General features: G+C 44.7%; 1 protein-coding gene across 4 annotated transcripts; it reads left to right on the top strand.

Moving 5' to 3' along the window:
* Nucleotides 1–329: 329 nt before the first annotated feature.
* Nucleotides 330–52,266, top strand: TDRD7 (tudor domain containing 7). Of its 4 annotated transcripts, XM_059833387.1 has the most exons (18): nucleotides 2,201–3,044; nucleotides 3,177–3,335; nucleotides 3,934–4,064; nucleotides 12,750–12,891; nucleotides 14,350–14,563; nucleotides 21,785–21,870; nucleotides 23,048–23,265; nucleotides 36,836–37,416; nucleotides 41,409–41,595; nucleotides 43,200–43,311; nucleotides 44,130–44,332; nucleotides 44,477–44,611; nucleotides 46,296–46,379; nucleotides 46,542–46,676; nucleotides 47,023–47,133; nucleotides 48,594–49,084; nucleotides 49,417–49,577; nucleotides 51,810–52,266. In XM_059833387.1, the coding sequence occupies exons 2-18, from the start codon at nucleotides 3,209–3,211 to the stop codon at nucleotides 52,028–52,030; spliced, it is 3,339 nt and encodes a 1,112-aa protein (XP_059689370.1). In that variant the 5' UTR covers nucleotides 2,201–3,044; nucleotides 3,177–3,208; the 3' UTR covers nucleotides 52,031–52,266. The 4 variants fall into 4 exon arrangements, with proteins under 4 accessions (XP_059689372.1, XP_059689370.1, XP_059689371.1 ...); XM_059833389.1 differs by lacking the exons at nucleotides 2,201–3,044; nucleotides 3,177–3,335 and adding an exon at nucleotides 330–355 and having other exon boundaries at nucleotides 3,843–4,064; XM_059833388.1 differs by lacking the exon at nucleotides 2,201–3,044 and having other exon boundaries at nucleotides 3,098–3,335; nucleotides 46,299–46,379.
* The last annotated feature ends 2,551 nt before the right edge of the window (nucleotides 52,267–54,817 follow it).

Consider the following 54,817-nt stretch of genomic DNA (forward strand, 5'->3'; position numbering starts at 1 on the left):
GGCTGGCGCGCGTGCGCCGCTGGCTGGCTCGGGCGGGGCAAAGGCGGTGGCAGGCCGCCCGGCGCATGCGCGCGGGGCGCCCCAGGGCGGGGAGCGGCTGATGCGGTGCAGTTGGCGGCGCTTGGGTGCGCGCGGGCGGTGCCGGGTGGGGCTGTGCGGCCGCTCACTCGGCGCGAGGGGAGCGGGCGCCGCTGCCGCGCCGTCCCCTCACAGGGAGGCGGCAGTGCTCGGCCCGGCCCGGCCCGGCCCGCGGCAGCAGCAGCAGCAGCAGCAGCGGCGGCGGCGGCGGCGGCGGCAGCAGCGACAGGGGAAGAGGCTTTGGCTGGTGTCTGAAAGCCCCTGGGTTGAGGTGGTGGTAAGGAAACAGCGGAGTCCTGCCGGGCGTGAGCTCTCCCGGGCTCGGGGGAGAGGCGGTGTGGAGGGCCAGGCTCAGCCTGGTAGCGGGAGGCTGCTTCTTCTCAGTGGCTCCGTTGTGAAAGAGAAAGTGTCCCGACTTCAGCGGGTTAGTGATTACTTTGCGCCTTCAGAGGAGATTTCTGTTCACAGGGTTGTGTTTGTAGTCTTTTAAAAGTATGGCTATTAGGGAGTTCATCCTTCTCAGCAGGAAAGCTGTTCTCACTTCCTTTTTTTCTTAGCCTGAGTAATAATCTGCAGCACAGAGACCGTGTTGGAACTGGGGGCTGGTAATCTGTTTTAAGCATACTGAAAAAAGTTTCTGTTCAGATGCTGGAAAAGACTGGTTTGAACGATGTGCCCTGTCTTACTGACAGAGGCTCCTCTGGCTGTGTTTCCAATGAAGTGCCCTTCTGTCTGGAGGCAGTGAGCCGCTGAGCGAATGTCATAACTGTTGAATGACCTAACCTTACAGGAGCTGACCACAAAAAGAATTTTAAAAAAGTTTCAGAAGCCACTCTGAGCTATGTAGCTTTCTGCTAATGAATCAGTGTGTTGCTTGTTGTCACCATTTCTGCATTGCAAGTCTTCTGCATAATTGCTAGCTGTAGGAATGGGAACGTTGTTCAGGTGTAAGTTGAAGGCTGCATTCAGTTTAACCTTTGTACCCTAGTATCTGCCATCTCGTTTACCTAAGTGAATTGTCCTCATGACTGCTCCTCATAATATAATTTAGGAGGATACACTTTATGGTGTCCTGTTTGCTGTTTCTGATCTAACCGAGTTCTTTAGTATTGGTGTACTACAGAGCTATCTAATGGTGACTTGATGTCATCCCCCCACGTCCACGCTCCCTTTCTTCTTTTATTGAAATTTCCTCTTCTGAATCAACTTTTGAAACTGCCTTCCCAGGTTATTGTAAGTTTTCTTCATTGTCACTCTTTGCCCACCTGTAATGGATATTGTGTTAATTTTTCCTGAGCAGTAATTTAAATTTAGGTAGTTCAAGTAAGAGGACTTTCAAGAGCCATATTAAAGAAATAAGAATTTGGGTATATTATTTAAAAGAAAGACTAGAGAAAAAGGCCCCCAAAACGCTTCTCATTGATTTTTCCATGTCTCTTATACGTATGTGACTTGAAACACAATTGCGGACAAAACTGCATTTTTTGGTGTATTTCTCAATGTTTGGGTATTTGGGGTTTTTATATGATTGAAACTTTAAACCACTTACGCATTTGTCCAATACATGACATCGCCATGATGCTGAGTGGGTCCAAAGGAAATACGAATTTCTTGGGTCTTTTCCTTCTGGCAGGTGACCACCACCTCCTCTCACTCTTTGGGGGGCATCCTGTGAAGCTCTGTTCACCAGCCGCTAAGTCTCTCAAAAGATGAGGGAAGGATCCAAAAGCCCAGCCTGGCTGCCGCCCACTGCTGTCTGGAGGTGTGCAAGTGCATGTGTTCGACGTGTGCTCCTCCTTCTGGGCGCAGTAACGCTGTGGCCCGTAGTTGAGCAGGGGGTGCTGTGAAGGTGGCTGTGGTAGTGGTTGTTCCAGGATCAGTGAGTGAAATACACTGGCCCGGCAAGGGCAGGAATTGCTGGGGTAAGGAACCATGCATGTGTAAACACAGGTTTATGCAGTGCTGCCTGTATAGGTGTCGGTATGTGGGTGACCTGTGTGTAAACATATGTGTACACACGTCGGGTGTGACACGGTCAGGTTAGCAAAGTGCTGGGTGTGCATAAAGTAAAACAGTTCCAGGAACGGTGAGGGATAGGACTTAGTGCTGTGCCTCCTTGCCCGGCACCTGAGGTGGGCCGTCGTGAGCTTGGGTGCCAGAAGGTAGAGACAGTGTTTGTGCATAGACGGAAACGTGTGGCCCGGTGTCTGCAATGTGCTGAGGCCTGGGATTTCTCTTCCTTTTGGACTCAGTGTGTTGCCCAGGGTGATTTCCCCTAAAAAAGGGAAATGGTGAGGGGAGAGGGGCTGCTTCTGCAGAGAGCAGCACAGACTAACTTTACATGGCGTCCCGCATAGCGGTACTGCGGTTGCAGGCAGCTGCCCGGTGCCGCCGCCATTTGGAGAGAGCGCCGCGCAGTTATGCGGGTGGCAGTTGCTCGCCTTCATGAGCTTGGAGGTGAGGACTCTCCTGTTGTGTCTTGAGCTCGAGAGGCTTGAGGGGAGCGAGGTCGCCTTCTCCCGAGCCACTGACCCTGCTCGTGTTGCGCATTAGTTGCTGGGGGGTGAAGGTGAGGTGTTCCAAGCACACGAGCGTGGACTTGGACTCGACCCAGCGTGCAGCACACGCTTTGAGAGCAGGGTGGTCCTGGGTTGTGCGAGAGCTTCGTCCGGCTTCGTCCCATGATCGTGGCAGGGAGGTTTCTCTGGCGAGACTGCCCCTGCGGCGAGTGAGCCTCTGCGAGAAGAACGCCTGCCCAGGAGCGCAGAGCCTGCGCGGCAGCACTTGTGCCTGGAGCTCCCCGGTGTTTCATGAGAGTAGCTGTCTGGCCCTGGAGAAGCCCTGAGTATGTGCACGCACGCCTGTGAGGTGACGGGGGTGGCAGGTCTTTAGGTCGCTCTGGCACCCGCTTTGAAACTGCCTCCTGCGCTGCCCAGCCTTCCGGGGCTGGAGCACTTGCTGGCAAGGTAAGTCTTCTCCAGAGGTGTCCTGCCAGTGCTCTAGCAGCCTGTGGCACTGGGGAAGGTGCTGTCGGAGTTGAAGCAGCAGACTGCTCGTGCCTTTACCAGCACCGCAGTGTCGGGCATGTGTTTCTCCAGATGGGGCAGTCGCCTGGCGATGGGACAGGGCAATGTTGGTGCCGGCTCTGTGGCGCTTCTGCTGCGTGCAGCCCCCGGCTTGCAGGGAGCGGGTGTCGCTTCTGTTGGGTTTTCTCTCTGAAGAGGCGTCTGTGGAGTCAAGGCGTCGTGCGCCTGTGGGTAAGACGTGGCATGGCCTGGGTGCATGCGGTTTCCATGGCAGAGCTGACACTCGCCCCGTGGGCATTGGTGCGGGTTCACGTGTGGGAGGAGCGGCCGTGGGCGACCCGGTGTCACCGTGGGGCAGGAGCGGTGGGGGGTGGTGGGTCCCTGCACTGCTTATGGTGTAAGTCCTGGCCCTGCAGGCAGTGATGTGGGCCAATTGCCTGGAAGCCCCGCCCCCTTCTGGCCTCATGGTCTGTGGTGATTGGCTGGCAGGGCCAGCCCATGTACAGGGCCTGCTGTGCTCCTTCAGCTGCTTTTTTCGACAATGTCACGCCCTGTGTGTTTCATACCACCCTCTGCTTGGCTGGCAGGACCAGGCCCCTACAAGTGTACCCAGAAGTATCAAAGTTTCCAAGGATAAACCACTGAATCGTTGCTTGTTTGGGGAGGGAGGTAGTAAAAGCCAGTATTTTTAGCCTGTGTATGTAAAAATGCTTTTTTTTTTTTTCTTTTGGGATGGAGGGAGTATAGGTGAAGATGCAGGAGCCTGAACTTATTGCAAAAACACTGCGAGCTGTTCTTCATCCCTTTAAAAATGGTGTACCTTTGTCAGAGCTTCAGGGTGAATACAAATCCCTGACCGGCGAGTGGATTCCCTTCAGGCACCTAGGACATGGCACACTGCAAGGCTACTTGGAGAGCATCCCGGGAGTGGTCAGAATGGAAGGGAACAAAATGGGAGAGGTAAGAATCAATCACAGTTCAGAAATGGCTTTTGTGTTTGTAAAGTGTGCATTGTTCATAACTTTACCTCTGCCTGTGCCATGGATTTCTGAGAAAAGTACTGCAGCATGCATGTGGTGCACTAATGCTGGGCAAGGTGGAAGCTGTGGCATAGACCCAGTGGCCCTTATTGTCATGCCTTTGCATGCAGACCAGGAAGTTGTGTTTGCAAAAGGTGGAAGGTTGCAGGGCATTTTCCCACAAACAGGAGTTCTGGCTGGAAAGACAGTTTGTGTGACTGTAGACCTCTGGTCCCTGTCTCATTTCTAACTCAGGGCAGGGGGGGATATTGGTGGTTTGTCCTGGGACCTTAAAGAAGGTGTGTGTTTCTCTTCAGGGTGGGGTTTAGTGTAATCTTTTTCATACAGCAAAACTGTTACGGGTTCTGTTGCTTATAAGCCTGACAGTGCTTACTTTAGGCTTAGCACTCTTATTTATCATGAGTTGCAATGCCACAGGACTGCGAAGACTTGCCAAGGTGAGGAAGAGCCAATGCAAGGGAGGTGCCTTGATGCAGGAGTTGCAACACCTCAGCTTAGCAAGTATACAAGGGACAAGGAGTCAGCACAGAGGTCAAGGAGAAGGTGGAGCAGTGCTCAGCAGAGAATATTAGTGTGATGGGAGTTTTCCCTTATTCCTTGGCCTTGCTGCACTAGCCTGTGTCTCCTGGTGGTTGCCAGCTTGGAAGCAGCTTGCCAGGACTACAAGCCTCCTTGTCCAATAGTGTGGAGTTCCTGGTTTTGAGTCAGAAGGCATTCTCTTGATGGTTGGTGTAGCTGCGGGACTTGTAGATGATCTGTTTGAGTGGAGAGCTTGAAGCCTCTCTGTCATTGGAGCCATGTCTGGGTTCCTGAAGTCTGTGTAGAGTGTGGGAGAGGAGGAAGCTAGCAGGTATTTGGCACAACGTATGGCTGTCACAGCAGGTCTGGAGAGACAGCAGTTAAGGCTGAGCTCCCTTGTTGGTTCAGGTGGATCGGGCTGGCATCTGGGAACTCAGAACTAGGTCTTCGTGGTTAGCTATGAAGAGTGTGACGAGAGGTGTCCTGAGTTTTGTGCCGATGTCTGGAAATGTGGCTGGTTTTAAGCAAGAGGTTCCCTTGCTGCATTTTTACATCTGTCAGAATTCGCCCTTTTGCAGAAGGTATCCAAGTTTGCGGTTCTTATTTGCTTGGTCCAAGCCTGCATGAGCTGCAGCTACATCAGTAACATGAATGCAGGTACCTCTGGGAACATTTGTGATGCTGCAATTTAATGCTTCCTCATGGTGGCTCTGGCAGGTAGCCATCTGTTTCTAACTAGGGCCTTGCAGGGTGTAATCTGGTATCCTCCCATTCCCTTGAGAGCCTTGCTTATCCTCTAATATGATGTGTGCTGAGAGCTTTGTGGACTCTTGGATAGCACTAGAGGCAGTGCCTTCTCTGTGGCAGCTGTAAGGAGAGAATGAAATGTGTCTTTAGGAGGTGGAAAAGGACAAAACTACTAAATAGGAGTCTTGAAGTAGTTGAGCAGGACTCACTTTGGTTTAGGAGTGCTGACTATGCTCTGCATGACTGAAGCAACTGAGAGGAAGCACCCTGCGAACACCTGGGAGGCAGGAGAGACACAAAGACTGAGCCTACATTGCTGTTTTATGACTTCTCTGTTGCTCCTGTCCAGAGTGCCCTCTGGCTGGACATTGAGCAGAGAGTGTCAAGTGTGGTTATGCACTGGCGTGGGCTGGTAACTACCTGGGACTGCTCATGCATGCTTTCCTGATGCAGGGCTTGGGCAGTACTTCGTTATAACACTTTGCTCTTCCTTCACGTCTCTCCAGAGTATTTGAACTCCATTGTAAGCTGAGTCCATACAAGCCTCGTGCAAAGAGCCTGCAGTCAACCAGTCTCTCTTCCTGTCTCTGGGACTACTCTGGCCTCCAATAACGCTGCTAAGACCCTTGCCTCTTCCTTTAATCCCTTTGGGGACAGTGGGGCAGGAAAGCAGGACACACTCGCACACGCAGAGATCTGCTAGCAGCTGATGATCCTGGCTGCAGGCTAGGTAGTCCTAAAAGGACTTTCCTTACTGCTAGGGCAGCTGTCCAAGACATACCACAAGAAATACATTCAACAAGCAATCTTACAAAGAGGGCAGTATTGATCTCAGTGTGTTACGTGGTACATGTCCCTTAAAATAAAGGATTTGTGTGAGATGAATGTTGCTTGGGTAACTGATGCTGAACAGACTGGTTGTGTTAGGAAGGCAATGATATAAATTGTCCCCTGTTTCTCTTACTACTGAACACTAATTTAGCTTTCTCGAATATAGGAAAGATGAGCACTGACAATTATTGCTTCACATGATAGGTACGTTCTCTAGTTTCCACACAGGATGAGGATTAAATTCAGTATACAGAAAACACTGCAAGGGGACTCAAATTTAAATACTGTACACCTGCAACAGGTGATTGTGTCATTTCAAGGAACACTGCTTTGCTTTGCTTTATGTTCAGTTACAAGCAGCATATGGTTGCACCTTCCTCTAAGGAAACTTTGACTTCTGCTTGAATAACTAGGCCCCTCCAAAAAGAGGAATTTGAAGACTGCTTTGCTCTGCTGCAGGTGAATTCATCCACCCCATGTCTTTATACATCTGAATTAATTCTAACTCAAACCATCATTTACACTAAACTTAAGGTCACTATGAAGTGAAAACAAGGGAAGAAAATGCTGAAAATAACATGGTATTAGTGACAGGAAAAACCCCAAATGTAACAGAGATATGAAGACGTGCATTTATGAAACTATGATAAACTGTATATAAACAAAAAATCTTTCATGTTGAGACCTTGAGAACAGAGCAGGGCTGAAGGTGGTCCATCCTGCATGCATCCATGTAAACAGGGAAATGTCTGTTAGTCAGGAGTGTGAGGAAAGCTCTCATACCCTTCTCTGGAAATGGGCACAGCTGGGCACCTCTCTGAAGTGTCTGTACACGACTGCCCACAGCATGAGGCACAGCCAGGAGAAACTGCATGCCATTCAGGGCTGCGATCTCGTTGGGGTCATGGAAAGCTGTTGCGACAGCTCACACAACTGGCATGCTGCTGTGGGTGGACACAGGCTGTTGAGGAATGATGGGCTGGAAGGGTGAGGAGTGGGAGTTTCTGTGAGCCCCTCCAGTGTGAGAGCAGTGGGGACACTTCGAGATCTGCCTTGGGATGGATGATGAGGCAGCCAGAGCTTATGGGTAGAGGACAGACCATTGTATGGGCAACGTTTTTGTGGCTGTTACAAATGTCCTGATTGGGAAGAAGTAGCAGATGAAGCACATGATACCTTCTTCCAACAACTGCAAGAAGCCTCACATTTGCAGGCCCTGGTCCTCACGGAGGACTTGAGCCACTGCCATACCTGCTGGAGGGACAAGGCAGCCAAGCATAAGCAATCCAGGAGGCTTCTGGAATGTGTTGATGACAACGTCCATGAGTGATGAGCTGATGAGAGGAGGTGGTCTGCTGGACCCAATTCTTACAAACAAGGAAGAACTGGTTGGGAATGTAAAGGCTGCGGACAGCCCTGGCTGCAGTGACCATGAGCTGGTGGTGTTCAGGAGCCTGAAAGGAGGGGAATAAAGCAAGCAGCAGTGTCAACAAGCCAGGACTTCAGGAGAGCAGACTTTGGCCTGTTCAGGAATCTGCTTGGAAGACTCCCATGGGATACAATCCTGGAGAGAAGAGTGGTCCAGGAGAGGTTGTGGATTTTCAAGGGTTACCTCCTTCAATTTCAAGAATGGACTGTCCCAACAATCAGGGGAAAAAAAGCAAGGTTGCAGGAGCACTGCACGGATGAACTAGACCATAAAAAGGAAGCATGCATGAAGTGGAAGCAGGGAGAAGCAACCTGGGAGGAATATAGAAATGCTGCCCAAACAAGTATGCATGGGCTTAAGAAAGACTGTGTTTATTATTGGCAAGTTCAACAACACGAAAACCAAGACAGAGTGCCATCACCTTCAGAACAGCTTCCAAAGCTCTGCCAGTTCTGAGAGCATCCTTCCAAAGAAAGTCCTTAAAGTACCTGATTAACTGTACAGACAACAGGAGAAAATACAGGAACAACAGAAAAACTGGAAGAAGGAAGGTACAGGAAATGAAGAACTACAACCCTTTGCTGTGTTTCATTTCATTAAAGCCTTATCAAATCCATGCTCAAGCCATGGAGCGCAGGTTGTTGCAGAGACATCTCTGAAAGTGTGAAGAGTTAAGGATTTCAGATTCACCTTTCACAAAGATGAGTTAAGACTCAGTCTGGTACAGTCCATCGTATGACAAAGTTTCTGTCTTATTTAAGTGACTTTTTTAAAAGCAAGGTTGCAGGAGGCACACATGGATGAACAAGGAGCTCCTGACTTAACTCTGCCATTAAAAGCATGCGCACAAGAGGCAGAAGAAAATGGGTGAGGTGGAAGGACTATAGAGACACTGTCCAACTATACAGGGAAGGGCTTAGGAAAGCTAAAGCCCATATGGAGCTGATTCTGGCAAGGGACATGAAGGGCAACAAGAAAGGTTTCTACAGGTACATCACCAGCAAAAGGATGGCTAAGGAAAATGTGGGTCTGCTGAGGAGTGGGAATGGAGAGCTGGTCTTAAAGGACATGGGGTGGTGAGTTGACCCTGGCTGGATGCCGGGTGCCCACCAAAGCTGTTCTATCACTCCCCTTCCTCAGCTGGACAGGAGAGAGAAAATACAATGAAAGGCTCATGGGTTGGCATAAGAACAGGGAGATCTCTCGCTGTTACTGTCACGGGCAAAACAGACTTGACTTGGGGAAATTAGTTTAATTTATTACCAATCAAAATCAGAGTAGGGTAATGAGAAAATAAAAACAAATCTTAAAACACCTTCCCCCACACCTCCCTTCTTCCTGGGCTCAACTTCACTCCCAATTTTCTCTACCTCCTTCCCCTAAGTGATGCAGGGGGATGGGGAATGGGGGTTGCAGTCAGTTCATCACACGTTGTTTCTGCTGCCCATTCCTCTTCACGCTCTTTCCCTGCTCCAGCGTGGGGTTCTTCCCATGGGAGACAGTTATCCACAAACTTCTTCAACGTCGATCCTTCCTACAGGCTGCAGTTCTTCACAAACCGCTCCAGCATGGGTCCTTTCCATGGGGTGCAGTCCTTCAGGAATAGACTGCTTCAGCACAGGTCCCCTGCAGGGTCACAAGTCCTGTCAGTAAACCTGCCCAGAGCAGGCTCCTCTTCATGGGTCCACACATCCTGCCAGGAGCCTGCTCCAGCATGGGCTTCCCACAGCCTCCTTCAGGCATCCACCTGCTCTGGTGTGGTGTCCTCCATGGGCTGCAGGTGGATATCTGCTCCACTGTGGACCTCCACAGGCTGCAGAGGGACAGCCTGCCTCACCATGGTCTTCAGCACGGGCTGCAGGGGAATTTCTGCTCCGGTGCCTGGAGCATGTCCTCTTCCTCCTTCTTCACTGACCTTGGTGTCTGCAGAGTTGTTTCTCTCACATATTCTCACTCTTCTCTTCTCCAGCTGCCACTGCGCAGTTGTTTTTCCCCTTTCTTAAATACGTTATCCCAGAGGTGCTACCACTGTTGCTGATTGGCTCGGTCTTGGCCAGCAGTGGGTCTGTCTTGGAGCCGGCTCTATTGGGCATAGGGGAAGCTTCTAGCAGCGTCTCACAGAAGCCACTCCTGTGGCCCCCCCACTACCAAAACCTTGCCACGCAAACCCAGTACACATGGAGAAGGCTGAGGCACTGATTGCCTTCTTCGCCTTGGTCTTTACTGGTAAGACCAGCCATGAGCAATCCCAAGGCTCCTGAGACCAGTGGGAAAGTGCAGGGCAAGGAAGACTTACCCTCAGTGGGGGAGGATTAGACTACTGAACATGCACAAGTCATGCAGTGCACCCACGGGTGCTGAGGGAGCTGGTTGATGTTGCAAGACCACTCTCAATTATCTTGAAATTTGTGATAGGTTCCTGAGGACTGGAAGAAAGCAAGTATCACCCTTACCTTCAGGAAGGGTAGGAAGGAGGATCTGAGGAGCCACAGGCTGATCAGCCTGACCTCGATCTCTGGGAAGGTGATTGAGCAACTAATCCTGGAAAGCTGTTCCAGACATGTGAAAGACAAGAAGGCAAGTAGGAGCAAGTATGGATTTATGAAGTGAAAATCATATGTGGCCAAACTGATACCCTTCCAAAACGAGATGACTGTTTGGGTGGATAAGTGGAGAGCATTAGATGTTGTTCATCTGAATTTAGGTAAGGCTTTTGACAGTCTCTCCTATAACAGTGGCACAGAACCCATCGGGAGGCTAGCCACCAGTGGTGTGCCTCAGGGGTCGATGCTGGGGAAATACTGTCTGATATGTTCATGAGTAACCTAGATGATGGGACAGAGATCATCTTCAGCAAGTCTGTAGAGGATAGGAGGAACTGATAGAGCTGATGGGTATGCCACCATTCAGAGGGACCTCAGCAAGCTGGAGAAACAGAACAACAGGAAGCCTATGATGTTCAAGGCAGGGAAATGCCCAGTTCTGCAGCTGGGGAAGAATAACCCCATACAGCTGTACAGTCCTGGGGCTGACCAGCTGGAAAATAGCTTGGCAGAGAAATTCCTGGGGTTCTGGTGGATACGACGTTCACAGTTAGCGGCAATGTGCCATTGCAGCAAAGGAGACCAACAGCATACTGGGTTGCATTAGGAAGAGTGTTGTCAGCACACTTATGGAGGTGATTATTCCCTTCTACTCAGCCCTAGTGAGACCACATCTGGGAACCTGTGTCCAGTCCCATGCTCCCCAGAACAAGAGAGACATGGACACACTGAAGCAAGTTCAGTGGATGGCTGTGAAGATGATGAAGGGACTGGAATATCTTTGATGGAGGGCTCAGAGAGCTGGAACTGTTCATTCTGGAGAAGAGAAAGCTCAGGGGGATCTTATCCATGTGTATTAATACCTGTTAGAGGCAGTAAAAAGCCATGGAGCCAGACTCCATCACCGGTTCTCGGTGGTATCCGGTGAACAGACACGAGACAACAGGAGCAAAGTGAAATACAGGTAATTCCATTTCAACATTAAAAAAACCAAAATTTTTACAGCGAGGGTGGCTAAACACTGGAACAGGCTGTCCAGAGTGGTTGAGAAGTCTCCATCCTTGGAGATATTCCACCCCCGACTGGACAATATTCTGAGCAACTAGGTCTAGTTGATGCTGCTCTGAGCAGAGATGCTGTATGAGATGGTCCATAGACATGTCTTCCAGCCTAAATTCTTCCAGCCTACATTTCTAAGCAGGCGCTCCTTGGATGGGAGAGCTGTCCCTCAGAAGGACAGGACCTCCCTACAATGGCTGTATTGAGTTAGCCTGGTGCAGATGCTTGGTGTGCAGTGGAGGAGGAAGAGGAGGGGAATGACCAGCTGGAGTGTGCTGCTGGAGGCCAAGAGTGTTGCTTTGTTCCTAGGGTTGTCATCCCTTGCCCATATTTCCCAGGGCTGTTTGGGTCAGACTGAGGAGAGCTTTCAAGCAAGCTGTTGCTGCTTAGCAATTGCTTGCTTTTTTTTGTCTTGGCATTTTTCTTTTTCTGCTTTGGTTGCCCTGCCTCGCTTGTGAGAAAAGTTCTTTTCTGGAGCTGCTGTTCACTAAATTTCAGAGGTGCAGGCCAAGTCTCTGAATTTCTCCTGTGCTAAATTGTCAACCCTCATATTTGTTGGGGGCTATGGTTATGAGGGTAGCGGTGCTGTGCGTGGGGGCCCCTTTTTCAGCCTGTACCACCACCACAGAGCAAGGCTGAGACCCATGGAGAGAGCCTGTGAGACCACAGACTCCCCTTTTTTGCTTGGGGGATTTTGGTTGGCTGCCTGTGTTCTTATGGAGCCCTGGAGGAGTACTCATCCAGCTGCCTTTGCAGGCTGTTAGCAGTTGATTGGCCAAAAAGCTTGGGCTTGCATCTCCTCTGTGAGGCAAAGTGTATGCTAGGCATGTGGTTTGGGAGTTTGCGGAAGCAGGGTTCCTGCATGCGGTCAAGGGATGGCCAGTGGCAGCATTGCTGAGACATGGCAGGGGAAGGTCAAGGCAAGAGGCCGCTAAGGAGGCCAGAGAGGTGGCCGTGGGCATGCCCAAGGCCGGGCTGTTGTCGGGGCCCAGCCCGGCGCCTGCAGGGCAATCTCTGCAGCCAGGATGGGCATGCTGTTTCTTTGGTAAGTGAGGCAAAGACAGACCAACTCCTCAGGATCAGAGTGGTGCCCGAGACCCTGGCAAGCCTTGGCAGGAGGAGTGAGAGCAGGCTGGAAGTCTGTGGTTTCCAGTGTTGTAAAGTAAGATGGTCAGCCTGTGGGATGGGAGTGAGAAACCAGGCTGTTTCTTGATGGGGCTCAACCTAATGTGGGAAGGTGATGGAGAGGCTGTGTTGGACCTGGCTGTCTGCTTTGCTGATTTCTGAGGTGCACTGCGAAAGACGAGGGAGGTCTCCTAGGTCTGTGTCTGCTGCTGAAGACTTTCCTGAATTGCCTGCAGGCCTACATGACCCAGCAGTTACAGGCATGGAAATGGTTGCAAGCCCTTCTGAGGGCAGTGGATGAGCTTGGGCCTCACTGACTGTTTTCCCCCCGTCCCCTTCCTATTCCGACAAGGTCATTTGCCATGCTGTTGCTTGCAGCGAGACTGTGCCAATTGCTCAACTAGTGGCCCGTCAGAGGAGTTCCAAGAGGAAGATGGGACGGCAAGTGAACTGCCAGATGAGGCTGAAGAACACGTCTCCCGTCACGTTAGCAGGTAAGCCCCAGGCAGCTGTGGAGGGTCTGCCTTTGTGAAAGAGTTGTGCACTTGCTGGAGCAAAAGTCTTGGCCATGGGGGTGTGTCACTAATGGCCATGAGTTGCATGGTCCTGGTGAAGAGTTCCTGGGAGCAGGGAGTGTTGTTGGTAAGGGTGCTTGTGCTTGCAAGCCATGGTCAGTGAGGAAGTACTTCTCAGGTGCGTACGTGAGATGTGAATGATCTGAAAAAAAAGTTCTTGGAGGATGCTTGGCTTCACTTCCACCTGCCCGTGCTTCTGTGAGAAACGTGGTTGAGATGCAGGCGAGAAGTGTGGCAATGAGCCTGCTCTTTCTTCGAGGCCGAGCTCGGACCGTTGTGGAGTGGCAGGGATGAGCCACGCGCTCGCAGTGAGAAGGAGCCCCTGCAGCATCCTCTGTGGCTGTTTCAGCAGCTCCTGGTGCTGCTGCAAGTGCGCAGGTGCCACGACAGTGCTGATGCCCCGGGGCTCCTCTCGGTACCTCTGTGCCTTTTTCATAAGCTGCTGCAGCAGTGTTTTCTCAGAGCCTGTGGGTCAGGTTTCCCTCACTGTCGTGCTGTTGTTGTGTTGCTGTCAGTGGGGTATCCCAGGATCAGGTCCAGGCAAGGCCCATCTGCTTGCGGGTTGGCAGCTTGGAGCAACAGGGGGTCTCACAGTTTGTTCGTATTCCCCTGTTCTTGTCTGTAACGAAGGGTTTGCTGCTTCTTGCTCTCCTGCGCCCACGCCAACAGTCTACCCTCTAGTTTGGAAGCTGAACTGGTGACTCATACCCCAGTTAAACGACGATGATTGTAAAGGCACGTTGGTTCACTGTCTTGCACGGCGATACGCCTGGGAAGTGTTTGAGCCCACCAAAATTGGTGTGGTACAGCCAGCAAGTAAACAGCAAAGCGCCCAAGAGCTTGTTTACCCCGGTGTGGCCTGAAGGCCGGTGTGGCGTGTTCCTCTGCAGGTGTTATTTGGTAACCTCTGCTGTGTGGTGGGAGTTTGGGAGGAGGGTGCTTGCAAGCCAGGGTAGAGAAGATGAAACCGTCTGGGCAGCAGTGCAGGAGGTGGCCGAGGAGGCGGAGTTGGGCTGCGTGTGCTGCACCTCTGGGAGCTGCTGCTGCTGTTGGGTGGTAAAGGGCAGCCAGACCATGGGTTCCAGCTGAGACATGACCTGTTGTGGCACCTCACAGGTGCATGGCTTTTCCGAGAGTGTAGAGAGACGGGCCTCGTGTCTCTCTCCCTGCTGCAGCGCGGCAGTGGAGATTGCGAGTCCTTGGGCGTGAGCCACGATGCTGTAGCAGAGAGACCCGCAACAGTGGCTGAGAGCATCCATCTTAACTGTGTTTTGGAAAAGTATGGACTCCCTGGAGGGAGTTATCTGCTGTGCTTGAAGTCTCTTTGGGTTGGGTGGAGGAGAGCGCTACTCACGGCTACGTCTGCAAACTCTTTAGGAAAGCCCAAAGGAACTTTGCGACAGCCCAGGTCTTTGAGCATGCCAGAAGAAGGCAGCAAGAGGCCTGTTCCTCGCCCTCCGCGAGGCAGAGGAGTGGCGTGTGGAGTGGTGAAACCCACTATGGAGAGTGCCCGGTCTGCCTTGCCTCCAGCTGCTGGGAGTGGACCGTCTAAAGAAATGCCCATGCAGAGGCACGTCACTGTGGTAAACAGGTCAGTGTGTGCACACGTGTGTGTGTGTGTGAGCGAGGTGAAATGAAGCGTGGTGGACCCTTGGATGCTGCCATGCCAGCAGTGCGTTTTGGGTCGTGGGAATCCCGGCTCCCGCCCTTGCAGAAGGTGAAGTTTGAATGTAGGTCGGTACCCAGGAGGGAGACGGGTGACCCTTTGCCTTTTTGGATGCTGCCGCAGCTACCCCGTGCTCTTGGCCTGCTGCCATGTCTTCTGGGGAGAAACCTGGCCAAAGGTGTCACAGCAGAGTTGTGTGGGGATGTCGCTGTTCCCCAGGCCCAGGAGGGAGCTGTTGTGGCCAGCACGATAGAAAGCAGGAGGCGGTTAGTGTGTAGGTGACAGGTGTTGCTGCGTGTTCAGAGTCCTGGTTGTCTGCAGGCGGCTGCTCTTTACATCTTGCCTGACTTCTCCCGCGCCAGCTGCAGCGCCAGTTTTTGTGGCCCTTCTCGGTGTGCTCGGATGCATCAGCTGCCCGACCGTGTTTGGGTGAGCTGAGATGTGGGCTGGAGGTGCAGTTTTGCTGGGTTGGCAGTACACGCTGGCTTTCAGCCCCTTTTGAGCCTCTCTAAGCCAGGTGGCTTACCCAACTGCTGCCCCATCACTTCTCTTTCTGTGTTGTTTTTATCCACCCTGGGCCATCAGCTGATGGTGGCAAGAAAGCGTTTGCTGTTCCCTCATTGTGGCTGCGCTAAGTCCACTGGAGCTGTGATTGTGGTGGTAATCCTCTGCAGGTCCCCGGGGTGGGTTAGAAATCAGCCTTGCTTTGAATGGAAATGGCAGTGGTGTGCCGCTTCCACGGCGGCGTAGCTGTGGAGTGGCACGGAGCGGAGTGACGGCTTAATCCTGCCATGGTGCCTGCTCTTTCTGGAAGACCCACAGGAAACAGGCGCGTCCTGCCCCAGTCGCCTGTGTGAGTCCCGTGTGCGTCAGGGGTCTGTGTGCCAGAGGGGGAGATGAGGATGTGCTCAGAGCGCTCGTGAGAGCAGCAGCCACTTCAGCTGTTGTGCCTGAGAGCGTAGCCTTTTACTGACGGCTGATGGCACTGCCTCATAACCTTCCTGCTGCTCCACAAAGGGCCTTTTGCTATGGCAGTGCTCTGCTGGTCGTGGTTTAGGGGAGGTTCCCTGGCGTGCTGGTGCTGGTGGAGTGGGCAGGTGCCCCGGGGAGGGGGAGGCAGCCTTGGGGCTGCCAGGTGGATCTGCTGGGACTTTGCTCTGGGGCAGAGCTCCAGTCGAGGGCAGGAGCCGCTCCTTGTCCGTGGGCATTCAGGCTGCGGCTGTAGCAGCAGCATGCCGAGGCAGAAATTTGGGGGAGTTAAGAGGTGGGTGGTGATGGCAGCAGGAGCCAGAAGCTGCGAAGCTGAGGTGAGTGAGAGCAAAGCAGTGGCAGGAGCAGCGAGGAATCCGGAGGAGGTGGCAGTGGCCGTGTGAGGAGTGGAGGGTTTGGAGGTAGAGGCCAGGGAAGAGAGATGTGCTGTGTGTGGCAGGTGAGGGGAGTGAGGCCAGGGCCCCAGCAGGAGTGGGGAGACTCGAGATGGGTGCCTCTGTCTGCACCACAGCTCCCAACGACATGAGTGTGGACTGACCTGTTTTTCTGCTCCTGAGCAAGCTGAGTGGAGCTGCAGTGGAGAAACGTGTCACCAGCTCTGCTCCCTGTTTTGTCGAGGAGGCTGCTGCAGCAGAGGAGAGAAGGGCCAAGCTGTCCTGCTCTGACAGTGAAACGTGGGAGCATGTATGTACAGGCCTTCCCTCTTCTGTGTCTGCAGATGAGTTGGATTTTTTGAAGTGGCACTTCCCGAAAAGGCAGAGATCCTTTGTCCTGGGACAGGCAGAGCAAAAAGGGCATTTACAGATCTCTCCAGTTTAGTTGCTGGAAGGCCAGAAGGTGTTTTGTACTACTTGAAGCTTTGTAATGCTTGAAATAAAATTAGGTGGATGTCAGCCCTATTCTGTCTCCTTTCAGACAGCAGTGTTCTGCTTTTGTTTCTGGTGTTTGTTCCTGCCTTACTCGGGAGGAGAAGCTGCAGGCAAAGTGTACTTTGGTCCATGTCGTTCTGGAGGAGAAGACATCTTGTGCTGTTGCAAAGGGTCCAAATGCTGTCCAGTTAGCTTGGCGACATACTAGAGGGAGGGTTCATGGAGAAGAGGAGCATATTCTGGTTTAATGCAAGGTTGTGTAATGGCCCATGTGACTAGATTAATTTGTTTCAACGTGGCCAGTTTGAAGCAGAACTGGCAAGATCCATGGCTGGTGTCCTTGCTGCTGGGGTTGTTTCGCGCCCCCAGAGCTGCTGTAGTTGCTTGTGCTTTGGGAATTGCAGGAGGGAAAGCTGCTTTGAGCGAGGAGGTCCTGACCTCCAAACAGTCCTGACCTCCTGGAGCAGAGGTGTGAGCAGCATCCCCAGAAATCCTGGGCTTGCACCAGCCTTGTAGGTAGCTGACACAGACTTGAGGGCACTGTTCCAGCAGCAGTGCCAGCACTTGCCTATGAGAGTGGATGAGCATTCACAGCACGGGTTGACTGGGAGAAGTCCTGAAGGTGACAGACCTTGTCTGTGCCCCATTTGCCATTTGGAGTGAGGTGCTGTCCGTGTGCAGTTTCTCTGTTTGTTTTCTGACACCCGCCCTGCCTCCCTGCCCCTCCAGCCACAGCAAAGCACATCTGTGCTCTCAGGGTTGCATTTAAGGGTCTTTGATTTCTCCTTCTCTGGTGAGAACCTCATCTCCTTCTACCAACCTCATCTCCTTCTATGATCAGGTGACCCATCTAGTGGATGAGGGTAAGGCTGTTGATGTTGTCTACCTGGACTTCAGTAAAGCCTTCGACGCTGTCTCCCATAGTATTCTCCTGGAGAAGCTGGTGAATCGTGGCTTAGACAGGTGCACTCTTCGCTGGGTAAAAAACTGGCTGGACGGATGAGCCCAGAGAGTTGTGGTGAATGGAGTCAAATCCAGTTGGCTGCCAGTCACAAGCGGAGTCCCCCAGGGCTCAGTTTTGGTGCCGGTCTTGTTTAATATATTTATCAGTGATCTGGATGAGGGGATTGAGTTCACCCTCAGCAAGTTTGCAGATGACACCAAGTTGGGCGGGAGTGTCGATCTGCTTGAGGGTCGGAAGGCTCTGCAGAGGGATCTGGACAGGCTGGATTGATGGGCCCAGGCCAGCTGGATGAGGTTCAACAAGGCCAAGTGCCGAGTCCTGCACTTTGGCCACAACAACCCCATGCAATGCTACAGGCTTGGGGAAGAGTGGCTGGAAAGCTGCCCCGCAGAAAAGGACCTGGGGGTGTTGGTCGACAGCCGGCTGACGATGAGCCAGCAGTGTGCCCAGGTGGCCAAGAAGGCCAACGGCATCCTGGCCTGTATCAGAAACAGTGTGGCCAGCAGGAGCAGGGAGGTGATTGTGCCCCTGTACTTGGCACTGGTGAGGCTGCACCTCGAATGCTGTGTTCAGTTTTGGGCCCCTCACTCCAAGAAGGACATTGAGGTGCTGGAGCGTGTCCAGAGAAGGGTGACGGAGCTGGTGAGGGGTCTGGAGCACAAGTCTCATGAGGAGTGGCTGAGGGAACTGGGGTTGTTCAGTCTGGAGAAGAGGAGGCTGAGGGGAGACCTCATCGCTCTCTACAATTACCTGAAAGGGGGTTGCAGAGAGATGGATGTTGGCCTCTTCTCCCAAGTGACGACTGACAGAACAAGAGGAAATGGCCTCAAGTTGCATCAGGGGAGGTTCAGGCTGGATATTAGGAAAAATTTCTTTACTGAGAGAGTGGTATCACAATGGAATAGGCTGCCCAGGGAGGTGGTAGAGTCACCCTCCCTGGAGGTATTCAAGGAACGTGTGGATGAGGCATTGTGGGACATGGTTTAATGGACATGGTGGTGTTGGTTGGTTGACGGTTGGACTTGATGATCTTACAGGTCTTTTCCAACCTTAGTGATTCTGAGATTCTGTGAGCATCTGTCCTTCTATGGTAGATCTATGTTACTTGCCTTGGCAGGATGTCCTCCAGTGGCAGGCTTTGGGTGCTGACCGGTCTCTGTGCTCCACCAGCATGATGTAGTGAAGCCCCACAGTGAGGCTGCAAATGGCAGTTCCCTTGTGGCTGCCAACATGTGTGTCCCACCTCTGTAGCACTGTGAAACGTCTCTCAGTTTTGCTGGGAGATTTTCATGACCACAGCTTCTGGGGCTTGCCACTGCATAGTCTTGAGTGGAAGGGAAACAGGCTGTTTCTCCTCCCCATTCTGCCAGACCCAGATGACAAGGGGGAGATGCTGAAGGTAGCTGCAGTTGTGCCAGGTTGTTTCCTGCTGCCCTCTAAGGCCTTCTTGCAGACACTGTTGCAGGGTCTGAGAGGCTGTCTTTATAGCAGCAATCACTCAGGAAGTTCATGTAATGAGCATGTTGCTGTGGACCTCCCACAGAATGTGGGAGAGACCTTGCTAACTGGATAGATCCTTGAAGCTGGAAAGCAACAGCATGGATCAGAACAGGTTGAGATGCTTGGTGACCCCCTTGCTTGGACCAGCAGGGAGCATTTGCTGCTGGCTGCCACCTGGCCCCCCACTGTCCGAGGGCCAAAGAGCAGAGCTGGATGGCATGGGCCTTACCAAGGTAAGGTGATAGGCAGGGAAGGGCATGCCTTCCCTTCACTCTGAAACAGTGGTCTGAGGGAGTGAAACATAACTGGCTACTTGGCTACAGCTACGCATGAGGGCTTGGCAGGGCTGCATGGCTGGTCAGGCATTTGTGAAGGGCTGGGCTGCTGATGTGTTCTCCTCTTACTGCTGTGGCTAGGAGGCCTCTTGCTGGGAGCAGTTTCTAGCAGCTGAGGAACATGAGGCCTTGCAGGAAGCTGGGGAGAAGTGTGTTGGCTCTGCCACTGTCTGGTCATGTTCCATCCCATCTTTGGAGAGATAAGACCACCATGGTCTGTGTGAGCAAGGAGCGCATCGCAGGATCCTTGTCTGATTGCAGGGCTTGAAACTGATTATAACTGGGCTCAAAGCTGATGTTGGCATCACTTTGTTCCATGGAAGCTGTTGAACCATAGCAGGAAGCACAGGAAGATAGCTCATGAAGTCTCTTTAATACTGAGAGAATCCCAAATCCAATTTGCTTTCACACGCAACATAAGGGAATCATCAGTCCTCTGTTCCAGGTTCCTTTCTAAGGTGTTCCAGATGGCATGACTCAAGAGGGGAACATCTGCCCTCTTCCTCACTGAAACCTTGCTGCAGTTCCCATTGGCCTACCCTGCAGTTATGTCATTCATGTCACCTGATGTGTGGCTTAAGGTGGTAGAAATGGTGTGTGGCACTGTGGACTAGAACGCAGCTATGGATTCCTACTGGGAGGGAGCAGTAGCAGGACAGCCTCCATTACCCATGTGGCTAGCTCATGGGATTGTGTTGCTTGCTGCCTAGCAATGGTGGTAGTCTCTTTTGAGTTTGCTTCCCTTAAGGGGGCTTTTTCCCTTGGGTGTCTGTTCAGCTTGGAGTTGTCCATACTGGTAAATGTAGGTATAGAGAGGTGGGACCCTGGGTTTCTTGTAGGGTCTGCATGGCCAGTCACAGCGCACCTTCTAAGAAGAGACTGTGCTGCTGCTTTGTGTGGCCATCTGAGCTGTGCCCAGAAAGTAGAGGGTTTTCCTGTGATGCAGGTAGAGTGTTGGAAGAGTCTTTTCAGATACCCAAGAAGTGCAAGGTGTGAATGCGCATTTGGGTTTCCGTGGGTGATTTTGCCTTTGTACTTTTTGAGTCTCATCCCACTTGTTTTTCATAAATGTGCTTGTAGTTGATTGGCTGCTCAGCACTTCTGGGCATGCCTCTCCTGCTTTGGAAAACGCTGTGCTGGGCAGTGGCTATCCTCGCTACGAATGCTGTGGGACATGACCTAGAACACAAATATTTTTGGTACAAGTGACACCCTATAGCTGATAGAGGAACAGTAGTTTCATCTTACGGGGACAGCAAAAAAGCAAGGGAGACAAGTTCAGGTTAAATCTTCTGAGATGCTGCTTAGAAGAGGTGTAGATGTGGGAGGCCTCTTTCTGATTTGTGGATCTGCTCTGATTAAAGGTCAGCGTGAAGGCACATAGGGCTACCTTAATACTGTGCTAGTCTTGAACTCCTGTTGCTACTAGCCTCAGCATCATACTTGACCCCTATCCTATCTCTGAGAGCCCAGGTGAAGCTGGGAAAATCTCCCTTGGTGTTTCTGCAGTTGGTGAAGTTTGTGGTTTCCTCCAGAGTTGTCCCTGAACTCCAGAGGTGGCCAGTCTCCTTACTGGCCCCTTGGGCAGAGACCGTCTCCAGAGCCTGCTCGGTGCATGTGTGGTGACTGCTGTGGTCTGGAGATGCCTGGTGTTCACAGCCATGCTTCTGCGGAGAGCTGTTTTGGTGCATTTGCCACCCTGACTTCTCCACTGCAGTTCTTCCTTGGGTATGTGTCTTTGGGAGGTGCTTGGGCTTGTGTTTTGAACTCTTTTTCTCCAACTCTTGTTCCCTTTTGCTTGCAGTGTATATAATTATTCCACCGTTGATTGTTTCCAAAACAGTCTTAGTGAGCTACACACTGCTGTGACCTCTTGCTGTGTGTGCTCCCGGTATAAGCTGCTGCTCTCTGAGGGACCTCAGAAGAACACCTGTACGCATGACATTTGTGTCCTTTCTGTGGGAGAGCACTTCAGAGAGGAATCTGTTAAACAGTGTAGCAACAGCATCCACAAAAAACCCTTGAGTTCCTGTGTAGTTTTAGGTGTTCCCCTAACTTCTGAAGCCAGATGCTTTCAGGAGACTCTGACGTGGCTACCAAGAAAGTGAGCATAATCATCTTCAACAGCAAGACTGACACGCCATCCAGATAAAAAACCAAATAGTGAGGCTGAACCTATGAAATGTAAGGTCATCAACTGTATTATTAGGCCTAGATGCTTTCCTTTTGCTAATGTCTTTTTACTGTGCGTTTTGTTTCTCACAATAATTGGGGTAATAAGAAAAAAATAGAAACCACCTGTTGATCTGCCTTGTTACTGCTGATCAGGTTGTCTTCCAAGCCAGGATGTTGTGAGTACTGATCTTGTGCAGGAGGCCTGCTAGAAGTATGTGAAATACGTTTTATTTTATGTATAGGTCTTGTAAGCAAATGGAATGCTATTCAGAGCCAGGAGAATGATTTAAAGCAATTTTCTTTTCAATTTTAGGTCTGAAAAGAAACTAACTGTCCCACCACGGTTTCAAAAGGAGTTGCAAGTTCACCTGTCCAGAAGCTCTTCCGTGGATTCAAATGGTATGTTTGCCCATTAAGAAAATTTTTCTTGACTACTCACATTGCGTTGGTAGTCATCTTAAGAAAAATCCATCTTAGTACTTGTTTTGAATGAAGATAGGTTTGGGTGAGAAACCAAGTTCTGTGAGTGAACCTCCTCACTCTGATTTAATGGTGCTGGGGAAATGTGTGTGTTTACTTGTCTGCCTCTCTGTCTTCTAGGAAAATCCTTGTGCAGTAAGTGTCAAAGCCAATCACAAAGCTAGTGTGAGTAGCTTGAAAACAGGAGGAGTATGCCTAACTTCACTGCCAGGGTAGGGATCTGGTATATGAGAGTGAAATTCTGGCTTTCAGGAGTAAGCAGCACACTAACATAGCTGTCCAAAAAATACCCTTCTGCATGCGTGGCCCCCAGCAGTTGTGCATTTCATGGGCTTGTCAAATGATGGTGCCTTTTTTGAGACCTGTCAGGCTGATTTGTGAAGCTTCAGGTCCAGTAGCAAATACACCCCTCCAAAGGGAGGAGAGGAGTAAAGATGAGGGAGCAGGCAAGCTAGTGATGCGAACCTCCAACTGGAATAATGACTGCCTTGCTCCGGCAGACAATGTATGAAACTGTCCAAAGTAGCTGGACAGTTGCTGTCTCTTTCCCTGCTCCACTGGAGGGCTTCCTTGGATGCAGTAGCACAAAAAGGCTGGGTGCTGGATTCAGACTTCTCCCCAGGACATATCTTACAATGAAAGGCAAATCATTACTCTCTTTTGTACATCTGTCTGAATTCAGAAGAACATCCTTGGGTGTTTTGCTATATCTTTGTGTTTGTGTTTGTACTCCTAAAGAAATAATCTTGTGTCCCTCTTGGGACACTGCCTCAGTGCAGCCTCTCAGCAACAGTGTGGCTGAGGGTTCTGTAATCTCTTCCAGGATCTCTTCAGAAGAAACATTTAGCAACTTCTTACAAAAATAACTACAGTGATTGAAAATTCAGCTTCAGGTCAATTACGAAATGTCTGAGGTTTCCATGGCTCTTTCCAATAGAAAGTGACTGAAAGAGCCATGCTGGGCAGGAGAGCTGCATTTTAGAGTTGGTGTTATGCTGGCAGCTCCCATGTTTAATTTTTAAGTAGGTGGGTAATCATCAGTCTTCCTCTCTGCTGATAAGGCTGTTTACTTCAAGGCTGTATTTATGTTTAACAGATAACTTGAATACATCCATTGTGGAGACACATTCTGTTGCTTCTGGCCCTTCTGCTGCTCATGTCAATGAAGTTCAAAGTCGCATTAAGGAGATTCTGAGCAAGTGCAGCAGTGGTGTCTGGGTGTCAAAGATGCCACAGATCTACCGGGAAATATACTGGGAGGAGCTTAGCACAGCAGTGCTCCGTCAGCTTGAGAACTGGCCTCATGTGTGCACAGTAAGTATTGAATGTCATTTTTGTGGAACATGCCAGTACCCTACAGATTTCTGAGTGTTCATTTGCCAAATGTTATTTCATGTAGTCTTGTGTTTCCTTTCATGATCCATAGCAGCGAAGAAAAAAAAAAAGAAAGAAAAAAGAAAGAACAACACCCCCCCCACCCCCCCCCAATTGTAACAATGCCTTTGAAATGACACCCAAAAAATCACTGTTGGCTGGCCTAGCATTGTTTTGGAGAAGAAAGGTCAGCCTCTGTGGCCTCCTGGAGCAAGTGATAGGGGCTGCTGAGTTGCCACCTTTAACTGACTCCAACACTGACAACCCAAACAGTAGCTGATGACACTTGCTGTCCGTGCCATTTTTTTTTTCCCCACTGAATTTTATGCTTTTCCTTGTTGGTGGGATTATCTCCTCTTAAATCTATAAGCTACCAGGAAATCGTGTGTGAACAGTCTTAGGACTATCTGTAGTTATTATTTTTCTATAGACTTTTCCACAGGTCTTTCTCACATCTTAAGTCAAGGTTATGGAATTTTGCTGTGTAAGTTAGGCTTATGATACGATAACAGATAAAAATGAACTGTGATAATATTGGGGAGATAATGAACTGTGATAATGTTGGGGCCGCTCCCCCTCCACCCCACCCCACCCCCCCCCCCCCCGCAATGATCTGTGGTCTTTTGATCACCAGGGGCGTTTTTGTCCTTCATATTAGGAGCTGGTATCAGGCTGAGCCTCCACTTACGGGTCTGCCACATGAGTTGCCATCACTACTGGGTTAAGAGTCTTCAGTTGCTGTGCTTTTATCTTTTCTTCTGCACTCATGGTTCACTTAGGGTATAATGCAATTTTGCATCAAGGCTTTGTTTAGCTTTACTTTAACAGGCCAGTCATATCAATGAACACTTTCAACTTAATCAACATCTGTCAAACTGTGGCACCAGAAGGGTATTGAAGTAATGAGAATATCTGTCTGCTTGAAGTGACTTTTCATGTAATAACTTTAAATGAAAAAAAAAAGTTTACTGAGATGAAATAATTGATCTTCCGGAATAACACCATTTGCATGCAAGTATGGTATTCTAACACATACATAAAATGCATTTGTGACATCTTGCGACAGACACCAGTAGTATATGCAGACAGCAACAATTTGTTTTGATGGTTGATGATCGGTTCCTGTGTTATCCATAGAGCAAGCAGTTATGTTTTGAGTTACTTAATTCATGCAGCAAATTTTAGTCTTTTTCTTAGCTAATGGTCCAGACAAAATGTTACTGTTCATCCAGGATTTTGGTCTGTATTGATTGTCTGTTTGCTTGTTATCTGTTGGGTCTATCCCTTCTTTCTAGCAAGCAAATAAAGTCATTTTAATGTAAATAAGCAGTATTAAATCCGTGGAAACATTGTAATACAGCAGGCACAGTACAACAGCAATCAGAACTATCAAGTTGTCTTGGCACAGTCAGTCCATTGTAGAGAACTGTTAATGAGCCTGTAAAGCCTGTTTCAGTTTACTGACTTATGTAAACCATAGTCATGAATCTGGCCTGGAGAAGTTTGAACTGGGACCCAGGCCTTCTCATGTGAAGGCTACCATACATCTCTTACATACAATCAGTGTTTACTCCTGGTTCAAACAAGTCATCTGCAGGTGTACACCTCTGTAAATCCCTTGAAATGCCAGAGAGCAGGCTGTACTTCTCAGTATCAGTGAAGATGCTTCCGTGACTAACTTGTGAATTATTTCTGCCTTGTTGGGTACTTACATTGGAGTGTCTGCCACCCTCAGAAGAACAGAAAAAATGCCTGGTGTTTCTCTCAGTACCTTCTTAAAGAGACAGCACATACTCTATTGAATGCATACTGATCAGTAGCAGCTTAGTTACAAACCAGCAGGCAATAAACGTTGTAATATGCTTTCAGCATCTCCAAGCTCATCATTTGAGGACTCTGCTGTGGACAGTGTCACTTCTGAATAACTCATGTCCCTAAACTTTTCTCTGAAAGGAGGGAATTTAATTTTTGACTTCTGGGAAATGGTAATTTCTGTGTTTAGGTTACAACCACCAGTAATGGAAACTTTTCCTAGCTAGTGAGCTGAAGTCTCCAAAAATCACTGCAAATTGCAGGTTGATGATTTTGTTTTCAGTCTTCACCTTTCAGGCAAAACGACTTACTACAAATGATTGAGGCTGACCTTGTTCTCCATTGGTCTGTTACCTCCCTTCTTTAGGTTAGCTTGCTTCAGCATCTTGCTTGCAGTAATATATTTTGCACAGCTAAATGCAGAAGTACAAAGTAATTATGTAGTGGCTAGCACTCACAGATCATAGCCAAGCCTTAATGAGCAATTGGGTTGAGAATAAATATGCTCACCACCCTTATATAATACCCAAAAAGTATTTGCTGTCCAGGCAGGCTTCAATCAGGAGAAGAAGAGTCTGCTTCAACCGCTCTGTTCGTCAGATCTGCAGTATTGCTGAATTGTCTGCTTCTGTCTCCAGCAAGACTAGTGCTTTGGAAAAAGTGATAACTGGTAGTTACCCTCCCACCTTCATTTTTTTCTATCAGAATCTTACACCTTTCTGTTTGATGAATTACTCTGTCATGCATGTTTGAGCAGTTCGTTATCCCCATTTTAGCCATCCTACCCCTGTCTCATTTCTGATCTTTCTACAGAATTTTCTCACAAGTCTTTCTCACAACTTTGCTCAGAATTCTAAAAAAAATGTGATGTAGGTCTGCTGTGTTTGGGCTCAGCCTTGAATACTTGGGATGCAGGCAGCTGAACCCCTGATAGAGAACGTTACAGCAGAAGTGTGAGAGGGATGCAGACTTGTAAACAAACAAGTTTGTTGGTTTTTTTGAAGTCACAAATAACCCAAAAGTAATAATAAATTTACTTTTGGTACTGGCAACATGTCTGGTGGTTCCCTTTGCAGTCTAGTTATAAACCCTCTTACTAAGTGGTATGTATGTTTAAAAGACTTTCTCCTTGCACATGCTTAGCTCTCCTCAATTACTTGAACTCTGTGAGTGATTCAGGAGATGGCGATTCAGATATGGCAATTCAAGAGAAGACTAAATTCCTACATCTTTTCTCAAAAGATTCACTTGGAATTTCCAGAGTTCTTTTCCAAAAGCTTTTAGAGAATTAGGCAGTCCTGGGACATTAGGGAAGGTGCTTGCATGGATGTATAATTGGTTAAAAGATTGGAAATGTAGCAATGCTGAGATGGTTGACCTCCAGAAAGGCAGGAAGTCGTGGGATTCCCCAGGGGACACACTTGGACACATGCTGGTCACTGTTGTAATAAGTGAGTTGGTAAAGGGTGCAAATACAAGTTGAGCTGGCTAATAATACAGGGTTGTTCAGGATTATAAAGACTAGGGCTCTCTGAAGCAGTATGGAACTTCCTAATACCAGGTTGCTGGCCCATAAAATTGCAACTGAGGCTTAACTACGGCAATGGACAAGAAGGATTCTCGTTGCATTAAAAAAAATGTTTTTTCTGTGTGGACTGTTAAGCTTGGGAAGAGAGATCTTGACATTTATAATAACTTCATGAAAATGTTGGCTCAGTAGGAAAAAATGCAAGTAATAAGAAGTACTTGAAAATGCACGGAATAGAAAAGAATATTTCACTTGGAAGGGACCTACAACGATCATCTAGTCCAACTGCATGACCACTTCAGGGCTGACCAAAAGTTAAAGCACGTTATTAAGGGCATTGTCCAAATGCCTTTTAAACACTGACAGGCTTGGGGTATGGGCCAGCTCTCTAGGAAGCCTGTTCCAGTGTTTGACCACCTTCTTGGTAAAGAAATGCTTTCTAATGTCAAGTCTAAACCTCCCCTGACACAGTCCTCCTCTATTCACAAATAGCAGGTCTGCGAGGGCATCTTTCCTATTTGGGCTCACTGAGTACTAGTGGCAAGAAATTATCTCCCACAAACTTCAAGAATTTCCCAAACTTGCTTGTCACAGCAATATGGTATTCCCAGTTGATGTGTGGGAAGTTGAAATCTCCCATAAAGACAACGGCTTCTGATCCAGAGATTTTTCCTAACTGTCTGTAGAATAACTCATCAGTGCTATCATCCTGGCTGGGCGATCAGCAGTAGACACCCACTGCAGTATCTCCTTTGTTTTCCATCCCTCTAATCCTCACCCAGAGGCTCTCAACCACATCATCACTAACTGTAAGGGCTGTGCAGTCAAACCTCTCCCTTACATACAGTGCAACTCCTCCACCTCACCTGCTCTGCCTAGCCCTGCTGAACAACCTGTAGCCCTCCATCCCAGCACTTCAGTTGTGGGACTCATTCCACCAAGCTCACTAATACCAGTAACATCATAGCTGTGGGAACTGACCAATGTTTCCAGTTCATCCTGTTGGTTTTTCATACTGCACGTGTTGGTGTACAAGCATTTCAGATGTGCTCCTGAGCCCTCCATGCTCCCAGGAGCGGTGTAAATGTTCCCACTAGCATTGCCACCCTCAGGCGATGCCATGCCATCCCTTGGTTTACCTTCAGCTCTCCTGCTGGCATCCCCTTCCCCCAGTGATTCTAGTTTAAAGCCCTCAATCAGTCCCACCAGCTTACAACCAAAGGTGCATTTCCCCCATTGGGACAGATGGATCCTGTCAGGCCCCATCATATCTTGTGCCTCAAAGGTTCTTCCGTGTTTATAAACCCCAAACTTTTGGTGGAGACACCAGTCCTAGAGCCAGGTTTTTAGATCTTGGGCTTGTCTTTTTCTTCCAAAGTCTCTCCTCATTATGAGGAGGATTGAGGAAAATGCTACCTGTGTTCTTGAATTTTTTAGCATTCTTCCTAGGGCCCTGAAATATCTTTTGATCGACCTTAGACTTTTTGTTGCAACATCATTAGTACCCACATGAAAAAGCAGGAGTGGATAATAGTCCAAAAGCTGTACTAAGCTATTCAGTCTTCCGGTGACATCTCTAATTTAGGCCCCAGGGAGGCAGCAGACTTCCCTGAAAAGATGTTCCTGTCTCTATTCTCATGAATAGAGAACAAAATAGCAAACACTGTACCACTGGGGAAACATGCTGTGTAAGTACATGTGAAAATCAGATGTGCTCCTCCCACCTCCACCCAGAAAATACACAAACAAAAAAACTCACTGGGAGATCAAACAGCGTGAAAGGGTGATTCAGAAGGGTGACAGGTGAAGATAAGTAATGGGTTCTGTACGAGCAACAATTAAGTTAGATGATATAGGTGGGGAAACATGGAGTTACAGGCTATAAAATAATAAGAGCCCTGGAGAAGGTAAGTGGGGAGTGTTCATCATCTTGAATTCAAAAGCAACTGAATACATTCACTAATAAATGGATGATCCCTGGCCTCAGTCGTCATGAACTACTTCATTCCAAAGAAACTGTCACTAACTGATACTGCCTGAACTATGGCGTATCCAAAATGGAAGGAGGAGGTATCACTAAGTTTGTCCTATTCCTTATGCTTTTTCCTAGGCCCCTGCTGTTGCCAAAGAGGATGTCAGGCTAGGAACATCTTTGTTCTGACCCAGTACAGCATTTCTAATGGGCTGATTCGACCTGTCTGTATGTAATTACTCCACAGCTGATCGTTTCCAGCCAGTCTTGGTGCTGGCTTCTTTCTAGTAGTGGCCTTTTTTCATGCTCATACATCAACCTAAGATGATGACAAAATATGTTAGTCCCCAGTGGTGTTTGTCAGGTGAAGCTGTCTTCTATCCTTTTTCTCCCCTTATCTTGCCAAATTCATTCTTGCAATTAGAACAGGAGAAAGAGCAAATAGTAGGCAGCCACCTTTTAATTGGCAGAAAGAAGGGATGCATGCTTTTAGACTTGCTTCTAGAGCTTTCTTGTAGTAATGGCTGCCTTAGTCTTTCTATCTGGTTTCTTAAGGAGGCGGTAGAAAAATAACACTACCATTCTGAATTTGGAAATACCAGTTGTGTTGGAAGAGATATACCTGCTTTTCAACAGTTCTAGAACAAAGATGTTCCTTTTCCTAAAACATCCTACTGGCTCTGGCCGCCTATCAGTTTAACCATTAATCTGTTGTCATCAGAGGCCAGTTTCATCTCCAGTAATCCACCATTCCTCAGCCAGTTTTTTTACTGCTTTTTAATAAGCATATGGTTAAAGACTATGTAATACCTGAGCATATTCTTTATTGCGCTTAAGCACTTTGGTATTGTATTGACTGATACTGTGTGAAAATACTCCTCAGACTGGAGAACATTTGCCTGGCTATTGATTCTCAGGAGGAGGTTTTACACAGCAAAGGAAAGCTTACTGTTCTTCACTTCATCTTTTGGATGGTGCCCCAGGCAGGATGGTGCTGGGCAGGTCCCAAAGGCTATTGGTCTTCTTGAAGATACATAATTGGAAAAAATCAGAGAAAAGAAGGGGGAAATTGGCATGGGTTTTGTTTGGTGGGTGGGTTTTGGGTGTTTCTGGTTGGGGTTTTTTGAGGTTTTTTTAAGTAATCATTACAAGTTGAAGTTTTTTGTTACAAACAGGAAGGTAGAAGATATTTTTAGACAAGAATGGGACTTGCGTATGTTGCCTAGTTGACAGGTAGGATTTTTTTTTATTTTTTTTTAACAGTGTCTAGTTCTTAGAATAGTCTTCATCTTCTACATTTTATAAAAGTGACTGTTCGCAGAAAGTGAAACTAAAGGCTTAGGAAGATGGCACGATCAGCTGGTAAACAGAGCAACAGAAACAGGATTAGGGCTGTTTTCTGAATCTCTGTTCCTGGGCAATATCCCCTCTTAACAAACCGGGTACTACATACTACTATATTTGGCAGCTGAGTTTTACAGCAGTGTTCAGAGTGAATTAAACAGGTCCGCTCAGAGAAGAGGAGGATTGCCATATTAACCAGTTGTATTCCTTGAGCAACTTTGGTTCTGTCAGGTTTTTACTCTCAAGGAAGAAATTTCTATACAACAATTAAGCTGTGTGAAACAAAAGTCATCATTGCAATCAGAGAAATGGACTTGAGAGAATAAAAAATTCAGCTCTAATTATACGTAATAGATCATCTGTTTGCATGAGCTGGAATGTACTTTGCACATGGGGGAGACGATGGAGTGGGCTGTCATGGCTGGTAGTATCTATGAATGAAAGCTTGCACAGTTTTACACAAGGCTTACGAACTGTCTCCTGCAGATGAGCACTAGCATTATGATAGCTTTGCCATGCTCATTGAAGAAATGAGTGTTCAGTCTGACAGTTTGCTTTAGTGGATATGTCAGTACTAAACACAGAGCCACTAGCCATTCAGAATGGAGTTCAGTGAACAGAAGACATGTTCTGCCTAAAATTTAACTAGATGTGCTGTATAGTACAGCACAGGGCAAAATACAGTTGGTATCAGCTGCACTGAGAAGATGGTGTTATAGTATGTGTGGAAATAAGGCAGTTGAGGACACAAGATCCAGAATAACTTTGCTGTCCAAACACAGTGCTACAACAGCCTATAACTCAATGTTCCTGAAGCTCAGTCTTACTGATGAGTGGTTAGACAACATGATGAATGAAGTCAGACTCCATTTGGCAGCATCTTTCCTTGTTCCTGCTTCACATACCCTTGCAACTCCTTCTGTGTTAAATCTTGTGCTCCTCTGACCCCTTAGGAAGACATCACTCCTTTATGAGGTAAAAATTAGTACAGCCAAAAAGAACTGCTGACAAAGGTGTCTGCTGATCCTCAGTGCTGGCATAAGGGTGTGAGGAATAAGGGCAGCCCTGAACAGTACAGAGTTGTTAGGTTGGCTCGGTTGATTTATTGCATCACATTGTAACTGTGTGTTTTCAGAAGTCAGAGTCTCAAAAGCATGAGGAACTGGGAGAATTATTATCTTCACTGTGATGTGCAAGGCAATGAAATGGGAGGGCAAGGAGGATGGGCAGAAGGGGGCAACCTAAAGACACTCCTGAACTTTGCAGAGCTTACCACCCCAGCCCTGAACACTAGCTGAACCTGAACAAGGGATATCTTGGCAATAAGGATCCTTTAGTCTAACAACAAAAGAAAATACAAAAATATGCCCAGTATGACTCGTATTTTAACTTTTTGGTTAAGTACAGAAGTAATGACTACCAGAAATAAAGGATTTCAGAGTCATTGTAGCATCTGAAAATTTTCATTTCAGTTGAAGGGCTGAAAGTATCTTCTGTATTTGCCATGAATAATCCACCAAAATTTATTGTTGTCATTGCCAATCTGAATATCATAACTGATCTTTTCTGTGTCCTGTTAATGAAACTGACATACCTGTCAGGGTTAGTGACTGAAAAGGCTATTAAATCAAAAACGTTTCAAAATTATTTTGCCTTCCCTAGTATTGTAAGAGGCATGTGATTTTTGAAGGTAGTTCTTACATCCTGATAACTGAAATTCAGTTGAAATTCAGAAGAACTGAGCCAGTTCTTCTAACATTGCAGAAACACTTCACAGAATCATGCAATCACTGAGGTTGGAAGGGACCTCTTGTGATTGTCTAATGCAACCCCCCTGCTCAAGCAGGGTCACCATGAGCAGTTTGCCCAGTGCTGTGTCTGGTCATGTTTTAACGACGGACAGTCTACCGCCTTTCTGGGCAACATATTCCAGTCCTGTTCCTGTCCTGTTCCAGCTTCCCAGTTGACATGAGGTTTGGCTGAAGACAAGCCTTTTATTGTGTCCATTTGGCATTTAGGGTAAGAAGTTAGGTATCGTAACTTCCCATGCAAAACAATTGGTTGCATATTGGACTAGAAACTGTAAAAGCTGGAATGGATCCTAAGGATAAGCTATAACCAGATGATGCAAGGGGCTTCCACAGCCTTGTAAGGAAAAGTTCTTTGCTGTGTCTGATGCCACCCTGTGCAGTGGGGATCTTCAGCCTTCAAGAACATTGCACAAGTCTGTTTTTTTTTCCCCAGAATTGGCTACTTTGCATGCATATTCAACAGCTTGGTAGCTTAGACTCTGTTGCTTTCAGAGGCAGCTACTTGGAAGAGCAGGGAGGACTGGAGTGTTAATGCTGAAGTAGCACCTCACCATTGCCTGGGGAGAGCTGTACTCTAGAATGATTGGCAAAAACAGTGGGACCTGGAGTTGTAGCGGCCACCTCTGATGAAGAAAAGATGCTGTCAGCCAAATGTATGGATGGAAGGTACTGCTGATCAAGGCCAGGAATACCTTCCTTACTGCTTTGCGCTCCAGCTTGCTGGGAGTTGAACTTCATGTACTATTGAGGAAAGTCAGGTAGAAGAGAGCTGCTTTCACACTGAAGCTTTTCTCTAAGATGCCTGTCAGCAAAATGTGTCTGTATGCAGTCTATGGTTACCTATGCCATGGTAGCTAGCTTCTGTGTTGCATATTTAAATCAGATCTGAAAGAATTCATGCATCACACTTCTGATGAATTATTCTCACTGAATCAAAGTGATAGTTCTGATCAGTGTGTTTTAAAGCACTCTTTGAGGACCTATTTGATACCAAGAATCATGGAGCCAGACTTTTGCTGTTTGCCACATATGATGAGACTGTCACTGGCATTAAATGCCAACTTCCACTGCACGTTTCCTTTCCCTATCTTGCAGAAGAATGGCAGAAAATAGCTGCATATACTAGTTGTGAATGTAACCTTGAAAGTGAAGGACACTTTCTCTGACTAGAAGCTCTCATTTCAAGAAGGTGTTTTCTCCACTTCCTTCCTGGAAAGTACTGATGCTCTAGGAGTTTGCCAGTGTATCTGCTCTTTCATCATCACTGTACAGAGAATTAAACAAGACTCAGTGTTATCTTGGTCATTCTGGCATCGCAAAGTGGATCCTTTCTTTTGATTATCTGTGTTAATGTAGTGGTTTACTTGCATGTTGTCAGGCACACATGTATAAAGCTTTTGTCCTAGCAACACGTACACGAGCATGTCTGCCTTCATCCCCTTTATATGTGTATGTCAAAAGGAGTGGACATGCTCTTTTGCATTCCACTTGACTTACTCAGTTGCAGTGTTAGTATTTATCTTGGGAGTACTTTTTATTTGAAGCTTCATTATTTTGGGCTCCAGATTTTAGTTTTTAAGAGCTCCCTCTGTTACTCAGGCCCAGGACAAACGTTTTCTTTTTCTTCTGTGTAGAATGACTTCAGTCTCTGTTACCCTGATAATACATTCTGACAGCTGTTGACTCTGCTTTGTGCTCTTTAATGCAGAGGTGACAGCAGGCATGTTGTGCTTGCAAAGCAGGCCTGCCAGCCATACTAATGGGAAGTACCTTGCAGGCAAATCTATAAACTCAACTGGAAACCAGGTTGAGATATTTGTGCTAACGAAAGGGTGGCTGTTTTGAAGTGCTACTCACAAGCTGTTTGCTTATAATTAAGAGTTTCTGTACTGTTTTCGTCCTTGAAGGTGTCTTGGACATAGCACTGTCTGGAGGAGTCTGTTGCATCTTGAACATTAACTTCTATGCAAGATATAGTAGCCTAGTGATGTCCACCTGAGTTTACTTATACCGAAGTAAGCTGAAACAACTTACTGAAATAGCATTTTTCTGTCTCTAAATGGTTTGCTCAGTCAGCATCTACAGTCTCTGCAAAACAGGTCTTCAATGCCTAGGAAACCTCAGAGCTATTATTGGAGTTAAGAGGCTTAAAGGTCTCTAAGGATCTTCTCTCTTTAGTCTGCTGCCAGTCTCTAGTGTCTAAGGTTTAATAGTCCTGTCAGCTAAAACTTATTCATCTCTGTTGCAGCACTAGTTAAAAAGAGCTAGCTAAGAGAAAGGGTGCATGAAGGTAGACCCCTGCATCCAGCTTCTTTCAGGACAAATTGCCATACATTCCAACACAGCCTTTTGAAACAGATTCTTGTCCTGATAATGCCAAGTATTTTCTGAAGCTAAAAGTTTCCTTGACTGGTCGTTTAAACAAATTCCTCGATCTTGTGCATGGACACTTGGGACATCCTTATCAATTCCTCTATATCTAGCATGTCATTACCTGCCAAGGTGGTGTGCCCTGATTTTTTCTCTGGGTCACTTGATATACTTTGGTCTCTTGACTATATATCAAAGCCCTTGTGAGGCTTTGATAAGTTTTTGTTTGGTTGTTTTTTTAGCCAAGCTCCTTTCTTCATCTGCGGTTCGAGAGGTACAATAAGATTCCTGATACCAGCAGGTACAAATGTAGGTTCCTCCTGTCATGAATCATTGAAGATATCCTTGGTCCTTCTAGGTTGCATGGCCAGACATGTTTTGTCACCTCGTATATCAGGCTGATTAGTAGAGATGCTTAAGAACTTGGAGAATGTACCACTGGTACATTGAAGACCTTTATATGATATGTTTCTATTTGATCCTATAGTACGTACGTATTCCTTAGTAAATGGATGTCTATAGGACACTACCTCTTCCCTCCCCCCAGTTAAGAGGGAATGTCTCCTTGGTTTAGTGCGCCTACTTGGAAAGACTCGAGTCTTAAAGCTTGTGGAATCATTTGCATGAATTCGGGGAGCTGAGGGTTGTTAGACAGGTTTGTTTACCTTCTCATGTCTTACTCTTGCAGAAAATACTACTACTTTGGTTTTCACTGATAAAAAAGAATTCAGACATGCCACCATGAATGCATGAGAATTCTCTGACATGGTTAATATTTTTTTATGTCTATGAAAACTATTTCCTTTGTGTCAGTTTCAGGTAGCACGCGTGCTTAATGTTCATGGAACTTGACCAAGACCTGTTCCCAAGAACCGTTTGATAGCTTGCTTTTGCACTAGTATAGACAATGTTATGCACAGCAAATGTATGGAAATGCACTTGTGTAGTAACCTGTAGGTGGTTTTGCTGACTCTTTCAACTCGGATCATCATGTGGCAATTTGGGCTGAGTGTGAAGAGGTGCATATAGGAGAAAACACATGTTTTTTGACACAGTAATGGCCATTTCTTTCAGTTTTTTCAATGTCTTGTAACTGAATGTTCTTGTCTTGTTATTATTATCCTGATAATGAGTGACATGTATTATTATTGTTATGTAAGATAATACTTAAAAGTCGTCTTCACTATGCTTTCCCTGTATGTTGCTAAGACAGAACAGCAAAGAATGACTTTGGCAAGGTTTATAAAGTTCTGATGGGTATGGACATCAGTATCATAAAGGTAAATGCTACCCCTGAGTAGTAGGAAGTAACTCAACTACTCAATGCTTGGTTCATTGATTTGCCTCTGAAAAGGACTTCGGTGTGATGCGAGTTGTTTCCTCTGAGGAAGGAACATCAGGGTGGAGCTACGTAAACCTTAATAACTTACTTTATTGCAGGAGTTTTGGGACCGGTCTTGTTTAATGTCTTTATTGATGATCTGGATGAGGGGATAGAGTGCTCCCTCAGCAAGTTTGCAGACGACACCAAGTTGGGAGGGAGTGTTGATCTGCTTGAGGGTAGGAAGGCTCTGCAGAGGGATCTGGACAGGCTGGATCGATGGGCTGAGGCCAACCGGATGAAGTTCAATAAGGCCAAGTGCCGGGTTCTACACTTTGGCCACAACAACCCCAGGCAACGCTACAGGCTTGGGGATGAGTGGCTGGAAAGCTGCCCTGCAGAAAAGGACCTGGGGGTGTTGATTGACAGCCGGCTGAAGATGAGCCAGCAGTGTGCCCAGGTGGCCAAGAAGGCCAACGGCATCCTGGCCTGTATCAGAAATGGTGTGGCCAGCAGGAGCAGGGAGGTGATCATGCCTCTGTACTCGGCTCTGGTGAGGCCGCACCTCGAATCCTGTGTTCAGTTTTGGGCCCCTCACTACAAGAAAGACATTGAGGTGCTGGAGCGTGTCCAGAGAAGGGCGACGAAGCTGGTGAGGGGTCTGGAACACAAGTCTGATGAGGAGCGGCTGAGGGAACTGGGGTTGTTCAGCCTGGAGAAGAGGAGGCTGAGGGGAGACCTCATCGCTCTCTAGAATTACCTGAAAGGGGGTTGCAGAGAGGTGGGTGTTGGTCTCTTCTCCCAAGTGACTAGTGACAGGACTAGAGGAAATGGCCTCAAGTTGCGGCAGGGGAGGTTCAGGCTGGATATTAGGAAAAAGTTCTTTACTGAGAGAGTAGTGAAACATTGGAATAGGCTGCCCAGGGAGGTGGTAGAGTCACCCTCCCTGGAGGTATTCAAGGAGCGTGTGGATGTGGCATTGTGGGATGTGGCTTGATGGGCATGGTGCAGTGTGGTGTTGGGTGGGTTGGTTTTTGGTGTGTTGTGGTTTGTTTTTTTTTTTTTTTTTTTAGGTTGGACTTGATGATCTTACAGGTCTTTTCCAACCTTAGTGATTCTGTGATTCTGTGAGTTGTTCTTGCTTTGGAATGCAGTGGAAAACACTGAGAGCTTTTGTTATCTCAATTCTACATTACAAGAAATACTACCCTGTAGTAACTGCCTTGAGCTTAGTTCCCTGTGGATGTCCACTTCAAAGTCTGTATATATTGCATGTTATAAAAATACCATTGGCAAAATGATTTAGATTTAGAGATGCAACTGATTATTGACTCTACTTTTTGTTTTCCAAGGTGGAGAAGGTACACAGGGGTGATCAGATGGATGGGCTTCTTTATCCTGCTAAGAAGATACCACCGATAGCAAAAAGTGATACAGAGCAAGAAAAGGCATCGCAGAATGTTACTTCTTCAAAAGTAGACCCTTTGTTAAAACCAAATATGGAGACCACACCTGCATCACTTAGTAGTGACTTCAAGCAGAAAGTTGTTAACATCTTGCTGAAGTATTCCAGTGGTCTTTGGGCTAATGCGCTTCCCAAATTGTACCAAGACACTTACCAAGTAAAATTTCCAGAAGATATTCTAAATAATCTAGAGTTGCTCTCAGATGTATGTATAGTGGACTATGTATCTGAAGTCCCCAGAAAGGCCATCCTCTATGCTAAACCCCAAAGACGCATTGATGAAAATCTGAATGTCACTGAGAAAGTCCAGAGGCATGATGGTGTGAAGGCCACAGCTGAACAACAGTATGAAGAATCCAAGAACCAGTATCCAGAGAACATAACTGTTCCTCCTCTAATCATTCCATCAGAAGGATCTGTGTCCGTCATGGTGTTAGAACTGAAAAACACTAATGAGGTCCTAATTAGGCAAGTTTGTACTTCAGAATCTCTTTTTTCTTTTATTTATAAAACCACGTATTCATATTGTGCAGGTCTGCCATAAGAGAACAGGTGAACAGGAGGTTGCAGGACTTTGTTATTTGCTTATTTTGATAATGAAGCTTAAAAATCCTTTTGTTTGTGTGCTTAAATGGAAATTTTCTGAAACTTCTGTGCTGAGCTGATCAGTTCTATCATTGGCTTGTCTGAGGATCAAAGCAGTTTTGACTTGCCATTAGAAGACTTTTTAAAATAACCCTACTATAACACAGTAATATTCAGATATTATTGCAATACTTATTAAAATATTTTTTACTTCTATAACTGACTTACTACTAACTAGGTGTGACTTGAGTGTGTTCAGATATGCTGTAGTTTTCACTTTTGGGGACAAATTAGCTTCCATCCAACAATAAACTATTAGTGTTTCTTGGGTTAGTTGCTAATCAGTCCAGCCTTAGAGGACAGTGTAAGAAGTGGACTGTGGTGACTATCTTACGTATATGTTATTGTACTGTTTCAGGAAATACCATGATAAGCTTTCTATACTTCATTGTTGGGATAAAACACACAAATCCTAGCAGTTCTTTAAAACTTAAAAAAACCAAACAACCAACCAAACAAAAAACCCCCAAACACTTTTTATAGAGGATATTTCATTCTGAAAATTATTTCAAATCAAGTCTAATCTTAAAAAGTTTTATGTGTCACCTCAAAGGATGAATTGAGCAACTGTATGCTAATATACTACATTGACAGCTCTCTGGTTTTGCCCACTAGTTTCTCCAGTTTCAGCTTTCATCAGATAGTTTCAGTCATTCTCAGAGGTCCTGATGAGGATCGAAATAAGTATGTTTGCAGTTTACTTACAGATCCTTTCACGGTGGAACTAATGCCCTGTTCCTCATTGCTGGTTGGCCTTAAGGCTGAAATTTAGATACCCTTTTTCTGTCTAGCTGTCAGTAATGTATTGGAATACTCAACCTTGAACTTTCTTTATGTGTCAGTACACTGTTTTACTTCCCTGAAGTCATGGAATCTTGATCATGGCTGATTATCTGTAGTGAAAATCCCTACAGTTGAGGGTTATGAGAGAAGCTCTCATTTGAGAATGTTGCCATCTTTGTTTTAGCTGCTAGCACCATTCCTAGATTGTGCTTTTTCTCAGATAAACTTATTTGTACATTGTGTATACTTTTTGTACATTGTGTATACTTTTTTGTACATTGTGTATACATTTTGTACATTTTGTATACTAGGCTTACCACAAAGCATAATTTAATACAAGATTCTTCATTCGTCATTAACATTTGTACTGTCTCCGTCTGGTTGAGTCAATCATTTTAGCGAAGAATACACATCTGGAATTTGTGAGTGAGCCTAAGCTTAAAAAAAGAAATCACAGGAGGAAAAACTACATCAAAGAAAAGAGAGGCTTTATGTTTTAGGTTGTTCCTGTGAGAGCCCTGTTGGCATTTAGTCTTAAAACATGAAAGGGAGTAAAGATGAATAGTGCCAGGAAAGACAGCCAATTTAAGCCATGTAATCATCTGTACATAGAGATACTGAAACAGTTAGACACAATGCATATTGCATGTTTTGTGTTGGGAAGTGTAGGAACACATTACCTGTCTTTTACTTCCAGCTTGCTATGCAGGTGTGACTTAACTCTGCAAAACTTTTTCCTTCTCACTGTACACCTGGCAGCATTGATAACATGCTGTATATGTGGAGTAACAAATCTTAGCTTTCTAATCTATTATTTTAAGAATGTTTCCACTAATTATTTTGGGGGAACGTTTCAAGTCCCGAGGATTAAACTACCGTATGACACTAATGGGCTGAGGGTGATTATGTTAAAATTTCTCTAAATCAGCAGTTCCCAAATTTTGGACCATGGTTCTTGGACAATATTAAAGTTTCTGAATTTGTCAGCTCTGTGTAGGTATCATGGTGGTGATTAGTGGTTTCTTGGCCCTAGATACAGAAATTACTACTTAGGGTTACCTATGTATTTCATGGGCAAGGTCATTTATGTTCAAGATGAAACTAGCCCTGCAGGGAATAGGTTTTTTTGCTGTGACAAGAAAGTGTTCATGTAGATATATAGTAAGGAAACAGTACATGGACTCACCTTTCCTGTGCATGTCCTAGCAGTCACTTTCTCCTGATCTACACAAGAACTGTGTAGTGGCTATTGGCTGATGTTGGTTTTTGCAGGATTAATAAAATCAAGATTCCTCTTTCTGTCTTGAGGATAGAGCAATCTCGCTTTACTTTCTTGGTATGTGGCTAAGTGTTGTTTGGCTGAAACCTTTCAACTGCAGTACTAATTAAGACAAAGCTGGAAGGTTTGGTACTATTTAGGTTTTGAGATGTGGTACAGTTCTGTAAGAATTCTGATGTAGCCAGAATGAAAGTGAGGTGATAGAAACACTCCTAGATACTCGCTATACATCTACAACAGTGTGGTTGAAGGCACAGATGATATGCTAGGTGCTACACTTGAATTCTGACAAGAAATAATTAACTATCACCTTTTATTCTCAACTACCTTGAGTTTCTGTGCTACAGCTCGGATACTTTTTTCCCCTCTTCCTTTATCTTTTTGAATAGCCAAATTTTATAGCTTGTTTCACATACCCCTCTGTTCCATTCACAATGGAGAGCAAGCTTTACTTGACATGTGAATTGGTTCCAGTTGAGACTAAAATGGTGCTGAATGCACACTTGCAGTGTCTGGTCATCTGCACATAGATTAGTCTCTAACGCACTTTTTTTGAGGTTGCTTTCCAAGATTCTTTTCTAAAGAATCTGAAAAATATTTTTTCAATTGGCTTTGAGCAGTCAAAAACCTCTTCACTATGACGGTCACGTATTACCAGAAAATAGTGAGTGAGGCAGGAAATTCTGAAAGATTCTTTACTTTCTGTTAAGATACTCCTACTGTCTATTAAATATCTTTATGAAACAAATGTTAAGAAATAAGCTTTTAAGTAGCACATATGTGACTGTCGCCCCACTCCATGTCCATTATGAAGCAGATGAGTGCTTACATAGAAACGAAAGGGCTGTCATTCTGAAAAGCAATATATAATTGGATGGTGAGGTAGCAGGCTGTCTTTAGGAAAATGAGGGTTCCCTGGAATGTGATGAGATTTAACTTAATCTTTATAACAGTTAGCATAGTATGTCATAGTACAGTATCTGCACTAATCCTGGGCACCTTCAGAATAAACCTGGGTTTTTATAGGATGATAATCTAATCTGTGGTAGAAATGAGCAGTATTAATCACTCTGTGAATGAGTTAAAACAGTAGCTACTAATACAAATTTGGGAATAAGTTTTCCTTTTGTCTGCTCTAATCTGACTTGTTTCTGAAGCATTCAGAACTTCCCATTTGGAGTTTTCAGTAAGTTTATATACTTCATTAAAGAAGATCGATGCACCACAAACTGCTTCAGTATGAACCATTAAGTCAGCAGCCTAATATCAGGATTGTTCTGAAGGCCAAGAGGAAACACCACATGGTTTGACAGCTGATTTGTAAAGTTATCTTAGATGCCTTGTTTTTGATCAACCTTGGTGAAAACTTGATTGAGCTGGTGTTTGTTAATGACAGAGTAACTTCAGAGATGACATGTTAGTTCTTTTACACTTGGTCCCAGATACTACTCTGCTCTTGTGGTCAAGTTGCTCTGTATGATTGTAATAATCAAGTAAGAGCTCTTACTAAGTATCTAGTTGAGCATGTTAGATTATACACTGCTGGACCACATTTAGCTGTCGACAAAAGTACTAGATTTTATGTCAGTTACTTTTCTATAGCCCTATTAATGGGAAAAGAGTTTGGATACTGATGTGCTTTGAAAAATGTATATATCCTGATGCATATAAATGTTCTTAAGTTTTTATTCAGCTTTTTGAAGTTGCATCCTAACTCTTATCATGGGGTTTTTTTTTTTGTAAAATACTGTAGGTATGTGGGCAAAGATTATTCTTCCGCCCAGGAACAAATGGAAGATGACATGAAAGCATACTATAGTCACAATAGTACAGTGTCACTAGCTCAGTCTCTGAGCATTGGGCAACTTGTTGCAGTACACGCTGAAGAAGACGCCTGGTTGCGGGCGCGGATAATTTCTCTAGAAGACAACAGAATAAAGGCAAGCAATTACTTTTTTTGGCACTTGGAGAAAGACTTGAAACAATCTTGGTTTTTAGATACACAGTCAATTCCTGAATATGTTGCACTAGCATTCTCTCCTTTCTTGCTCTGAAGTACTTCTATTTTCAGTTATATGAGAAATTAAGACTTTTTTGAAGTTATGTGATTGCCAAAATTAAATGGTCTTCCAGGTTTTTTTCCATAAATAGTTTGAGTTTTGGGGTTTTGTTTTGGGTTTTATATGGGGCTGGGCCCTACAGCACTTTTGTACTGAAAATATACCTTTGATAGTCTTAGGAGGAATGGGTGTAGTAGCACTATTTGGAGTGGAACAGAGGAGGGGAAAGGGAAGAACAAAATTCACTTGCTGATAGATCTTGTTTGAAGTCTTGTACTGAAATATCTATTACATGCACTAAATATCGAGACAATGAAAAGGACATACTTGTGTTCCCTTGTAGACAGATCTGGTATTCTGGGAGTTATATGTAATATGCATTGTAGTTAAAACCCTTTGAGATTATTTAACTTTTCTCTTAAACTTTTCCTGGGCCAAGCAGACTCTTCTTCCCATCTGCAATTAAACTAGAACATACAGAACTGTAAAAATTTTCAAACTTCTCAATTATTTCTTGCTGAGTCAAACATTAATGATACGTTTTTATTTTTTGTTTCTTGCCCCAGTTAGGAGACTTTTTACCCAGGTCTGCTTCACATACTTCTAAAGTTGATCCATTTCCTAAATATTTAAGTAGCACGTGTATTAGAGTTGAGGTTTTTCTGAAAGTTAGTGTGATACCCTTCAGCTGGAACTTGGAGGGGGGATGAACTCAGCTTTGTGAACGATTGTTGGATTTAGAGAAGTGGCAAGGACATTGGTAGCAAGCTTGCCTCTAATTTCTCTCTAGCTAGAGCTATCAGCCAAAAGAAGGCTTCTGCTTTATTGCAGCATTTGCTGATTATCCTCTGACACAGTGTTCAGACTCCCTTTTCAATGTTTGGTATGCAGAAAGTTTGCATGATAGAGTTTAGAAAAAAGTTGTAAAAAGCCCTGTCAAAGCCTTCTTTCTCTCACTTCAGCTCCATTATTTGCTGCCAATCAGCAGTTTCCCTACTGTTTTTCTGCATTGACTGTGGTATTTGTATCAAAGTTACTATAAACATAAATCAAAATTATTCTCTTAATGCTGCAAAAACAAAAGACAAAACAGAATGGCACTTCAGTGGTATTTGACTTTTCAACACTTTCAAAACTTTACAAATAAAAATTGCTGCTTTATTACCTTTCTTCATGTGGTTTGAGGTAATATGTGCTGAGTTCTTCCAGCACTGTTCCTATTAAGAGTTGACATTCTGTGGAACAGTTGGAGAGGGTAATTTTACAGAGATCTTGAGAAGGCGGCTTTCCCTGAAAACTTTGAACATTTAAGCAGTGAAATAAACATGAGATTAATGGCATTATACAGTACTAAATCAGTGAAAAGTGATTTGTCTGTGGCAGCACAGAGAATGTGGTAACTGAAAATTTTCCCTAGACTCAAGAAAACATATTTACAATTATATGCGTGATCTTAACACTTTTATTCCCTTTTCCGTTATCAGGTATGCTATGTTGATCATGGCTTCAGCGAGTTTGTTGAAAGCAACAGTGTGTACAAACTACAGAAACAGTTCCATTCACTTCCATTTCAAGCTGCAAAATGTAAACTGGCAGGTAAGAGAAAGCCAGCGATGACTATACAGCTTGCTGTTGCACGATTTATGGATTGAAGCGTCTCAGTCTGGGAGTTTTGATCCTTGTTTGTAATAACTCTATGTGTGTTAGAGTTTGTCCAAGACATCTGGTCTAAGCAGACACAGGTAGGCATGGGAAGAGGGAAAAGGAAAGAATAAAGGAAGTGAAGGAGAGTTTTATAAAGAAACCTTCATATTAGAAGACCTTGATATCCAGTATCTCTGTAATGGAGCTTGTTTGTACTTAGCTTGGGTGGTTTTGTCCCTTTAATATATGCGAGCCTAAAGAAATATAAGGAAACGTTTGCTGTTGTGTGAAGCAATGTACTAGCACAACTTCTTTTTCCACAAATGAGGCACATCTGTTGTGGCCAGGTCAGGCAATATTCCTAAGCATGATCCTATTTAGTTAGTTTAAAGTGATCCTTCCCCTTTCAGTACTTGTATACTTGCAGACTTCCTAGACTCTGCTGGAAAGTATTTACCTTCCTAAAACTGGTAGGCATTTCTAAGTTTTTAAAAGTATTTTATTTTAAATACATAAAATTACACGTTTGCCTTGACTCTTTCTGAAGAGGATCTTTTTCTTTTCTTTTTCTTTTTTTTTTCTTTCCCGCCCTCCCAAAGATGGCTTTCTGTGTTAAAAAAGTGGAAACTAAGCAGAATGCAAGTAGGGGTGCAGTACAACTTTCCTGCTACATCCTGATTCTTGGAAGGATTCCTGTTGTGGACACAGACCTGGTTATTATTTTTCCCTTCGAATACAGTGATACATAAGAAGTATGGTGTGTCTTACAGGACTGGAAGTCTTCTGTGATGATCCTGTTCTGGTAAAGACTGTGGAATCACAGACATGCTCCAAGATATTTGCTGTGGAAATACTGGAAAAGAGTGATATTCCCCTTCTTGTTCTCTATGACACTTCTGGAGAAGATGATGTCAACATCAATGCTACTTGTCTGAAGGCATTGTATGACAAGTCCCTTGAACTGCACCTACAGGTACCATTTTCCTATTTCCTTCTTAATTCATTTAAAATCATTGACTGCTAAGGTCTTGGATGAACAAAAAACAGTACTCAGAAATTTGCTAATTTTCTGTGCGTGTTCCCCCCCCCCCCCCTTGTAAAAATCTTACCGTTGCAGGTAGATGCACTATATACAAATGTCAGAGTAACCAGTGTTTTCTCTGATGGAAGCCTGTATTGCCAAGTGCCATCTAAAGGCTTGTCTAGACTTTCTGAAATCTTGCAGAAACTAGAAGACTACTTCCATTACAAGGTCAGTTGTATGGTGAGAGAAGTGGTGAAGTCCTGTAAACTTTCTTCAGAGTGTACCAATCATTTTCCTTGCACATAAATTCAAGTTTCTGAAGCAGCCGTAGACTATTCAAAAAGGTTATAAATTCTCTTCCTGTTTTTTTGGGGTGCATCCTTCAGTGTGAAAAGTGTCTTTTGATGCTTTCTTGTTCACAAGCTGACTCTAATGCTTCAGTAACTACTTAAAACTTCCCTTGAATAGTAAGAACAGTAACAATATGGCTCATGATTGGAAGCTTCCAATGGAAACTGCATCAGACTGGTATAAAGCCTGAAGAGATACTGCCATATTTTTTTCCTGGAAGTTTTACTTACATGATGGAGTTGAGGTGCGTAAACAGCCTGGCCCACAATACGCCGTGCAAAGTGACAATAAAAGCATTGTAACCAAGGTCTGTTCTTTTTAGCCTGGCCTCCTTGGAGATTTGATGGCTTTGATCTAATCTGCTGTGTATCTTGTCCTTTTATCCTTAGCTTCTGAATGTTGTGGCTAATTTCAGCTAGAACTGATGTATAGGAGGCATTTTCAAAAGTCTTGAGTTGCTTTAAAGTAGGCATGTAGCAGAGAAGTGACATTCCACCAGCCATTTAGAGACACATGCAACAACCCTTACTAGACTCAAGAGAATTTATACAAAAGAGAAGAATTCTTAAGAGAATCTAATTTGTTCTAATATTCAACTGAGCCTTTGAGAATCAAACCATGAAATGCAGATCCTTGAAGGTCCTGTTAGAACTGCTGCTTGTGAAACTACTCTGTCAAAGTGTTTTTAGGTGAAGTTGAGCTTTAGACCTGTTGTGGAATACACACCATCTGGAAATACTTTATCTTGAACATGTCTCAGTTATCAAGATTCAGTTTCAAGCAAACTAAACACTGAAGGAGAATGTATAGAACCTTGAAAGGTTTAGTAACACAAAGGCAGGTGGTCAGACAGGTATTTCAAAAGTTCACATTTTCTGGATAGAGTGTATGTTGGGTTCTTGTTGCTATCAAAGAGAGACCTTGACATTCAGAATCTTTTAATATCAATCTATATATGGGGGTAAAAGAAGCAATCTTGACTTTGCAGCTTATGTTGAGGGTTTTTACTTTGCCTGAGAATTTAAACAAACTAAGGTGTTGATGGGTCTTCAAATGGAGTTTCTTCTTGCTTTTTGTAGTGTGGCCATTGTCTTGTTATGTTATTTAGGATCATCATGATGAATGTCACTTCCATGAGACTTTCATTTGAGTCAGTAGTAAATTTGGTTTGTTAAATATCTCAACAAATGATGTATTCTAGAATATAAGGTAGGAGCTTCTTCAGTTGTCTGTCACAGCTCTCAACTGCTCTTGCTTTTCAGCACATTAAAGTAATGGTCTGTGATTTCATCTTCTGTGTGTCCAAATGTGGCTTTTTTCCCCTGTCACTTTATATTCTTCCAGTTTCCCTGTAAGATACACAGCTTGGAGTTAAAGCTTTACTGATTGGGGAAGCTTAAAACAACATGATAAGAAATGTTTCTGAGGCTGGAAAGTTACTTTAAATTTAGAGTTTTTGCTTCTCAGAACTGTTTATTCCATGTGTGGCTTTTGAAATGGTTATTTGAGTGCCAGGTAGTAATAGGTGCATGCTTTTTAACTTCTGTTTTTATATTTGCAGCAGACATCTGAGTTTAATGTATCGCTACCTTTCTGTGGCAAAATCTGCTTGTTCCCTTCCAAAGGAAAATGGGGACGTGTAGAGGTAAGAAATATTCAAAGAACAGCTACAGTTTTCCCACATGGAAATGGCTCTTCTCTTTGTTCAGCTAAATCTGAATCCTTAGTTTCAATGACACTTGTTATTATGTATGTGTCACTGTTGTGGTTTTAACCTCAAAATTATGCTCTTGCTTTCTTCTTTCAGATAAGAATTATTCACACTAGACGGGCACTTGATGTGCAGTTCATGGATACTGGGACAGTTGCAACTGTAAAAGTATCAGAGCTTAGAGAAATCCCCCCCCAATTCCTGAGAGAAGTAATTGCAATACCTCCTCAGGTATAAAGACATGTTAAAGCTAACCTATGCTAGATCTCTCGGCTGTGTTTGTAGTGCTGCCACTTCAAGGTTTATGTAATGAAATTTTGTTTTGTTTAAAAGTATTCAACACTGGAGTGTATTTCATTGTGCATCTTTGCCTGAAATAAATCACAGTGTAGTCCTATGTATCAACAGGATGTTGTGTATGTGTAATGGTGCTGGTTTTGCATGTTCCTCTGTCTCTTTCTGTTTGTCATACATTATTGAATCTGTCAGCATTAATGAAGTTTCTGTGAATAGGAACTTGTGGACTAGTTTCCATATTACTAAATTATACCTGATATATACTTAATTCTGTTCTTAGGCTATAAAATGCTACCTAGCAGATCTGCCTCCTAACACTGGCATGTGGACTCCAGATGCTGTACTGTGGCTGAGAGACACTGTAATGAATTGTCCTGAATTTAGCATGAAGGTAAATAGTCAAAATGCCTTTGTGACTTGAAATCCATAGGTGTGTGGAAAGAGCATTGAAAGAACAGTTCTAGAAGCTTAACTACTCATCAAATTGATTTCTGCTATAGAAGTTTAAAAGTTTGGAGCCAGCTTTTGGACATAAATTTTATACAAAGCCCTTTTCTTAGGATATTTGGCATAAAAGTTACTTGCTTAAGCCTTTTAGAAGCTTCTCTTTTCCCCTCAAGAATTTAGTAACCTTCACATTAGCCTTTCACATTTTGTTGTCCCAGTCCAAATATGCAGCTAGAGTTATTTTACCAACTGATAAGAAAGAAACACAGCTATTAATATATCACCACATAAAAAGATAAAACTGTTGAGTTAATCTTAAATTATTTTTATACCTCTTGTGAGCATAGCTTTTTCTCCTGGTCTTGGAAAGCAGCTTTATTTTTGTTAGCTTTTTCTAATCCAGTATGATTTAGGATACGCTATTTTATACTTAGAATTTCAGTTATCTTTGAGATAAAATTATTTCCGCTTGCAGTGTATCCTAACCAGTTTAATTAACTGAAAACACCCTTCTAAAGGTAATCTATTACTAGCTACAGACTAAACAAAGCTAATTTCCTCTTAATCCAGATACTGTCACAGCACTTCGAAAAAGTGTTTTGTAGCTTTCCTTTACCTTTTTGCTTGCTTTAACACTGGAGACCATGGAGTTAAAACATAGTTACTCTAGTCTGGGACTTAGGACTGTTGCATCTGGCTTTTCTAAACATCCTCTTCCAAGATAGTTTGAGTTGCTTGATTAAATAATGGATGACAGATGTATGCTTTAATTGTGGCAAGTTTTTATTCCTGGCTAGAAAAATCAACAGAAGAATCTGTAAACAAATGTTATATACTTTGTCAAATTAAAATTTCAGTACTTTACTGTCAATAATGCCAGCATATCTGATGTTAAATAGGAAGTATTTTTATGTCAGTACTTGAAAATTATGCATGATACAAACCTGGAAGCGTTTTCCATCTTTATTTTTTTCCTATCCTTATTTACTAGGCTTCATCTCCCATAATGACAGGAAGAGAATTTTGAAGGATTAAGTGTTAATATTTAATAGCATTACTTAGTTGTTTAGATCTGTATGGACACTGGCGACTGTTCTCCTGAAAATTAGAATCGTACATGCAGTACTGAGATTGAACCTGTTGGGCAGAATGAAGCTCAATTCAAGCTTTGTATTTACTTCACAGTAGTGTAATAGCTGCAGATGCCTTTTTTAGCTGCTGTGAGTTGTTTACTATCCAACAACTTCATTAACGCATTTGAGAGAACCTTGAAAATACTTCTGTGCATATTGAATGCAGTGAACTGTTGCCACTTTTCTGTTAAAGGCTTTAGTCTTCTGTACAAAATCAGATGTGCATTTAATAGTTATTAACTGGAAGTTAAACTGTATTTTGTTTTCCAAGGTGGTTAAACAGGACGGTTCAAAGGGAATTGCACACGTTTACTTGTTTGCTCCAGAGAATTTCCCAGACATGGATCATAGCATCAATCGACAGATCAAAAATGCAGACTTGTGGAAGCATCAGAAAGATGTTTTCTTGAGTGTTACACCCAGTGGGACTAGCCCCACGAAAGTGACAAGTGATGCTGTTTCAGCTCTACGGTTAACCAGTGGAAGGCTAGAGAAGAGTTTCTCTGATTCATCAAGAGAACCCAGCAGTGCAGTATCTACCATTGATACGCCTCCACCTCTACCCTTGTCAAAGACTGGTGAGCTCATGGATGTCTATGTCTCGTTGGCCTGCCATCCAGGTCACTTCATTGTCCAGCCTTGGAAAGAGCTACATAATCTGGAAGCCCTGATGGAAGAAATGATCTTGTACTACAGCAGAGCAGAAGAGAAACCTGTGAACATTGAAAAAAACAAGCTATATGCAGCTAAAATTGAAAATCAGTAAGTAACTGATTACTTAAATTGAAAGCAAAATCTTTGAAGGCAAGCTTAGCTCTGATAGGCTAGGCAAGCGTAGCTCTGCTTTGTCTGCCTTATTAACAAGGTGGCACATGTCCAATGATATCTGAGAGATTAAGGGAGTAAATGAGGTTGCAGCCTCTTTATGCTTCCAGATTGTAGTTGGAAGAGTTGACTTCTATTCAGATAATACCCAATCTGGGAAGCCCGCAACATGTTGGTTAAGATCTTTTCGTCATGTATTATTTTTCTGGTGCCTTGACAGTGTGTGAATACAAATTCAAATTGTCTATTCTTGTTCTCTCCCTTTTTAGGTGGTACAGGGTCATAATAAAAGGAATTCTTAGAAATGGGTTTTTGTCGGTGTATGAGCTGGACTATGGTAAACATGAGTTTGTCAGCATAGAGAAAGTACAGCCACTCATGGATACGTTTAGAAAACTGCCTTTCCAAGCTATAACAGCTCAGCTTGCAGGTAGGTAGTAAGCATTTACAATTTTCTTTGTTAAAGTCTTACCTCAGTGGGGATATCAAATGAACAGAAATGTAAAGTGGACAAAGCTAAAGGTTGGTGATGTAATTGTTTTTTGCTAATGTAAACATGTACCTCCTTGCAAAAAAATGCTTAATGCATGCATGTTTATGTCATCAAAGTAGGTCTGCTTTTCTTCTTGACATAGGTGGTGACGGTTCTGTTTTATTATTCGTTTGTTTATTTTAATGCAGCATTTTTAGTTACCATGTATAAAACTGAAGATTACTTAAACTTCGCCTGCTTTTCATAGTCATAAATATTTATCATTCAATGTGTGTGATGTCTAATATGCAAAGGACATGAGGAAATCAATACTAAATGGTTTTTGTGTCCTTAAACACAGCCCATTACAAAGTCTGAAAGTTATGATATATCTGTTGATAAGAACTTATGTTCTGTTTATCCTAATCTACATAAAGTTAGAAACCACATGCTGAGCTTCTGGAGAAGTTTTTCTTCTATATCTTGCCCCTGTTGTAATTTACTGTTTTCCAGCGTGTATTTGCAGTCCAAAGTTGCCTGAAATATATTGGTGTTCTCAAACATACTCCACAAGGCGGGTGGGGGCTTTCAGCAGACTTAAGTAAGATTAATTTCCTTGAGAATATGGGGCATAGAGAGTGTGCATACCTATGATAGAATTAAAAAAATAAAACTTGATCTCTCCTTGCTGTCTTTTCTTTCATTTTCCAAACTTTTCTTTCATTTCTGCATTGCTTTCAGATGTATGCGTCTTTTCTTATTCAGTTGCTGCTTTCTGCTGCTGTTCGGTCAGCACTAGTCTAGACTTCAGTTACAGAATATCTGAAGTGACAGGCCAGAGAGTCGGTGCTCTGATCCTAGGTTGTCTTCTGTGGATCTGCTTTCCTGCATAGCCTCAGTGTGACCTTGGGGGTTGCTTTAAACCAGTGATGATGGATGTGTCACCGACAGGCTGGGGTCCTAGGAGTGCCATGCTGAAATGAAGCTGATTTCTAGCTGTGTCTGTTTACTAGGGTAGTACAGGATCCAGCTGAGCAAGCCTGCAAGTCATCCAATTTTTCTGCTTCACAGAATCCCAAGTAGCTAGTTAAGCTGGCCTCTGAGCTGCTTCATATTGTCAAAGCAGGCCAGCTAACCTCAGAAGACCGGTAACTATTGTCTTGCTATTCTTCCACTTCTTCCTCTCTTTTTTCATGTCTGCTACCTCTCAGTCGCTGGTCCATTTCCTTGTAAAATCCCATTTGCTGCCCCACCAGCCTTTCCTAGCATTAATTACCCTTTCTTAACTGTTGATGAATTGTTGACTTCTCATTCCTTCTGTCACCTGCAAGGAGCTGTGTTCCTGTGTTGTCCTGTCCTGTCAGCAGCAAGCTGCTGCTAATAGTAAAAGCAAAGTGTTGTCACTTTGCTGCTTTGCTTCTTTTATCCGTAAGTTGTTGTTTGGGTATTCATGCATGATATTTGAGCCCCTTGTGTCTAGATGCTGTACACCAGCGGTGGTCTGGGGAGACTGAATTCCAAGTCTGTAGGAGCCACTTCTTTCTTGGTGGATTACAGCCATATTCAAAAAACTTGTTTGAGTTCTAGCATCACATCCCTGAGTAGACTTGACTTTGTGGGATGCTGCTCCCCAAAAAATAGCCACAGTTGTGAGGCATTTAGGTGGCATTTCTCTTCATTTCTGCTCTCTGCAGATCTAGTTTGGGACTTGAAGGTTTGGCAGATGTTTTAGTAGCTGATGCGGCTCTGAGATAAAGAAAACTTAATCTAAAGCAATGCCAACAGGACAAATAATTTCAGCAACCTCAGGCAGAAGACAAAGAAATAGTTTGTTTTGAAAGAATCTTTAGTTTCCTTTTTGTCATGTTTCCTAATATGCCTTGATCATGCATGGCAGCTGATACACTTTGAATTACTCAGTGAGTCAGTACATTTGCCTTTCACTTCTGCAAACTTGTCCCTATCTTTAGTTTTCAAGAAAAAATAAATGTCCTAGTCTCTGTAATAATTAAGCTTGTTTGTGTGGGAGATGAGTGAGTTTGTTTCTTTTCTGGAGTTAAGCTGCATTCAGTAGCACTTGAACATCTGTTTTCTCAAGTATTTCAACTCCCCCCACTTCTTTATAAACTTAATCATTCAGATTGGTCTAGTCTATAAATGACCTTCTGTTTTGCTTTACATTTGTCCTAGGAGTGAAAAGCCAGCAGTGGTCAGAAGAGGCATCAATAGTGTTTCGGAATCTTGTAGAGAAGAAACCCTTGGTGGCACAGATACAGGCAGTTATTGAAAGTGCTAACTCTTGGGATCGAAAAATAGTGACTTTTCTCGTGGACACATCTCTTCCAGACACTGATATATGGATTCATGATTTTGTGTCTCAAAGTCTTGTGGAATTTTCAAAGGATGATTAATCACCACTTCTGAAATGTAGCAGCTCAGATTCTTTAGCAATAAAATAAGTAACAGGCTTTGAAGAGAAATATAACTATTACATGGCCTTGAAGACATGAAGGTGATAAAATTGAAAAATCTGTTCTGTGAAAAGGGTTTGTTTAACAAGTTTGGGTTCTGTTGACTTCAGTTGACTTTCTGAAAATTTGCACTTTGTTTATCATTGTAATGCTAGAATGTTTGGGTGAAAATATTAAAAAAGTTATTTATCAATAAAATGATGTTGGCTTTTGTTCTTGTGATCTTTTCCTAATTTTGGGGGGCTTTTTATGTCATAGCTATTACTCAGAGCCATTACAGGGTACTCCTCCCTTTAACTAGCATTTTTAGTACTTTGGAAACATGGAAGAAGTCCTCAATATTTCCGAATTTAGTGTTAGAGACATACATTATTGGTGGGGGTTTCCCCCCTTCCTTAACTTCATAAGAGTTGAGTAGCTAAAAGTGTCTTGTTTGGGAGACTGCATTTGTGGGGCTTAACTTTCACAGAAGGGTATGCACTTCACGATGTGCGTACTCGTCTGCTTGCTGCTGTTTAGCAATGATACCACTTTTCTGAATTCTCTGCTCCCCTCCTCACCCCACCCCCCTGACTGGTTGCTAAATTGAAGGCATTCCTTTCCCTCTTTTTTGATAGCTTGTTTTCATGTATGCTTCTGAGAAACTTTCAAGGACTGCTGCTCCCTGGAGACAGGAGCAAGCAATGTCCTATGAGCACGTGGATCGGTGCTTAAAGTCCTCTGAACACTGTATTTTTGGCCTACTTTAGAGCCTGCTTTATTTTTGGCCTTAGAAATATTTAGAGGAGCTGTAGGCATGATTATATTTCATAGTCTGCTGCTTAGATTTAAGTTTGCTTGCCATAGTCCGTTAAGATTGTTAAACACAGTGAATGCCAGGGGAAGGAATTTTGCTGCTGTGCATAGCTATATAATCTTTCTAGTAATACACAAGCTGAGCTAAGAAATTCTGCCAGCATGCTGTCTGCATGGGTAAAGGAGACTGGACAGAAAGGGAACCATGACTTGAAATGTGCAGTACACATGTAACATTAGGATGGGACAAAGAAAATGCATGCAAATACTCTGAGTAAACAAGCCGTTCAAGCATGTAAGACTTACATTTGCACCCTCTTAGTCTAATTCTGGTGTAGTTCTGGAGAAGGACTGAGCTAAGCAGCAAGGAGTCCTCTTGGAAGTCTAGTGAGTGTCTCTGTGCATGGACTGTACACAGGGTATAGCAGAGCCCTTATGAATAGAGTGGGTAGTGTTAAACTAACAAACTGCTATTCTAATGCAAATTTTTGGTTAACATGGTCCTGTCCGTATTTAAGTATGCTGAGGTGAGACTCTCAAGTGTACTTGTTGAGAGAGAAGTTACGTTAATTCCCGAGATGCTAATATTTTTCTATGTTAATTTCTCCTTCCTCAGCTGCCACTGCAGAGAAGGTGACAAATGCAAGTGAAGGAATCAATGTGATGATTCTGCAGGATTAACTTAGCTGCAGAACTTTCCTTCTGTGTAGGACTGCTTCTGAGCCTGAAAACCTGAATGATGCAGGTCATTATGATGAGACAAGCACTTTCCTGAGCTCCTGAAGAGAGTGAGAGTTTTCCTATGTGTCTACGAGCATATGCCACCTTCATCCGCAATCTTGCAAAGTTTGATGGCTTGTTAATTGATAATTGTAATGGCATAGGGCATTTTGCTGGAACAGTTTTGAAGTTTGTCTGGTTGTGTGAGAAATGCCTATGCTGTGCTTGTGTCCTTTGAGGCTTGGGGATCTGCTGTTGGCCAGTAGTTGATCTGCACCTGTGAACTGATGGAGCAGGCTTTGGGACTCTAGACCTGCAGTATTTGGGGAAAGAGCCTGGCAGATGTTCAAGAGACTCACGATGCTTTTTGAGCTGCTTGTCTGCTCCTTCTGGAGTATGCCTTGCCCTCTCCTTGGTTGTCAGTAGTTGATCCAGAGTCTAAAAAGCCCAGATGAGAAGCAAGGACAGTGTTCATACAGTCTCATGCATCTGCAGAGCTCAGTACTTGAGTTCACATAGGTTGCTTTGTATGTTGGTAAAACAGAGTGCAGTCCAACTGATAGCAAACCCAAGTGCACTACTCTCCATGTAGTGAACCATTTTATGCAGGCATTGAGCATGCATCCAACTCCAAGTTGTTAAGACAATGCTGTGCGCAGTTCATATGCTGTACCCAGAGGCTGCATTGAAATGTCTCCCCGTCTTCACACCCACTATACAGTACCACCCCTGTCTTAAGTAGCTCCATTACTAGTCCATTATGCTACAGGTAGTCTGCTGTTACTCAGTTACTTACCTACTGTCTTCTCAGGCTGGCTGTGATTTCAGTTGCAGAGCTATGATTTTACACCTGCTTTTAATGTTACTTTTTTACCCCACTGACCAGCCTGTAAGATTCTCTGATATATTTGCTAACTGAACTGCTAGTGCTATTTGAGTACATTTTGTGCTCTGGCTTTGAAAAACATGCAGAAGGTGTTGGCTGTACACAATATTGAACACTTTGAGTTTGTTGAAGTTCCTGACCCATGAAGTAGTTAGCATAATTAGTAGTTAGTAGTTAGTCTGCTGTCCCTAAGAGGCATTAGACTTGCCTGCTCTGTGTAAGTTGCTAATTCACGCAGAGTGCTGTGTGGTTTTTAATTTCAATTTTTCCGCAGTCTGTCTGGGGTTGGTTTCTGCTTTCATGAATGCATGACACCTCACCAGGGG

Source organism: Gavia stellata, chromosome Z, assembly GCF_030936135.1.
Source record: "Gavia stellata isolate bGavSte3 chromosome Z, bGavSte3.hap2, whole genome shotgun sequence".
Classification (NCBI taxonomy): domain Eukaryota; kingdom Metazoa; phylum Chordata; class Aves; order Gaviiformes; family Gaviidae; genus Gavia; species Gavia stellata.

What these genes read in the sequence shown, in the direction of transcription:
- TDRD7 (XM_059833387.1), top strand. Translation starts at nt 3,209, where the DNA reads ATGTTGGTGCCGGCTCTGTGGCGCTTCTGCTGCGTGCAGCCCCCGGCT. An exon ending in GTCTCCCGTCACGTTAGCAG is followed by an intron (nt 12,892 to 14,349) that starts GTAAGCCCCAGG and finishes CAAACTCTTTAG; the next exon opens with GAAAGCCCAAAGGAACTTTG. An exon ending in ACTGGCCTCATGTGTGCACA is followed by an intron (nt 23,266 to 36,835) that starts GTAAGTATTGAA and finishes TTGTTTTCCAAG; the next exon opens with GTGGAGAAGGTACACAGGGG.